This window comes from Equus caballus, chromosome 14 (genome assembly GCF_041296265.1).
Source record: "Equus caballus isolate H_3958 breed thoroughbred chromosome 14, TB-T2T, whole genome shotgun sequence".
Classification (NCBI taxonomy): domain Eukaryota; kingdom Metazoa; phylum Chordata; class Mammalia; order Perissodactyla; family Equidae; genus Equus; species Equus caballus.
Genome location: NC_091697.1, coordinates 88,954,742 through 89,026,830, shown reverse-complemented (window position 1 = coordinate 89,026,830; position 72,089 = coordinate 88,954,742). Strand labels below are relative to the sequence as shown.

General features: G+C 39.4%; 1 protein-coding gene across 1 annotated transcript; it reads left to right on the top strand.

Annotated features, from left to right (window-relative positions):
- Positions 1-24,822: 24,822 nt before the first annotated feature.
- Positions 24,823-70,932, top strand: FAM81B (family with sequence similarity 81 member B). The gene is made up of 10 exons (XM_070233303.1): positions 24,823-25,294; positions 25,747-25,844; positions 28,763-28,827; positions 40,110-40,353; positions 46,010-46,128; positions 55,705-55,834; positions 62,074-62,180; positions 67,466-67,601; positions 68,766-68,961; positions 70,625-70,932. Exons 1-10 carry the CDS (start codon positions 25,285-25,287, stop codon positions 70,756-70,758), a joined length of 1,239 nt encoding a protein of 412 aa, XP_070089404.1. The 5' UTR covers positions 24,823-25,284; the 3' UTR covers positions 70,759-70,932.
- The last annotated feature ends 1,157 nt before the right edge of the window (positions 70,933-72,089 follow it).

The window sequence follows — 72,089 nt, the reverse complement described above, 5'->3', positions numbered from 1 at the left end:
GAAATTTTCTAAGGCTAATATGTGGATGCTGAGAAATTTAATCTCTGTCTACCAGTGTTATTTATCTCAGACACTGTGAATGGCCATCTTCCCTGACACGTGGAAAGAGATTGAAACAGACTCAAGTCAGTCTAGAGCAATTCAAAGCAACAAATGGATGAATGTGTGGAAGAGAGTGCGGAGGGCCAGGCCCCTAGTGATACCCTTAAAGGGTCCCTTATCCAGTATATTCTGAAATAGTATCTCCATCTTTAAACATCTCAGTATCATGATTCATTTCATTCTCTTTTTAATTAAGCTTATTTGAATTGCGTTTTTTGTTTATTACTGATGAAATTGTTTATCTGTCAACTGATCTCTAATCTCTAGGTCAGATGCCAGGGCAGTATATTACTCAGGCTTAACTGATTCAAACTAACCAAAGAGAAGAGCTTATTTTGTGCTTAAGCCTTTTGTGGTCAGAATTTTTGCTTCTCTCTTCCACTTGAGAAAAAAAGGAACAAAAAAGCTACATGAGAATCTAACAGCACCTTTCCTCCTTACGCCAAAGTTCTCTTCAGTGGCAGATTTCTTAACCAATTACCTGTGAGTTTTTAGCCTTAATTTTTTTTCCAGAAGGACTCACTTGTTTAATTATTCAATAACACTCATTTCTGTAAACTGAATTGAGATACTCTCTACAAGGAGCTTGGGCGATTTCCTAAAAGAACTGTATTCTTTGTAGAAAACAGAATTCTGAACAAAATTTAAACATGGATTGTTTTTAAAGATATCCAAATTGCTTTCATATTAAGACACAACATTCTTTTTCTCCATTTAGGAATTTTCTTTACACAACAGCTTACTCCATGGAGAAATAAATGTAAGTATGGGTCAGTTGTCAACTACAGTGGTCTACGAGCCTCTCCCCACTCCTCACACTGACACACACATACACACGCAACTTTAAATTGCCAGCATTCTACATTCTTAGTTACATTTCTAATTCAGGATTAACTTCCACTTGTGATTTCTCAGGGTTATTATGTAATCAGCTCAATATGTCTACTTAAAACTTTTAAGCAACTTGGGACTGCCAGGAGGTCCTGTCTGGCTTTCTGTGGTGACCCAGGGAACCGCTCAGCCCAAACATCCAGTCACTGCCACCAGTGATTTTGGCTCTATTGCCAGCGTGTTTGCTGTTAGCTGACAACATTTTTATCTGACTTCTGCTAAAATTAACATCACTTGGAATACAGTCTTTCTGTTTCATCAGTATAATTACTGGCCCTAGAATGCCTTTCCGAAGCTGTTGTTTATAATGATTCATGTAGCAGAAAATATACTACTTGGTTCTTGAGAGCCAAGCAATGACAAGTCAATCCTATGGCAGAGAAAATGCAAAAAGGATCAGTATAAAAACCCAGTGGTATAGAAGATTTCTTCTTTTTTAAGAGAATATTTTTTTCTTCGGTGAAGGAAACACACACACACAAGCCTGCACTTTAAAATATCTCTCATTCTAAAAATCACAAACAACATCTATTTGGTAGCTTATTTCTGTCAGTTAATTATAAAGTGCATAAACCGTATGCAAGGGCAAAATGGGGGACTACTTCTGATATTATTTCAGGATGCTTCTCCAAATGCCTTCTCTGTCCTGGTAAATGACTGAAATGTCACTGTTAGTGCTTCGTTTCGTAAGCTTCAGAGTTGGATGCGGTTAAAATGCAATACCCCTGGGGAACGTCAGCAATCAAACTTCATCTTCCTCTGTGTGGGGGATGGACAGGTTCTTCCCGGCATCCAGCTGAGCGTGCAGCAGCAGTTCTCAACCCTGCCTGCACATTAAAATCACCTGGGAAGCTTTTACATAACGCAGCTGAAAGGGCTCTACTTGAGACCAACCGAATCAGAATCTCTGGGGATGGGGCCGGGCACCAGTATTTTTTAAAGTTCCCCATGTAACTTCTAATATGGGGCTATGGTTGTGAGGCTAGAGGGCTTAGGTATGAGAAAGAAACGGAGAAGATAGGGGGCCAGGCATACAGTGTGAAGGTGCAGTGTGTGCACACTGACAAACTCCGCCCAGGAAGAAGGGAATAAGAGGGCCAGACCTGACAAGGCTGTGCATATATGAGAGAGATCTTTTCTTCACTCAAAACACCCCCTCCAGCTACAAACCTGCACATACGCACTCTATGTCTATCTAACTGAGGGGTCCTCCTCCTGTTGGCAGAGAGGGGAGATGTGGCCCAGTTCTTGCCAATTGGAGCACTGCATCCCTCTGAAATAGTGATTGGTTTGGGGAACCCAAAGTGGGCCAATTCGAACCAAAAACTTTCAGATCCAGAACTTTTACTGGAACTGTTGGGAAAGAAGCCCTCTTTCCTCTGAGATTACTAAACTGATAAGACAAAAGTCTAGGCCTGCTAGTGGCCATCTGACCATAGTGAGGGGAGAAGCTGCTTGAGAATGAGGCCAACACAAGGAAGAGGAACCAGGATTAAGAGAGCCAATCCTAATGACATCCGATGACCTCTGGATCTTGTCTAGCATGTTGCCTAGACTTTACAGTGGTAGGAGCTAGTAAGTTCTTTTGCTTGAGTCATTTTGAGTTGAATTATCTATAAATTACAATAAAAAGAATTCTGAATGATAGACAAGTGATGAGGCCCAAATAAGTCAATGAAATCCTCTGGGTTCCAGGAACAGATCTGTTACTATCCGTACACTTGGCGTAGACTTGGTTGAATCAATAGGGGTAAAGGTTACCATAAGCTATAGAAAAGAAATTGAGATTCCCATATTGTTTCAAAGTTAATGTGTTAGACTCTTTATTTTAGTTGTAAATAAATATCACAAACAAGAGTTATGCCTTTAACTACGTTCCTGATTTTGAGAAAATCTGCACAGTCCTTTCTGGCTAATTGGGTTAATTTGAACTAGATTAATGATACCATCACTTAATTACCACCAACACTTAACCTCCTATGGTAAATCAACAGCCCATGAAAAATGTAGTTTATAACTTTAAGTGAAAAAGCATCATTTTCTGCAACAAACATTCTAATAAATTGGATTTCTATGTACATCATAGTCTAGTCTGCAACTTATATGTCAACAGTCCTTGCAACTATTCAAATCAGCATCACAATATTTTAGGAAAGCTTAATGCCCTTCATAGCAAACAAAGACAACTATTCAATTTTATGATGAAAAGATATAGAATACATTTATATTTAACTTAAATTTTATAGTAGCTTGTCCTGAAAATATTTGTCGCCTTCACCTTATCCAAGATGTAATGGCTGATTCAAGTCTTGTCTTCTCAAATCTCATGCGTCCACAGGCTCCTATTCTTTCCTGGTTCCTTATAAACAATATCTAGTTAAAACTGGAAATCTATCAAATTCACTTATTTTTTTAACTAAAATTGATTTAAATAAAATAGGGCTTACAATTTTTTACTTTTAAAGGTCTGTACTTGAAATGCTTCAATCTCCTGTTTTCTCTGTGAAGCAAGTAGGGTGTGGGATGAGATTTTAGGAACAAGATTCCACGAGAATGGAGGAATGAGCTTAGGACCAAACCATATGAGTCAACAAAGTCCTAGGTACAAGACTAAACCATGACATGTGGGTGTCCCAGGTCAAACTAATCATCTGGCCCCCTTCTAACTGATACTCTTTAAATTTGTTCGGCATTTAGTGATGTGTGAACTGCCAGCAAGAAGTTCTTGTTTATTGGTTGCTTGGTTCAATGTTGTGATTGCTGTTGTTTTAATTTCCACTTGAGGGCACTGCTTTCTTTAGCAGGAGTAGGACCAATTAATGTTTCGGTCGTTATATAAGAGGTCACATATGGAAATATGAAGTAACTGGTGCCATAATTCTGACTCATCACAACTGGATCTTAACACACCTTAAAACTAGGACCTGACTGACCTGCTTTCTTATCCTGCCTTTGGCCCATCATCCCTGGTTTGGAGCAAGCCATTGCTTAGACTGATTCCTAGTACTGGGAGGCTATTATGCTTGGGCCGTGACTTACCTCAAAAGGATGTTTTCTCTGGGATTTCACTTCCTGAGGTAGGTGTATTCTGCCACAAACCCAAAAGGAGCTTACAGAGCTCTGCCTCCAGGTCGTCTTCATTCCTCTCATCCTGACATGTGCCTTCTGTCCCATCCTACAGGCTCAATCAGACCACAGCAGATAGCCAGCCCATCTCTCACCCTGAACATTTCCTAGGTAAGAGTCAAACACACCAGTGCACTGTGTCTGCCTAACTTAAGGGGACACATATCAAGTTCTCAAGTGATCACACTGAAGCCTTGAAGCCTCTTTCTCTTGACTTGGTCTGCAGGGGAAGCACCCATACACATACATAAACCCTTTCCCTTTGGGGTGTCCAAATCTCCAAGGAAATCCTCCTCACAAATTCTTGATCCCCAAGAACTGACCGACCCCCTTTTATCCTTGAGACGGATGAGATGTATTAGAATCAGGTAACTGATTTTTGGACATTTACTTGGAAATTCCTATAGGATGCTCTGTCTCACAGCTCATATTGTTATCTGATATCTATCATCTGAGGCCCCAGCCAAAATTTCCATTTTAATTTCCTGTTTCCAGCAAGGACTAATATAGCTATCCTACAGCAGCATCAAAGCCCCATAAAGTCATCCAGATAAAAAGTTAGAAGGTTTGTTACCAAACACATTTAGAACAACCCTTCATCATATTTCACCTGGAGAACAATCAGGTCATGACCACCTTGTGCTCTATTTCTCATGTCTGAGGTTACATGCCTTTTTTAGGAAAGCTTGACAAACAGCATTGTTTTGACTCATTGTAAAGACAGAACCACCTTGGCTGCCTGAAATAACTCCCTCTTTGATCTGCCTGTAATCGTGTCAGATTCCTTCCACAAAGAGTGCTCATGTACTGCAGATTGAAAAGCACGCAAGTTCAGCTCAGCAGGATTTCAAGAGTGGAAACTGCTATGAATAAATGCAAGTTGCCTTTCTGCTCTGGGGTTTGTTAATAAGTTTGAGCATCTTTGTGTTTGTATCTTCTAAGTAACAGGACAGATAAATCCATGGTTGACATTAGATAAGGCATGGGATCTTCTAAATATTGATAGAGGCAGTATGTTCTTTAACTATTTTAGAATAGCAATTGTAAAAATAAAACATGCTTATATTTTGAAGAATCGATACTGACCGGGATAAAAAATAGTGTTTTAAATTCTCTTGAATCCCGCTATTGAAACTATCCACGATTAACAACAGGTAAACATCATTTCAAACACTTTTCTATACATACATACAAATATAAGGATACACAGCTAGTTTAAATGGCTGGAATGATACAGAGAAATATCTCACTTTTTCTTTTAAAAGCAGTTGTAAAATCTAATGTAGCATCAAATGCCTCCCAGCTTTTTGCTAAGTACCAAGTACTTTATTTTATTTATTTGTGGAAATATTGGGGCTCTATTTTTTTCTCTAAGAAGAAAAAAACAGAACAAAACAGGAATCCCCTTCAGAGATTACAGGTGAGAAATCCAAGGTGGATTCCTGAAACTTCCGCAAGAGCACTGGCAGATACCGGAGCGGACAGAGCCTAGGAGAGGCTGAGACCCGGGAGGGCTTAGAGACTGGAGGAAGGAAGTTTGTGGATATGTGAATTTGGACACAAACAAAGTACAAAGACACTTGATCTTTCACACTTCGTTTGCCTACTTTTGAGTTATGATCTTATTTTGTTGATCATTTTACTTATATTAAAGATAAAGTTTTGTCTGTAAATATTCATTGCCCTATTTTCAACAGAAGGAATTTTCCAGGTGCTGTATTAGATTCTGGAGATACAGGAATGAATCCAAGACCAGCTGTGCACTGAAGTATTCCAGTTTCATGGAGGAAGCAGCACATCGTTGAACAATGACAGTGAGATGGTGTAAGTACCAGAGTAGAGTCACAGAGAACTGTTAGAACAACAACAACAAAACAAAGTAGCTTAGTCTGAGGCACTCTAGGCAGGAGTGGTGTGAGCGAAAGGTACGGGAAGTGACAATATATGATTTATTTCTGGAATGGGAACTAGTTCCACAGGCAGAGGCGACTGCCTTGTCAGCATCCCTGCCTGGGTTTGCCGACTCTGATGAGCACACCTATAGGCTGCCATCGATTCCGTAAGTGGAGTCACAAGAAAGGGGAAATGTCTGTGAGGGCTTACCCAGGTACCAATCAAGCTACTGCGACATCCTGAGACCACCGTGATTAGGTTAAATGTACTCCACAGGGAAAGCCATCTCACCTTTTTGTCTGATTCATCAACGAAACTGTGTGCCTACTTCCTGCAGTAGACTCAAGTCAACATCACACCCTCAGACCCAAGCCTGTCATTAATCTCTTCATTTGTTCCTACTTAGAGCATCCAGAGGAATAATGTCTTCATTGTTTTCAAATAAATTTATTTTAAAATAGAAATGGTCTTGATGATATCCTTGAGTATCTTCAGAAAACTTTTCTAAGAACTTTGGAAAGAGAGAAAAAAAGAAATCCAAAACACTTCCAGATATTGGAAATGCCTTCCTGTAACCAGGATATTTTCTTCAGGTAAGTTTCTTCCAGACCGCCAGCATCACCTGGAACTTGTTAGAAATGCAATTTCTGGGCCTGGTCCTGAGGGCAAGTGGTTAACGTAAGTGCATGCTCCGCTTTGGCAGCCCAGGTTCCCAGGTTTGATCCTGGGCATGGACCTACTCCGCTGACCAGCCACCCTGTGGAGGTGTCTGCCATACAAAAAAATAGAGGAGGATTGGCAGGGAAGTCAGTCCTGGGTGAATCTTCCTCAAGCAAGAAAAGAGGAGGATTGGCAGCAGATATTAGCTAAGGGTGAATCTTCCTCAGCAAAAAAAAAGAAATGCAATTTCTCCAGCACCCCTACCCCCTAGACCCATTAAATCAGAAACTCAGCCTGGGGCCCAGCAGTCTATGTTCTAACAAGGCTCCAGGTGATTCTGATGGAAGCTCAAGTTTGAGAATCATTGTCCCAGAGTAATAAGTAAGGGAAAATCCCAGAAGCCCACAAATACTCTCATACGAGACTGCCAGTTATGTTACAAAAATGTTTATCATTTAAATAAATTCCTTGGGATCAATTCACAAACCCCTTAAAGAGACCATATCTTACTTGGGGGAGTCACAGCCACAGACTCACCAGACAGGTGCCTCAGGGGTCATGTCTCCTCCAAACCTTTTCTTTTTTTGATGGGAAGACTGAGACCCACAGAGCACAAGAAACTTGTCCAAGGTCACAGAGCTGATCAGCAGAGGGCGAGGTCTAGTCACCAGACTTCATGACACAAAATTCAAGATCTGCACCACAGATATTAACATAATTGCACAAATAAATTCAGTTCCTCTAGCAAACACCAGAGATTCAAAGAAATGGGCCATAGTGAAAATAATTTTATTATTTCTAAACAGGTTTTTTTTCTTATTAGGAAAGTAATATGTGTTTGTCGTAGGGAATTTGGAATTAATTAAATGCATAAAGAAGACAAAAATCACCTATAATTATGCCAAGAGGTAAGTACTATTAACGTTTTAGTTTGTGTGCGTGTACATGTGAGCATGTGTGTATAGAGAGAGTACTTATGCAGAATATACATACATAAAGAATGTACATGTAGAGAGAATTTATATATATGGATTATATAGTACGTAGAATTTATATCTTGGTTTTTTTCATTTAACATTTCTTTAGTGAACAAAATCACCATTTTAACGATTAATTTGTATTTCATCAGAATCTGTTTTTTAAATTTTCTTATTCTTTCACATTTAAGTTGTTTCCAATGTTTTCCTCGTACGAACAGAAAAGAGGGTAAGATTTGAAGTTTCAGTAAGATGCAGAAAAGGCGCTTTATGTAAGTAGGCCAGGGTCGGGTACCAAAGAAGGGATGCTTGGAGGCTGGAGAACTGAAAGACTGGACCCTGATGGAGATACTAAGATGGGAGGAGGAATATTCTTGGGGATGTGGAAATCCCCGAGAAAGACTGACCATTCACAGATTTTCCTGGGCATGGTCCTGTGCACAGACGTGGCAACGCCGGAAGGAGCACAGAGGTTCATCCAAGCCCAACATTTCTACTCACCTCCCTATGTCTCATAACTCTTAGAGAGAAACTGCTTTTCTAGAAGACTTCAGTCAAATGATAACAAACCTCCTCAGTGCTTCATTTATCTTGGAAAGGACAATTCAATCAAGACAAATCTTTAGAAGAATTGTGGAAAGATAATACACCCCTTTTCTGAATATTCTTAATCAATGCCTGTTGTTTCCTCTCATCTGAATAAAGCCCTCTCTTTTTTGTTTTACTCAGTGCAAAAAAATGTTCTCAAATAATGATGGATGGCCTATTTATATCATGAGAAAATGAGAGTATAATGCTTCTAACCTAAAAGGCTATGCTTAGGCTGCTCAACTAAAATGTTCTCTAGTTATGAAATATTTATAAAGTAATTTTCCTGTGTTTTGCCCTTTCAACAGGTTTGCAATTTTAAGGGTATCGTTGGGTAGGAACTACATTTGTATTTTACTAGTTCAACCATTTTCCCAAGTAAATAGCTCTCTTTTCCCAACGGGCCCTTACTCAACATGATAGTCTTTATTTTAAATTCCATCTAAATTATAGAAAGAATTCCAACACCTGTTTCAAGTGAAAACTTTTTTAAAATTGGAATATCATTCTGATCTTCAAACGGCCACTTTAATTTTTATATTTGCTTTTTAACTCTTTTCTTGTTTACGGAATTTCTAAAAGACTGATCTCTTTTTAGATTTCGGATTTTAAACGTCAGTTCAAAGAGAGGATTCACGAAGAATCAACCATTCAGACCTCCAAAAAAATAAGACAATGCTTCTCTTCTGAAAGGCCAGGTATTCCAACATCAAACTTGAGTCTGAGCGGAGGGACCAATCTCCTGAGCGGCTGGTATTGACACTGGTCTCATACCTCCGGTTGGGGGAAGGGGCCCCGCTGTGGAAGTCCACCAGTGAAGACGCCATTGATCTCTAGAAGAATTTCAAGGAGATTCCCCTCTGAGCTTTACGGTGGGATTATTCTCAGAAACAAACTTTCTGAGTCAGTACTTCTGAAAGTGTGTTCTGTGGTTCACCATTTCCCTGGGATGATAATAATTGTTTCTCAATTTAAAATAAAACAAGATTACCTGGTTATATAACTTTTGGAGATAGTTAAAGTTAAGCGGTTTGATATGCTAAAGTACACACTGAAGAGGGAGCTAAAGGAAACGTTGTTTCCTGAACTTATTTGACCATGAACTCTTCTTTCAAGGAAAAACTATTAAATGTCCCAATGAAGACTTTGAAGCCACCAAGGCAGCTTCAAAGGTAAATTGTCCCTTCCTCTATGTCCTGCTCCACCATCACCTGTACAGCTTCTTACTCACAATTCCCCAGATTCTTTTACCTCTTCAGTTCTGTATCCCTCATGTATTTACAGAAGCAGGTGCTCACCCCATGTGTTGGAAAGCCTTTTCTATAGTGAAAGAGTGTAATTGTTTTATTCTTTAATTCCTGCAAAAGGACAGGTAGCTGCTTCTAATGTGTTCCATGGCATGAATTTATATCCTTATACATTTGCCTCAGGTGTCTCCCACATGTACACATGTTTTTTACTTTGTTTTTTTTTTGTTTGTTTGTTTGTTTTGAGGAAGATTAGTGCTGAGCTAACATCTGCTGCTAATCCTCCTCTTTTTGCTGAGGAAGACTGGCCCTGAGCTAACATCCGTGCCCATCTTCCTCCACTTTATATGTGGAACGCCTACCACAGCATGGCTTGCCAAGCGGTGCCATGTCCGCACCCGGGATCCGAACCTGCGAACCCTGGGCCGCGGGAGCGGGACGTGTGAATTTGACCACTGCACCACCAGGCCAGCCCCCTATGTATACATGTTTTGAATTGAAATACTTAGAATTTTTTTTTCATAATTTGGTTCCCTCTTGCATGTTTATTTTCAACAATGATGGCTTCTTCCTACAGGAACTGTGAAATGTGCTTTGCTTCCTGTCAGGAGAAAGAGTAAAGTCAATGAACAGCCAGCTTCTTGCTGTGGCAGAGGTGTGAGGGACGAGAGAAACCTACTCCATAGCCAGGCCTCTACTTGCACCCCTCTGCACCTCATATTTCTCATCTCTTTATCTCTGTCTCCTGAACCAGGATGCAGGTCTATTGGCCTCCTGATACCTAAGCGTGATCTGGAACCTCAACAGTAGGAGCTTTGTCCTTTTTTCCATGGATCAAAGGATCCTGGAATCCAACTTGAAATGTGAGGAAAGCAAACCTGACCCAGTGGGGAGTCTGGCTCCCCTCCTTCTCGCCTCCTCTTCAGCACCTCCAAACTCCCCCCTGAAGCCTCCTCTTTCTATCCCTATGTCCTTCAAGTCTTGGTCACAGAATGTCCCACCTTGGTTTATTATTTCCTTTATCATGCCTTATAGCATGTCATTCTAATTAGGAGACTCACCTAGGGACTTTATCTCCCTTGAATCTGGACTCAGAGTCAGCACAACCGGATGCCCTCTGGGGTCAGCTGACACATCCATCTCCTTCAGTAACACTGATGTTTTTTTCTACCCTGTTGTTATTTATAACCAATGGGGTTGATAGACCCTCCTGGTCTGGTACAGTTCCTTCCAGAACTGTCTGGCTGACTCACAGCTTCCTGAACCCACACTTCCTATTCACACCGAGAGAAACACATATCTATATTCAATCAAGAGATGTGTACCGAATAGAGAAAACTGAATGCATATGGATGTCAACTTCTCCCCACCCATTTCTTTCCTTCTTACAGCAAGTCTCTCAGACTAGGGCCAGTAACAAAGACACACTGCAAGAGCAGGATTCCAATAGGACAAGCACATTTCTTCAGTAAACAAGAAAAAGAATCTTAAAGGTTAATGAAAGTTGCTGCAGGGAAATGGATCTGGGCTCAGATTCCCTAGACTGATCCTCCTGTTTGGAGGTGAAAATATCAAAGGAACAAGAAAGATGGGTTTACATGAAAAGAAATGATATTTTGAACTTCTTTCATGAGGACCTGTGATATGCTCGTTAGCCATATACACTAATATTTCAAGCTTTTTAATGCTTAAATTTAATGCGTAATTAAATTGCTGTACTTGAAATAAGGTTTTATCTATGTTCTCAGCTTAATAACTCTTTGGTTACTTGGAAAATTTTCATTCCTGAAGCATTAAAAACCTGAATTATTATAAAAGGTACAGAAAAAAAAATGATTCAGTTTGCACTTCAGGGATATTTTTCCACATCTCTTAAACACCACAGGTCCGTGAGCAACTACAAATAATTCTAAAATAAATTTGCTTTTGCAGAGAGAGAAGATAATTTAAGTTTATCCCAGACTAGATTTATCATGCTTTATCAGTAAATGAAAAAAATTCTATAAATATATAAAAATAAGTTTGAGATGAGACCTAAACACGTTGTCAAGATGTGGTAAATTTTTTTGCTTTTTAATGTTCAACTGGCCTTTCATAAAAGACATTTAAAACATTAAAACCTACTCCACATCAAGTGATTCAATGTCTACGACACAGATAAGACACTGCCAAGTCGGGGGCCGTTTTATACCTTTGACTTACTTATATTCATAGCTTTTTAAAATGAATATGTCACCTACTTATTTGCACACTTATGCTCTAAAGAATATAGCCTATATATATGGTATAGTACTCTTTTTATTACTTATATCAATTAGGATGTTTCTATTGCAAGTAACAGACAATTCTGTTCTAACTGATTTACACGATAAAGGGATTGTATTGTTTCCTAAGACTTGAAAGTCTAAAACTGGGAAGTTTTCAGAAGACATTTGACTTCATGCTCAGTGAAGTCACCCAGGATCTAATGTGGCTTCCCTCGTCTGCTCTGTCTTTCATGGTTTTGCTTCACCCTAAGGTTGGAGTCATTACCCCCAACAAAGGTTTGTTCTGTGTCACAAATTAAACCATTTGAAATCCTCAGGGCTTATTTTTTCATGATCCTCTCTTCTGTCCAGCTCCATCTGTGCTTGGATCTCTGTTCCACCAGTGTAAACCAGTCACAAAACCCTGACTGTTAACTGGTTTTCAAAAACAAACAAACAAAAATACTATTCTCCCCAAGCATTTAACGATTCTAGAAAAGGCTGAAGATTTGCAAAGGAGGGGCCACCTCAAGACCTCAATGGTCCACACCTGGGTTCTCTCTCTTCCGTCTCCCACACACATCCCAGCGATTCTTCTCCCGCTCAGGAGCAGACCAGTCCTCACTGGCTTCCTGCAGAGTGGCCTTTCCCCTCCTCTCCAAGGCCAGGGCACCAGTGGACATGCTTCCTGGTTCATAATGGAGGCATTTTCCTTTAAAAAGTGGTTTGCTCCACCTTGAGGCATCCTCACCACACCCACACTCGTAGGGGAAAGGCCCTTGCAGGGACTGAGGCCCACAAAGGGGCAATATAACCCCCCACCCCTCCCACCAAGTGTAGCAGCAGGCTCCAGGGCCTTCCACTGCTGCGTGCTCCCCAGGGGGATGTTAAAGATCAAACTCTTATCGGCTATTTGGATGACTGTCTGCAGTCTTCACAGCTTAGTCAGTAACATTATTATACATTTTATGTGTTATAACAAATATCTTTTGTTCTCTTTCAATTTGGATAAATTGAAAAACTGCGTTATTGAACAGTTTTATTACTTAAGCATACAGTTTTATTTACTTATTACATAAACACACTAGACTAACAAAATATTATCCAATGGAATTCCCAAGGACTTTGTTGAAGAGACTTTAAAATAAATAAGTGAATGCAGACAGACAGAGCAGATATACCCACGTAAATCCATTCTTCTGACTTCCTTCAAAAGTAGTTGAAGTTCTTCCTCGTACATATCTTCCATATCCCTCTTCAATTTTATTTGTACCATTTACCTTACTATGTAGACTTCTGAGCTTTTAGTTTAGAATTAGTTTAGTTTAGAATTAGCTTTTAATTAGAATTAGTCCAGTTTTACTCAATGTTACTTGCATAAATTCATTTATTCAGTGTTAAGCACCCAATATTAGATTACATTTGCATTGTTTCTCAAAATTGACATTTTTAAACTGAATTTGTAAATATTAAAAGGTAATTATGAAACCTGGTTTAGAGGTTGGGGACATTTTGGTAGATAGCATGCTTTCCTGTGCCGGTCACAGATCTGCCCGGATGCTCCCACCCATCACCTCACGGCTCCCAGCCGGGTGGTCCATCAGGCTGGCTCACCGCCACTCTTCCACCACCTTCTGCATTCCCAGCGCCACCCCATCTCCTCCCCAGTGAACACTGCTCTGCTCCTTAGCCTTGGCTGAAGCCAGAATGAATGGACCCTCTGCAGGACTTAGTAATAGCAAATGAAGAGTGCAGGTGAACTCCAGCTCTGTTGCTTTTAACATGAACCAAGATGAAAGGCAGGGTCTCCCTGACAACATACAACTTCAAGAACAGTGTCCAATATAAGGCCAAATGTTGGGGAATGGGGGAAATGAGATGGTCTGCTTTGCCCACCTCATAGTCTAAATTTCACTGTTTCTAACCAAGGGTACTTTAGCCATTCCTTGAAGGATAGTTTATTTGCCACCATGATTAAAGTAAACAATGGAATAAAAGGCATAATTAAGTTGAGCCCAAAACGGCCTTAAGAGAGACTCTAACAAGCAGTTAGAGAGATGCTTGGCTCAGAAATAAGGACATTTGTTTTATTAACTTGTACCTATCTCTCTGCCTGACCCATGGTTGATACTGTAATCAGAGAGAGAGAAAAGAGGCAGAAATATTGACACAGCGAATTGGACCCTGTCTCCATGACACCAAATCAAGAACTGCTTCCTTTATATTTTTCGCCACCACCTGAGAAATGCTCGTATGAGAAGAAAGAACTCAGTGGCTTCTGCGGCAGAAAGAGGGTGCAATGCAAGGAGCTCTGATGACATTTCCTTGAGTGACACCTCGTCACCTGCAAAGCCACTTTCAGTTCTCCATTACTTCCCAGTCCTTAAATGGCCCCATAGAATAAATCATCTGAAAGCCACAAGTCATCACAGATGGGGGAGGGGTGAGTACCGTAGCAATAAATGAGAATGTCTTCACAACAAGTTCTAAAGCGCCAGAGTTTAAGTGAATAGAATTGCTTTTGTCTTATTAAATTTATTCATGTATAGTTTACCTACAAAAAAATGCACTCATTTTAAGCATATAGTTCAATAGGGCTTGACCAATGCTATACACCTATGTAATCACCACCACAGTCAAGACGTAGAACATTTCTATCACTCCAGAAAGTTCCCTTGTGCACGTCCCCATAAATGCCCACAGGAAGTATTTTTCATTTTTTAAGTCATAGAACATTTATTTGAACGTTTTTAAATTGAGGTAGCATAAAAAAAGAATCTGTTCACTTGCCAGAAACAACATATAGATTATCAATTCTTAACACAAAATCAGATAACACTTCTCTAAGTATAGTTTTAGCACAGACTAGCTACTAATGAGAAGCCGTTGCCACAGAGCTTTCAAACCTGGCTAACATTTGAAGTGTAACATTCACCCAAAAATCTGAGTGGGAAAGGGGTGTTTTAATCTACTTGACATATTCTGACGTTATAAAAGTCTCCTACTAAAGCTACATGGTAGGTAGCTAACATGGGTGAGACGGTTGAAAAAAGGAGGAAGCAAATGGAAAGAAAAAAATTTAACAAAATACATGATATCACATTTATGTATTTACGTAAAATTATATATGTATGTATATATGTAGAAAGTGAATTTAAATGTAAAAAATAATTAGAGACACTTCAATTCTTGCAAAAATTTTAAAAGTCTCCTAGTGATTTTCTTTCAAAACATTTCTTGTTTTGTCACATCAAATAATTTTCTCTTCCATCTTAAAAAATTAAAACAAACTAAAATCTAAAACGGATTATTGACTGATGGAAATAGAGTCTGAGACCGGAGTGAAAAGTGCTTTCTCAGCCTGAAGCCGAACATTCTGCTCGAAAGTGCTTCCCTGCCTGCTTCTCCGCCGATCGATAATAGACCAGACAAGAACTTCCCCCGTTGCTGCTTTCTAAGAGATGCGGAGAATTGGGCAGGTCAGGAACCCAAGCAGAATTCTGGACCCTAAACCATCTCTCTCAGGTGGAACCTGCGAAAGCATTCTGGAATTAGCAGACACTTTCACCTGCTACTTCAAAGCAGCCTGTCGCTAGGAAACTTCTGTGATTTCTAGAATGACTGCTTCACAAAATGTAAAAATTGGTGCACACCATTAGAAAATGAAAATATGTCTGAAATTTTATACAAATCCTGAAGTCGGTAAGAAAATCTGGGGGATAAAACATAATTGCACAACAAAGGAACGGCTGTGTTTTACTTAGCCATTTTTTAAAACAATAGAAACAATTCATACTAATAAAAATATGGTAAAGTAGAAGGAAGAAAAAAATTATCCATTATCCTACCTCCTCAAAACTGTTAAAGCTTTGATAAAATTCCTTTTGGAATTTTTCTTAAGTAGTTCAAATCAAACTATATATAAAATTTTTTATCCCAATGTTCCACTTATTTTAATGTATACATTTTACATATCATAAATAATTAATAAACGTTATTTTTTTAATGGTTGTCATAATTGAGTCCAAGAGAAGTAATACTCTTGCATTTTCCTAATGTTGGAAAATATAGCTGGTTCCAATTTTTGCTTAACACTGGTTAACATGTTTGTATATGTCTTTTTCTATATTTTGGGATATTTTCCTAGAATATATTTCAAAATGTGCAATTCCTGCAATTGGATATAAAAATTTTACATCTCTTGTGACATATTTTCAATTTGCACTAGAAAAATATAATAATCTCTTTTTAGGGCAATTTGGCAGCGTGTATCAAGATCCTCACAAATATTCCAATACTTTGATCCATTATTTCCTTAGAGAACAGAGACGTATACAACGATTTTGTTTACACTATTATTACAGAATTATTTCCACTACCAAAAAAATCGCCACAATCTGAATGTCCAAAAATAAAAAATCAGTTAAAATAAAATTGTGGTAGCTATAGAATATAGTTTATATATCATTAAAATCCTATTTGCAAAAAATATGTAATAAGTGAAATGTCAGAATATACATATCATTAAGATTAAATGAAAAAGTCAGGGTATAAAATTATATGCATAATAAGATGTCAATTATATATTATAATTATTTATGTGTACATATGTGTAAACATAATACACATATGTACACATAATTATAATATATAGTTCATTATAATTAATAATATTTAATTATATATGCATATGTTCATAGAAAAAGGTCTAGAAAAGAAACACATCACAATGTGCACAATGATTTTTTTCAATGATTATTTCATAGAGGATGACTATAAACCTTCCTTCCTGTATACTTCAGTATATATCTTCACAGATTCAGAATATTAATCCTTTATTGTATTTCTATGACCTATCACATTTATGTAAAGTCATATATGTATACATAAACGGAAATTGAATAGAACATTTAAAACATAAAAATAATTTCAGAGACACTCCAATTCTTACAAAATAAGCTTTCAAAGTTTATCTTTTGTTTATTTTGTGTTGGACAGAAAAGCTTACTAGTTTACATGGATGCTTTTTCTAGTTACAAAAATAAAACCACCGTGTAATGAATAGGGATTTCTCTAGCAAAGTGCTCTGAAATACTTCAACAACAATGTGTTCTCAGAGCCCCAAGTTTCCAAATAGTTTAAATACATTGTATAACAGCAATCGTAGACACAAGAAAAAAAATTACAACAGAATTTTCCACAAGAACTAAAGATTTTATCGTATTTTGACATTATCAACCTAGTGTCTTAAGGTGAAAAAAAAGGTCCTACACAATGGAGTAGAAAACAAATTTACACATTTCACCAGCCTCTTTTTGGGCTTAGTTCTAACTTTTAAGCGCACCCACAGGACTCAAGGACTCAGTAAACACTGTGTGACCACTCAGCTCTCCATCACCTGCAGGCAGATTCCAAATTCCTTAGTTTGCCTACAAGGCTGTAAGATCCCTCAGAATCCAGCCTCTACTCTCCTGTACAGCCTCAGCTCTGATTATCAACCCTCCCTGTTCCTGCCACTCAGCCCTACTGGCCATAGGGGTGGGTGTTCACTGAGCAGAAACACGCCTCGTCCACTCTATGGAGGTAATTCCCACAGGGCCACAGGACTCCCCTCAGGTATCACGTCTTCTGAGAAGTCTTCTCTGCTTTCTCCTTCCCTGCAGGCTGCCGCATGCTCTGCCTCTGGACTGCCTGAATTCCTTTGCTTTCCTCTCTAATTGCACTCACCATGCTTCATCTTGAATGTCTCTGCACTTATTGTACATTCCCTTTCAGAATGTGACGGCAGCAATTTGTTCCTCTTTTGCTCATTGCTGTACGCCCAGTGTCTAGAAGAGCACTCAGAAGGTACCCAACAAAGGTTTGAATGTTTATATGACTGACAGAATAAGTGAGTGAATGAATGACTGAATGAATTCAGCAAAAATGTGAGTATCTAAAGCACGTGGCACCTGGCCAGGAACAGAAGTGATGCCAAAAAGAAAGGGCAGAAAAGGATAAAGATATATAGAGACTCCAAAGATAAGTAGCTTGGTAAGGTGGAAAGAGCATAAACTTTCATCAGACACACCGCTATATGACTTTGAGAAAGTTCCTCAATTTGCACCTGTAAAATGGGGTGCTATACTCATTTGGTAGTGGTGAGAATTAACTGAATCATAAATACATAAATACACACACAGTACCTTGTACATAGTAGGCATTCAGTAAACGTTTGACTTTTTTCCTATCCCCTCATGTTACAGTTTGGTCTAGTTATTTCTATACCTATAAAAACTGATCACAAATTTCTAGGAAAAAATACATTGGAAAAAATTATTTGTACTTTAATTTTTTAAAAGATACAACATGCTAGAAGAAGGGCAAAAGGAAGATGTTCAAACTCTTACAAGGTCAGGCATCCCGGCCGAAAGGAGATGTGGATATGTAACCCATACTGAAAGAATGGGTCCCAGAGGTCAGTCAGGGTAAGTTTTGTACAGAACAGAATCTTACATATTTTAATGATGGGACATAGATTTATTCTCAGAGCACAGGAAACTTCTCTCTTATGGGTTTCATTAACCTTTCTTTTGATGAGACAAACACATAGAATATTACATTCTGTCCTAGAGCCACTTGGCTAAATGTGTGGATGTCTAGGGCCAAAAATACCTTCATTGATTTTGGGCTTAGAATCTATTAATATGCTTTTCAAACAGATATTTCTGCTCACCTTGAAGCACTGGTCCTCGTGTTAGGCTGCATGGCTGGGGACACTGGTCTTACTACACAACAAACATAGGCTCCTCCGGATGGTTAGAGCAAGTGTGGTTGCTGCCCACCACCAGCCTGCTCCTGGCAAGCGGACGCTCTCGGGGATCCCGAGCTGAAGTTTTTCAGAGCAGACTGCTGGATCCACAAGGCTCACTCGGGGCCTCTTTGGCAGAGTTAAGACACTTCCCCGCATCAGGAGGTTTTTGCACAGAAATGAGGCAAATAAGTCATGCGACTAGAGGAGCTAGAATAAATATTCCTGCTGCCAGTATCACAGAGCTTCGGTCAGCTCACTTAACAATGAGCACAAGCTTTTATTGCTTCCACAAAAGCTCGTGGTTCCTGTGTCTGGTGGCAACACAATAAATCGCCTCTTGAATCGTCAATGTCTTTCAATTATTTGCTTACCCACCTTTGTACTGCCTTATCAGCCATGTGGGATTTTGTCAGGTTTTTCAGTTGTGTTTTGTTTATTTTTGTCTGTTTTGGACTCTGTTTTGGACTCCGTGAATATGTGTGGCAGACTAGGTACATGAATCCACTTCCTCAGAACGTATTTTTTCCCTTGGCATTTTATTTCATAATACATTCTCAAAGTTATTATATTTTAATGTATCTCACTTCTTAATTTGGCTAGTCGATTTATTTGGCTGATATCAGCCAAAGCCAGATAAAGGGCAGCGGGAGCTGGAGCCAGGAAACACAGCTAAGGGAGGTGGGAATTCAGCAGAGCAACATGGCCACAATTAGGTGTCTGGGGAGAAGCTGTTTGTTCAGAGGTGGGGGAGACAGAAGCGGTAACAGCGAACCTGAGAATGGAAAAAAGGAGCCTCACTGACAGGTGAGAGGAGGAGCCAGGCATAAACACAAGGTAGGAACAACAGCAAATTGCTAGTTGGCACCTGATGGGAGGCCTCCCGGTAGGGCTCGCTTTGGCCTTGGGGGGGGTGCAGATGATAATTAGGACCTGAGAAAGTTGTTTTGAAAGGAGAAAGCTCCTCCAGCACTGCTACAGTGGAGGGAAATTCACACAGACACAGGATTTAAGACAATGATAGCTGATGGAGGGATGGATGGAGGAATGGACAGATGGGCAGATGGGCAGGCCGGCAGATGAACAGACAAAACACACAGTTACTTATGAGAATACAGTAGCAATTTTAGGAACTCCAAAGAGGCCCCCTGACCAAAATTATGCTTGCTGTAGGCCTTTAGGATCACCAGCATTAGAAATTCTTTCCTCTGAGGTTTTCAGTGTGTGGTCCTTGGATCTCTGGATCCAAATGAGCTTGTTTAGAAACTTGCTGGGATGGAGCCTAGGAATCCACAGTTTAAGAAGCTCTCCAGGTGAATTTTATACACACCAATGTTTAAAATGCCTGGACTAAGGCATTGTCCCTCATCAGGTGTAAAGTCCATACGAATTTATCAGATCCTTTGTAATAGACAACTGGCAGGAAGTCAGACAGGAAGAGAATAGGACGAGAATATTTGGTAGTGGAGAGTGAGGACTTTTTCCTCCCCAAGTGTCTGTGGAGGGTCTTAGGCAGCAAGAGCCCCAAGAAGAGTCCTCAGGGCTGTGATGCAGGGAAAGAGAAGAGTCAAGCCACCATGAGTGCCACTCAGACCTTCAGAACTGCCAGTCTGTGCATTTTCCAAGGTTCACGTAAAATGCCAGCTGCTCCACAATTCATGACACATTCATCCACCTAACCCCAGAGAGAAGTCACCTGTACTTCCAGACTCCCCTGTAGAATTTTGTCCACACATCTTCATGGACTTCATTTATTCATTCATTTAACAAATATTTATTGAGCACTTACCATGTGTCGAACACTGTTCTAGGCACTGGGGCCAAACAAGGAACAAAAGAGACAAAAATTTCTGCCCTTATGGAGCTTAGATTCTAACAGGGGAAACAATTAACAAAAGTAAAATGTATATGAGATAAATAAATGCCAAGGGAGAAACACAGCATAAAATAGTCATAGGAAGTGTGTGTACATAAGAGCAAACTGTGATTTTACATAGCCAGGGACACCTCTCAGAGAATGTCACATTTGAATAAAGGCCTGGTGGCGCAGTGGTTAAGTGCACATGTTCCACTTCAGCGGCCCGGGGTTCGCCGGTTTGGATCCCAGGTGCGGACACGGCACCACTTGGCAAGCCATGCTGTGGTAGGCGTCCCACATATAAAGTAGAGAAAGATGGGCATGGATGTTAGCTCAGGACCAGTCTTCCTCAGCCAAAAGAGGAGGATTGGCAGCAGTTAGCTCAGGGCTAATCTTCCTCAAAAAAAAGAAAAATGAATAAAGACCAGAAGGAAGGAAGAGATGAGCAGAGGGAATATGCAGGGAAGGTGCATTTAAGTAGAGGCAATAGTTAGATCAAAGGCCCTGAGGCAAGAGCCTGCTAGTGTGTTCAAGGAGTACCAAGGTGGCCACTGGAGCTGGAGGAGAATAAACAAGGGAAAGAGACATAGGAGATAAGGTCAGATGGCTATGGGAGGACCCTATCACCTAGGCCTCAGAAAGCTTTTGTAGATATTAGAAAGATTTCATCCTTTACAAGATGGAAAACTACTGAAAGATTTTGAGTGGATGAGTTTCATGGTCAGTCTTAACTTTGACAACATCACTGGCTGGTTTGTTGAGAATAAGTGATGAGGGGCAAATTTGACAGAAGTGAGACTGGTTTTAGAAAGCCATTGCAATAATCCAAGGGAGAAACAGTGGGGGCTTGGACCAGTATGGCAGCAGAGGAGGTGGTGAGAAGTGACCCATTCGGGGTCTATTTTGCAGGTCAGGCAAACAGGTCGTGTATGAGAGGAAAAGAGGAGTGAAGGAGAATCCCAAGGTTTGGGGCCCGCGCACCTGGTAGAAGGTTGTTGCCATTTCCTGCAAAGGGGAAGGCTGCATAGGGAGTAGTTTGGGGGGGAAAGGGATTTGGGGGATCATCAGCTTCTAACCCTGAGACTGGGTAAGATCATCAAGGTAGCGAGTGTAGAAGTGCAAGGACTGAGCTCTGGGGCACTCGAACACTCCGAGGTGGGGTGACCAACTCTTCTGGTTTGCCCAGGGCTGAGGAGTCCCAAGACACAGGACTTTCAGGAAAGTTCTGAGCAAACCGAGATGACTGATGATCTGCTCAGAGGCCGGGGAGATGAATGAAAAGCCCACGAAAAGGAATAGCAGGGCCATAGGAGACAGGTTGCCGTGGGAGCCTAGGGACGAAGTTCAAGAAGACAGCTCTCAACTCCGGCAAACACTGCTGATGGGCAAGTAAGAGGAGTACTGAGAATCGACCACTGGATTTAGCAACAGAGAGGCCAGAGGGGACCTTGACAAGAGCAGTTTTAGTGGAAGGTGCGAGGGACAGAAAGCCTGATTTTAGTGATTCAAGTGTGTCTTAGTCTGCTCGGGCTGCTAAAACAAAAGACCATAGTCTGCGTGACTTAAACAACAGAAACTTACTTCTCACAATTCTGGAGGCTGAGAAATCCAAGATCAAGGTGCCAACAGATTCGGTTCCTGGTGGGGACCCTCTTCCTGGCCTGCAGTCAGCTGTCTTCTCCCTGTGTCCTCACACAGTGCGTGTGTGCAGAGACAGAAAGAGAATGAGATCACTTTCTCTTCTCATAAGGCCACAAATCCTAACAGATTAGGACCCCACCCTATGACCTCATTCAACCTTGATTACCTCCTAGAGACCCTGTCTTCAAATACAGTCCCATTTGGGGTTAAGCCTTCAACATATGAATCGGGGTGGGGGGGGGGGGGGGCGGAGAGTGGGCACAATTCAGACCATAGCAAAGAGAGACATTGGAAAGAGAAAGTGAAAAACAACACTTTCAGAGAGTTTTCCTGTGCAGAAAAGGAAAAAATAAGTAGTAGCTGAAAAGGTATACAGCATCAAAAGAAGATTGTTTATTTGTTTTAAGGGGGATAGAAGAAAAAAGTATGTTTGAATGCTGATAGCAATGATCTAGTGAAGAAGGAAGAGGGGTCCTTGAATAAGTGAGCAGGAGTGCCACCTAAGGTCAATAGCAGATGGACCTGAATGAGGTGCCCAGGTGGCTCATCTGCTGAAACAGGAGGAGGAGGCAGAATTTACAGACAGAAGCACATAAGTTTATAGATATAGTGGGTGGCCTCATCAAAATTCCCTTCTGATTACTTTATTTTCTTGGTGAAATGGAAAGGAAAGATCATGAGCTGAGAGATAGGGTGAGAGAGGAAGTGATGGCAGTGGAGGTCAGAATAAAAGATCAGGGAGTCAATTAGGACAGTAGCAGAGCAATGGACTAAGGAAATGTAATATAATTGCCAGGGAGCCTTAATGACCCACTTAGCAATGAGCTCCCCTTTAGAATGGAAGTCAAACACTCACAACTTAGCAGAATTCGGCATGATGCATCCCAGGAGGCTGGTGGACAAGGCCAAGGGTCAGAAGACTTGGAGTCTGGTCAGTCAGAGGTTCACCATCCACTTATGTGAGTCACTGAACCCTCTGAACCTCCTTGTATTTTATCTGTAAAATCGGGATATTCGTATCTGCACTGGCTTCCTCAGAAGAATCACGAAGTGGAACATGAGGAATACCTTCTAAAATGTTAAATTCTAAACACATCACGGATTACTAAAAGACTAGAGCAGGTAAGGCTAGAATAGCACAAGGAAAGGTGCGAAACTCATGGGGTCCCAATGAGGTCTTTCCAGAAGGGTGGCCTAAGGCCACTAGGGATGACAGGTGGGAGGTAAGGAAAAGAAAATGAAGTGAAGGAGGACACTCTGCCTAGACTACTGGCTGTTGTGGCCCGGGGCTGGTTGAAGCCCGTGAACTGAGGACATGGCACTCAGCAGACGCCCAGGGTGGGGGCTGCCACTGGCCCATATGCACTCTGTGTGAGTTAGAAACAGGCACGCCTTCCTCAAGACCCTTTGCTTCCACTTGTCAGAAAACTGTCCTGATATACTTACCTTGTTAGAATAAGATATCTTCTTAACAAAAGCCTAAAAAATTGTAACAAATCTGAAAATCTACAATATTAATGTGTGAATGGCGCCCCCTAGGGTTGTATAGTGCACAACAGACAGCAGCTCTGTCTTGGCTGACCATCAACACCAACCAACCCCCTTCACTGACCACCCACTCACGATTATTTCTTTATGCCTATATTTAAAGCAACATCAGAATATGATGTTGTTTTTAAGATCGAAACTGAATATTATTCGTTTGTGTGAGGCAATAGTCTTGGCAGTGCTGGGTTAGGAGGGATCCTTGAAGAGCATTGACTTCCGGGAAGGATTTTACATAGACGTTTGGGCAGGTGGGAAGTCAATGGTACATGTACGTTATATGTACTGTTATATCAAAAACCACGCAGCCAGATAGAGAACAAGAAAATTAGACCCTCATTTCCTTGGGGCCCACTTTTCTAGCCAAATCCTATGGATAAGAAGCTGAATTTAAGGAGAGAAAGAATCACAAAAAGTTGTTTAGCAAGGTCAAATCCAGTTTTCCTTTCTCACACACACTCTGTATCTATTTCTTGGATAATTGCCACTTTATGAAATAATTGCTACCTCTTAGTGGATTCCCAGCCTGGCACTCAGCTGAGCATTTTAAGAGTATTATAGCATTTAATCCTTTCGACCAGCTTATGAGATCGATATTATTAGCTCCTTTTACAGATGAGAAAACTGAGGCTTGAAGAGGAGAGGTAATTTTGCCCAAAGTAAATAGCCAGTAGGTTGAGGAGTCGAGTCCTAACCAACTCTCTGAACATCCACAGCCACGTGCTCTCAGTCACTGGCGTGTCAGTCTCCCTTGGCACCCGATAAAATGACATTTAGTGTAACCAACCTTTTGGACTGCTTACAAGCCATGAAATAATGTATCTCTATGTTTTAAGGGCTTAGTTTAGCACTGGAAGACATATCATTGAAGCCAAAAATCAGAGGTGGTATTTATCTGTGCAATCGAAATTAGTCACTCAGTATCCTGACATTGTGTGTCCTCAGAGCAAGGCAAACTCAGGACCATAATTTGAAAAGTAAAAATACAAAAAAAACTCAGCTGATAATATCATTTCTGTATATGGAGGGCCAAGTAGTAGTAGCAAAATAAGCAAATTCCTATTTCAAAACTCAGAAAAATATTTCAGAGATGAAACAATCCACATATTTTTGAAACAAGCCGACTAACTGGACGAAATTTCCTCTCCCAAGCCAAAGGTCGATATTTTCCTTTATTTAAAGCCCTGAGCCCCCTCACCTGTCATTGCTGTGTGGTTGGTGACACTCCCCCTAGTGGCCTGGAAGAGTCAGCTTCCTTAACTAGCATAGCTCCAGGAAAATCTGGGAGGACTGCGGCACTCCATTTTCTTGTCTAATTTGCTGGAAACTGGTCTCTTAACAAATTGTGAAGGTGAAATCTGAGGAAGGGTGTGAAACATCAGATTAAAAATAACCAGTCCCCACCCGATGAGACAAAGAGGCAAAGGACCTACTGATTTTTACGAGAATGAGCATTAAGAAAAACCCTTGAAGCTGCTAAATCCTAGGGACTTTAAAGACTTACAATGTGAGGGCCAACCCCATTGACATCACAGTTCCTTCCTGCAGTCACAATGCTCATGAGCCACCCAAAGAAGAAGCCCCAGAAACATGAAGACTTTAGTCAGAATGCAATTGAGTTTATTTAGTATTTTGGCTTTGTAAGAGAGAAAAAAAATAAATCTCTGTTTCCTTTCAAAAAATCAAGTCAACAAAAAATAAAGCCAGAAAATTGAGCAACATGAGTTCAGGTATTTATCTCATGGATTACTCAAGGTGTCTAAATTTCTCATACTTTACTATCTTACTTATATTTCTTATTACATATAACACCGTAATAAATCTCGAAGAAGACCCCTGGATAGTTTGGGCACAACAGGGTGAGAAATTATTCCCTATTGTTATGGAACAGTTTGATCTAAATGAGCATATCTCAACAAAGTTTCCTAAGTGTCTAATGGAAGTACCTGAAGCATTTGTGATGATAATCTCTTCTAGCTGACTACAGATGTGATGGAGGCCTGGGAGAGAATTGGGGTAGGGAAGGAGGGAAGAGAGGAAGTGGAAAACAATTGGAAGCTTCCCTTTAAACTTCACCATATGTACAAAAACTGCCCTCAATGAAAAAGTAAATTTACCACCACTGCAAAAATTCACGTGCCCTGCCTAGTTCCTGATCTGATTCAGCATTCTGGTTGCCTAGATACGGATGTAAACAAAAGTGCCTCCCCGACTGCCGAGGAACAGCCAGATGAACCTGATGGCCCCCTTCCTGGCTCAGCCAGTGACCAAGAAAAGAAAGCAAGTACTTTTAGATATTCATATTCAAAATAGAGTATTTCGCTCAGCTTCTTTAAAGCCTAGTGTTGCTTAGAGAGTTCTAAGGAGTCCTGGAAGAGTTGTTTTTCTTTTCACTCTACTCACATTTCCTGTTTGTTCTGCTTTGACAAAGTGACTGATGCCAGCCCAGGCTGCAAAGAAAAAGGGTCTCAATTTATGAACACATTCATTGGACTGACTTTCAATACATGGGGCTAAAAATTAACAAAAATTTAATAATTGTTTTTTATGAAGATTCAAAAGGAACTATGATAAACTCAATGTGGAGACTATCTCTAACATGAGAAAGAGAATAGCTAAATAGAATGTTTCTTTTATTAGTACTTGTCATATCTTCCCCATTAATGACAAAGAACATTCAAGAAGCAGTGTCTGTAGTCTTCGCTTTGTATTCTCGTAAGACCTGACCAGCAGATGGGGCCTTTGTGGTGGAAGGAGCACTGGGAAGCTAGCATAATATCCAGCACTGATTTTTGCTGTCTATTGGCTCTACCACACACTAACTGTGTGACTTTCAGCAATTACTTAACCTCTCTGTTTTCTCTTCTGTGAAATGGGCTAATTAGGCCTATCATACAGAGATGTGAGGTTTGAATCAGCCAGTAAGATAAAGGGCTTAGCAGGAAAGAAGGGCTCAGTCAATAGCTGTAATATAATTATTATCATCTTCTTTATGATCTTGAGCAAATCCGTTACTTCTCTGATCTTCAGATTCCTCACCTATAAAAATAATCATCTTAAATTCTTTCTGTAACAAAGAAGGACTTCAGTTACTTAAGGTAATTAATGTTATCCACAAGGTGGTGATTCCCACCTTACAGGACTGTTGGAAGAATGAAATCACATCATATATATGGAGGTATTTTATAGGCCATTAAGCCATAAAGGGTCATAACATTTTAATGTGTTATTATGAAACAGGTGAAAACTGATACATGTAAAAAGTCCCATAATAACCACCAAGCTGTTTGTGAAAATTTTTATATAATTATGTTCTAGCTTGTAGAAACAGAGCTGACTCCTATATTGAATATTACTATACTCAATTAGCAAAGATATAAAAATTTAAATACTGTCCTAAATACATAAAAAAAATGCATAGAAAGAGGAAATAAATGTGCCACAACGTTAACGGCTTTTGCTCTAGATAGTAGAATTTTAAGTGAGAATTATTTTTCTGTATCTTTGACTTTTCTATGTTTTTCCAAATTTTCCTCCATCGTCAGGTTTAACATTTGTCACTTTAAAAGTATGTGAGTTGTAGGTGTGTTTTTGAGAAGATGCTATTTAGGATCTTCCAAATAAGATTTTAAAATTGATAAAAATAAAACAATAGAGAAGTCCAATTTTTCACTCGACAAGGAGAAAAGAAGACAATAACCCAGTAATTTCAGGTCCTTGGAGACAATATTCATATTTCTTTCATTCCACGAATACTTACAAAGGGTTACTAGGTGCCAAACCAATAAGGCCAGGGACCACCCAATTGCTGAGGGAATGCCACAAACAGACTCCCACAGGCAGGGCTAACGGTGGAGATGCAAGAAGAAAAGAGCTGGCATTAAGGAGGTGAGGAGCTGGAAACTGGAGTGAATCACAAACCAGGCCAGAAGGACAGTCATGTTCCTCACAGAGTTAGGATGGTTTCCTAACACAGACACCTGGGTGCCTGGTGGACCAGTGTATCCGCTCTTTAGAGGACGACCTGTCTTCAGAGCATCAGGACCATTGCAGACCCCACTCAGCCCTGTGGCGAGAGGTCTAAAGCGTTATCATGGCAACTCACTAGCTCCATCCTAAGCAGCCTGGGGCCTGTTCTAGTTGCCCGCCACCAAGGGGCCCCAGCAGGAGAGCCTGACTATTGCCAGGTGTTCTGTATTAGCTTCCTCGATAGTGGACTTTCCTTTTTAAATTTTATCAAAGGAGAGTGGTTCCCAATTAAGTTTCTTAGGCCCTAAATTAAGAAGTAAGAAGGATAGTTCCTTAACCACTTGCATGTGGGTCTTAACATATTCTGCTCACCATTACAGTATATGATAACATAAACCAAGAAAAAATATCCTAGGAACATATTTTGCTTAAGTTTTAAACTGAGGTAGAATACCACTCATACTCTCTCTCTTTTGATCCAGTTCAGTGACACACTCTTAAAATGACGATAAATCTGTGTCCTGTTTTTAAACTTAAAAATAAAAGAACATTCGAGTTTAAAGCAGTTTCAGCATATGCAAAAGAGTGAGTACATTTGGTATCCTCTTTCCTCCTAGAAATACTGCAAAATTATGAACTTTCATGCAAATAGAACTTTCTAGTAGTACCATTTTATTGAACTAGTTAAGTGTTCATATAGCCAGCTGTTTAATACTAGTAAATTATGTACAGAACTGAGCTCTGTACTTTTATTTCTCATTGACTATAATAATCTGACATCCAGGTTTCTTAGAAAACAAAATTACCTGGATAGACTAGTTTTCTAGTCTTGGCTTTGTTTTTGAAAATTAGCTGATTTCTCTTGGAAATCAGCATGTCAGGAATAATTCACTCTGTGAGGACTTCTTTACTGACTCAGCCAATAATCTTTGGATAGTTCATTAAAGAATTATCTAAGAATAATCTGTGGCTTTGACTTTTCCAAAAAGTTTCTCCTGACTTTATACCAAATCTATGAACTGCAACTCTCTAGTATCTTCCCAGAACTTGATTTTGGTTTTAGTCTCTAGCAATACAAATGGAGCATGTGCATGGTTAACTGGGCTCATGGTCTATGATCTATAGTAAATATTTTGTTTCAAATTAAAATATTTCTATAGGATAAGATAGGTAAGATTTCCCTATAAAATAGCTGATGATACATTTTAAACCCATGACCTCTGTTTTAGGTAAGAGTCTCTCCAGCCAAAATGTCAACCAAGAATTCTACAGATCTAGTTGAATATGTTGACAAGTAAGTCTGTAAATTACAACCAGTTTTAACTATTTACTGTATTTAATGGTTGGGTTACACATTAAAGTGCCTGAATGAGATCTTTGAGTCCCTCTAAACTAATTTTCTGCTTTCAGACAGACTGTATTAAACCATCTCAGAAAGATGAACCTCTCTATCCTATTCCTTTCTGATTGACGGAGCAAGCCAATGTTATCACCTCCTCTGTAAACAACCTCCATAGGTTCCTGTAGATTTACGAATAAAATAATACAACACAGACAATGAATGACATATGACAAGACCAGATGTAGCTAACTATGACTTTCAAAATAAACCAAATAAATACGTTAACATTTCAAGATAAAAACTCAGGACATTTTTAAATAAACTAATCATGAGAAAATTTTTTCTGTTGTTGTAGTGCCACCCCTGAAGCTTATCAGGGGACGGTCTACAAAAGAGGGACAACTCTGGGGAATTGGAAATATAGCATAGAATTGAGACGTGCCCATTGTCCAAAAGATCCTAGAATTCCAGTTGGCAAAGGTGGGATCACAGAGGCGATGCATATTAATTTGAGTTTCTATTCCATATGTCATGTGTCTGATGTGCCCATTAATGTTTTCAGGACACTTCAAATTTACTCTCAGCCCTTCCACTAATTTTCTGTGTGACCTCAGTCAGTTCCATATGTCCCTGGATTTTTGTTAACTTTCATTTGCCAAATGAAGAGGTTGGACCAGAAGCTCTCTAGGACCCACTGCAGCTTTAAAATAATTCTGATCCTAAATAACACACCATGACCACAGAAGAAAAATGACCAAACAAATGAAAAGAGTCAATGTAAAGAGAAAAATCTAAATACTGAATTTACATTTTTTCAAAAGAACCTTTAACAATGAAGATGATAAAATATTAAAATCCACTGATTTTTATTGCAATAGGTTCACAATTAAGAATTTCCCTGTTCCTTAGCCAATTGAATTTAATACATTCCAAATAATTCAACCACAGTATTTTGGCCCCTCTTTTCATTCTGCCCATAACTTGTATTTGCTTACATGGCAATGAGGCCATAATTTAGAGAAAATGGAACCAAACAAGGTTTGGAACGATGGAACCAAACTGTTTAAAAATACGACATTTGGATAGATGACACACTTCTTCTGTGTTAAGGGCAATGAGTGTCGTATGCACAAAAATAATTATCATAAATGGATACACATAAATGGATATTGCCATCCAAGGAGAAGAGGGGGACCTGTTCCCACCTGATTCTCCACATGATAAATGGAAAACAGAAATCATTTTTCTGATCTGTTAAATTCCAATATGAACCCAAGTGGATTTCTGTAGCCCAGGATGGTGACCTACATTCCAGGAGATGAGAGAACAAATTCCCAGAAGATGACAACAAACTTAAAAAGAAATCTAAGGAAATTTTTGCCATTTCTTGGATTCCAGAGAAAGTAAAATTAAGACAAAGGGGAAGAAATAGTCTATAATTCAAAGCAAAAGCATGAAGAAAATTATCTGGCCCCAACATTCATCTCTATTGATCTCCCCCACATCTCTTCTCTTACTGTCTAAGCCATATATCTAGAGCTTTCTAGGTACCACCTGAGATGGTTGGTTTTCTTTTGGTCTCTCCCCTCTAATCTCCCAGAACAGGCTGCAAACTCCCTAAAGGCAGGGACTCTATGGCCTTATGGGTTGTGATACCCCTACGGTAGCCTGTCATGGTGCATTGAATGTTCTTTCCTAAGGAACCGCAGTTGACATATTTAATGGAGAACAATGGTGGAACAGTTGAATCTTTAGGGCTCTGCTTAGATAGCAGCAGACTCCTGGGTAGCTGATTAACTAGAAAAGCAAATGGCATTTGGGCATTTCAATCATCAATGCAGATATTTTGAACTGACATGTTGAATCCAATAAAATAAACATAAATAAACAATGATTTTTAAAATACCTTGATCCTCCAGTCATAAGACACATTGAGTGGGAACAAATTTACTGATATACAAATAGAGTACTTATACAAGTAAAAGTCACTATCAACTCATTAAATTGCCTGTATATATATTACATATTCCCAGTGGTTCTGCCTTATAAATCTACATGGATATATTGATAGGTAACACTAAAAACAAATAATAACAACCACCAAAAAAGTAAAAATCCAGCAACAAAAGAGATAATGCCTATCCTATGAACAAGGTTTGACTAGAGATACACATGTTAAAAAGACAGACAGACTGAGTATTTACAGGACCTTCTCAGCCTCAGGCAGTTGGAACAACACCCACGCATTATTAGTACTTGTTAAATGTTAGGCCATATTAATAATCCATGGAGCAGGGGAAGGCGGAATGCTTGCAATCATTTATAGGACAATTATGGTGACATTATATTAAAGGCAGTAAATAATTCTGATTTCCACATGTGTTCATCGATTCATGATGAGCAGACATCCACTGATTTTGTGACACTGTATCCAGGGCTCTTTCAAGCTTAATTGTGCAGAAAAGCACCAAAGCCTTTTTTCTTTTTCTTCTTTTTCTCCTGCTCGTGGAAGGAGCACTGTGTGGAGGCCAGGCATCTCTGGTCTATGCTTGAATCTGCCTCTAATCAGCTATGTGACCTTGAGAAAAAGACAATGTCTTCTCAAGGCAATCTCCACCTCCTATAAATTGGGGTGGGATTTTAAGTGGTGGATGATGAGCAGCCTGAGTCCCAGGGCTGTCTGTGTGTAAGAAACCTCAAAACAGTCTGCATGGCTTATGAAGAAGGGGATACATGGGCCACTCCAGTTGTTCCCAAGTTCTTATTAACTGGCAGACCTTGTCCCTGGCCCACTGACCATATTCATTGTGAAAGCTCTCTGGATTCTTGCCACGCCTAAGGGTTTCTGCCCAGAGTGAGAATCATGCTGAGGTCAGGCTGAGCCTGGTCTCAGTTCTCTAGAGCAGAGGGGGAGCACCTCCAACTTCTGGGCCTCAAAGAGGACCCTTAGGACTCCAAGAAGAGATGTGAGCCAAGCAGAGCAAAAGTGACTAGGGTGAAAAATGACATAATGTTGGGAGCAAGTTATATGTCTAAAAGCGGAGGAATAAATACATCTTATCTCTCTGAGAAAAACACAAATATAACAGGAAGAGTTATTAATTGGTCTAAACAAAGCTGCTGTGATGTAAGAAAAAGAGTTAAAGAGGCAGGTTAAAATGTTGCCCAACTGAGTTTCTTATAATTTCCAGGCTTCAGTTTCTACCTACATTGAGAAAAATTTCGCTTATGCTACGTGGTAGTTGTGGGAATGAAATGAAATAATGTTTATGAAAGTGATATGTTGACTATAGGCCTATAGAGAAATAAGAGAGTATAATAATAAGTTCCTTGCATTTCTCCTGGGCTAACAACTCCCTTCAGATAATTTATCATCTACATTAGTCTGCTAGGGCTGCCATAACACAGCCCCACGGATGGGGCGGCCTAAAATGACAGAAATCTATTGTCTCACGATTCTGGAGGTTTGAAGTCTGAAATCAAGTTGTCAGCAGGGTTGGTTCCTTTTGACAGCTCTGAGGGAATCTGTTTCATACCCGTCTTCCAGCTTGTGGTGACAGCCGACAATCCCGAGCATTCCTTGGCTTGTAGATGCATCACTCCAATCTCTGCCTTCATCTTTGCGTGGTATTCTTCCTCTGTGTCTGTCTTCACATGGCCATCTTCTTATAAGGACACCAGTCAGATTGGATCAGGGGCCCACCCTACTCTAGTATGACTCATCTTAACTACATCTGCAATGACCCTATTTCCAAATAAGGTCACGTTCTGACGTACCAGGGGTTAGGGCTTCAACATATCTTTTTTTGGGGGGAGACACAATTCAGCCCATAACACCATCTAATAAGTACTAATAATTATAACAACACATGTTTATGACACTTGCAGACATTACAAAGCACTTCAGGTACATTACAATTGATAACTCGTAGCCAGCTGGGTAGGGCAGGAGTCACTGTCTCCATAGGACAGAGAAGGAGGTCTCTCCTCTCTCCTCCTAAGAGGGGTCAAAGTCAGTAAGTGGCGGAGGCAGAACTTGAACCCAGGTCTTCTAACTCCAAGTACAGTGTTCTTTTCCCTGGAGACTTACGTAAGTACCACACACACCCCTCAAAATAGCAAAGTAATATGGGAAAGTGATACAAAACGCTGTGGGAACTCCAAATATCATCAAAACAATTTGCTGCTGCAGTTTATATACATTTGACCTGTGAGTGTAACCCAGACGTCCACCATGCCCTCATTCACACAGGGACTCTGGAACACTTGCCAACCTGAATGCCTCCATGAGAAAGCATCACAACAGGTACACCCTTAATTCTGTGATTTTATTGCAAACGATACTGAATGTGAGGAGTTTGCCTCATATAGTACACAACTTTTCACTGTAACCAGTCTCTTTCTCCAGTCTTTTCTTGGCTGTGTTGCTATTTGGAGGCCTCTCTTTCCAGGCTCCTCCGTGCAGAGCCTGTGCAGGCCCAACCCCATTGGCCTTGGTCTGCTTCTTTCTGGATTGTGCCCGCCAAAACTCGAATTGCCTCCCTTCCCCCCAGAGCATTCAGCCCTACATAAAAACTCAGCCATGGAGGCTTCGATAGCTACCCAATCCATCAGCCAGTGTGGTTATAAACAAGCAAAGGAGAAACCATAGAAAACGTGTTTTCAATTTCATGGCTCCCCCACACACTCACAGATTATTTTAGTGAGGCATCAAAATGTTCTTTAAAATTTCACTTTATTTTTCTTTTCCTCAGGACTCTGTGCAATGAGAATGTAACTGGTCATATAAGGGATATCACAAAAATGAAAATTCTCTTCAGTTATGCCCTTTTGTGTTCTAGAGAAAGGTTTAAATTTTTATCTCTTGAGTATTACAGCTTGCCAAAATGGTTACCAGAATCTCCTAAGTAAATTTAGTGCTCTATTCACAAGAACAGAGCAAGCCGAGAAGTGAGAGTCACTCTGTACCGATGTATCTGCCAGCGACAGCACAGCTGGTGTAAGTCACACCCAACTGCAGAGAAATAGAACTCAGAGTTTGTGGAAAATCTGTTCAGATTCAGTTTCCAGCTACATAATCAATGGTTTACGTAAAGCACAAATATCTCTCTGAAAAGGCCCCCTAGGAATTCTTTCTCCTATGGTTAGTAACTCCATCTGAACTAGCCTGGAATATTCAGTTCTTTCTTTCCTTTCACTGTTAAATTTAGATATAAGTCCCACTGATATCAGATGCTAATAAAGCAGTGAGTGTTTTTACTTCACTAAAAGAATCAGGGCAGACACATCTTGCTGCTAGTGAAAGGCATCTGTTTTAACCTTTTGGATGAGCTCATAATTTGAACAATCATATCATCAGGAATTCTCTTAGAAGACTGAGAATGTTCACATGTGTGTTCTTCCACTTGTTGACTTAGAAAGGTCAATTGGAAAACAATATTCTTTCCTTATGGCAATGGAAATAGGAAAAAAATATAAGCTCCATGTTTATCATGTAGAAATCATGCAAATAGAACTAAGCAAAGCATCATTTGGTGCTTCGTTAAGCATCATCAGTAAACAGTAATAATACTACTCCAATAGTAAATCTTACACATGAAAAGAAATTTCAAAAAGGAACACACTCTCTCCTTAAATATAAAATAGCTTTTAAAATTAAACTTTAAAAGCCAAAAAAAGAGAAATATCTACAGTCCAGCATTTATATAAGTCACTTAGTGTCCCCATGGTTGCAGGCAAATACATCCCATAGCACCAGGTGCTGCCCTCCTTAGAGGCTTCCTTCAATGTGCCAAATAGCAACAACATTGAGGCCATGACAGGCAGGGCCGCAGACTGGCATCTGAGCAGTGGCGGCAGCCCTGTTCCACTGGTCCCTCTACTGGCCTAGGTCTGCTTCCTCATGTTCTTTCTGGATACAGTCTTGACACCAGCCAACAGCACACCCAAAGAGTGAATGCACATGGGCCCCTCGGAACCCTGGGCCGGAGGGCAGCTGCGTGGCGTTGGTTTCACTGCCTCCTACCACATGCTTCTCACATGTTGTCTCAGAACCTACAGCCACACAGCAAAGGAGGCCCTGTGAGCCCTGTTTAAATATGAATGAACTGAAACACTTGTTCGGGAAGTGGTAGAACCTATGTTCTGTCCTCAGTCTCTCTTGCCTTCCGACTTGCCAAGCTGCTTCTGAATGCCTACATAACGTGAGCTTCACATTCCGTATTTCACTCTGCAGCACTTCATTATGTATCCTGCTTTATATTAGTCACTGGTTCCCATCACTGGTCTTAAATAAATCAGGGATGTTCAGTTTTTAGAATACATTATAGTCACCTAAATCCTTGTTTAAAATAAATATTCTTGCTTTCCCCCCGACTTCCCCAAAATTGTGATTTAGTAGGTCTCTGGTGGAGCCAAGGAATCTGCATTTTAATAACCTCCCTCCCTTCCCCACCCCCACAATAGTAATGCAAGTTCCTCTATGAGAAACACTGAATTAAACCAGGTTCCTTGAGGAACAGACCCATTATGGATTGTGCATTGATTAGAGTAAACATTTAGCAAATATTTCCTGACATGTTTCTTTTTCAACTGACATTTTCATCAGTAAATCACTAGATACAGATACAGTGCTTTCAGCTGCACATAACAAAAACTCCAACCAAAATGGCTTAGACTTAAGGACGTTGATAGCTCACATTAAAAATCTAGAGCTTGGCTAATTTAGAGGCTGAGCAACATCATCGAGCATCAGGTGTTTTCCATCCTTCTTGCCTGCCCTCCTCTTTTCCCTCATGATCACGAGGTGGCTCCGGCAGTTCTAGGCATCAAGCACAGACAAACACAACAACATCTAGCAAAGAAGAGGAAAGTGTCTTCTTGTATAGCTCTTCTTGAAGGCAAAGAAAGCCAGAAGCCCCACAGTAGGTTTTCCCTTGCACTCAGTGGCCAGAATTGCTTCACATGCTCCTACCTAAACCAATTGCATCTCAGTCCAGAAGAATGGGACCACCATGATTAGCTTGCCCCACTGGAGGACACAGTGGACAGGAGGATGAAGCAAATCAGGCAGAAGGGGGAATGGCTATTAGGAAGGTAACCAATAGCATCTGCCACACTGGGAACTCCTAAGAGAAAGAGTCTAACCATTGAGAGGAATGCAGCATAATTTGCAGGTGTCTGTATAGGACTGAAGCCTGGGGATCAAATACCCTTTCACTGGCAAATCTAGGCTGCAGATTGTCTAGAGGCCAGAAAGCAGCACTAGCTCAAGGAAAATAACAAGCAAATCTGTAGCCCACCACAAGGCTGCTGTCACCATCAGCATGGCCTGACATCCTCTTCCCTCCTGCCTGTGACTCAGACAGCCAGCCCAGGGCAGCACTGTCAGCATGTTGGGGTTTCAGAGGAGCGGTTTTTATATATATATGAGGTTCCATTTAGTGATTTTCCAGAAGAACATTTTTGAGCCAAATGAGTAGGTAGATGGAATCTGGTTAATAAAACCCCTTAGCAAAGCCATCTTTGTTCCTTAACTGCTTAGGTGACAGGAAAGAGGAATCTCACCCAGGCTGAGGCTCTGTTATTCTACTCAAGAGAGGGAACTGTAAACCTTGAGGCTATAACAACCTGTAGCTTTATGGAACCATTTTTTTCCTCCAGTTTTTTATCAATTGAACCTTAAGGGAACAGTCCAGCGGGAGAAATCAGTCAGTCAGTCGACAAATATTTATTGACCACCTACTATATGTCAGGCACTCTTCTCAGTGTTGGGGACACTGTGGAGAACAAGTTAGATAGAGTGCCTGCCCATGAGGAGCTTTCATTCTAGGGATGGAGGGCAGAAATAAACACAAACAAGTAAAGAAGATAATTTTAGGTAATGACAAATGCCATAGAGAAGATGAAATGAGGCATTATGATAGAACGTCACTGAGGGGAAGGCTTGTCTGACAAGGGGAAATTGGAGTTGAGACCTAAACAAGGAGAAGGTGGCAGCCATGGAGTGACTGCAGGGAAGAGCATTCCAAGCAGAAGGAACAGCAAATGCCAAGGCTCTGAGCTAAGAACTAGCTTAGCATGTTTGAGGAACAGAAAGAAGATCTATGTGGTTGAGTGAGAGTGAACGACGGGAAGAGTGAGAGGAGATGAGGTTGAAAAGGAGAGCAAAGATTTTACTCTCAGACACTGGAAAAGCTATCGAAGGCTTTAAGTAGGGAAGAGCTATCCTTCACACTTTGGGAAAGACCACTCTAGCTATAGTGCAGAGGATGCACTCTTCATTAGGGGGCAAAAGTAGAGGAGATGATGGTGGCCAGGACCAAGAAAGGATGAAAGAACTAGCAAAGAGTGGATATGGAGCCTGGGGACACTTACGTCTGTCATTTCTGCTGCCACTCTACTGGGTCACGTAAGTAGCACTAAATCACTTGCTTCTGCTTATTATCTCCTGGACTGATAGGAATCTACGAGAGTTAAGGTTAACGTTTGATTTTGGAGTCAGCCTTGAGTTTCAAATTCTGTCCCTGACATCTGCAAGTTGTGTGACCGTTCCTTCTTCTGTCTGGTAAATTTCCTCAATCTGGTCTCCCAAATCATTAATTCATTCTTCAGCTATTCCCTCTGTCATATTTATCCCACCTTTTATTTTTATTTCAACTATTATAATTTCTTATGCCTAATATTTCAACTTGTTTACTTTTCATGTTTTTCAGTTTTTTGTTTTCATTTTGCTGATATCTTCCCATCTTCTTTTTTAATATACTTATTAGCCTTTTAAAAAATTTCTTGTTGCATATATTTTAGTATTTCTTTTCTGTAGGAATCTGTAATCCAGTAGATTGTTTATTTGTTGGCTGGTTTTTGAAAAGACTCTGCTCCTCAGGTGTCCTGATATTTTGGCCTGTGAGTTCATCTTTCCCTTGGGGATTTCAGCCAGACCTAGTCTCCATTGTGTCTTATCAGCGCCAATGAGCTCAGCAGGTGGGGCGGCGTACGGTGCCTGGACCCCAGCACAGTAAAACCACAGCCAACTACTCCCCTTCTTACAAAATAACTTCTTCTGTCAGGCCTTCACCTTTCACTCCTCAGGCAGAAGTCACAGGAGGAGAGCAGTTGCTTTCCCACCCCTGGGGCATGTGGAGGTAGAACAGTGTAGAAGCAACTGCCCAAGGTCAGTTGTTCCCCAAGATTTTGTTATTATTGTTTCAGCATCTTAGGAACACAGGACTTCTGCCTTGCCTGATTTAACTCTTGAGGACACTTAGACCAGAGTCTGAAATTTCACACAGTAGAGCAGTTTGTCCCAAGGCAATAGGGGCAGAAGCAAAAGCAGAATTACGATGGTCCCTCTTCCCCATTTTACCGTCCCACAACCGTATCTCTTGCCCCAGGCCAAAGCGGCCACCTGGCTGAGGTTGGGTTGCCCAGGAAACAGGCTCTGAGATAGAGATTGCTGTGAACAGAAGGCTTATTATGGAGTCCTCCGGGATCAACATCTGTGGAAGGGAGGGAAAGGATACAGAATTGAGCAGGATGAAAATTACTGTGATGCAATACCCATGAAGACTTCAGCTGATCCCACAGGGAGCTCTGAAGCTGAGACAGGCCTTCAAAGTTGTTCTGAGAGAGAGCAAGCGTGCCAGGCCCTTATACCCACACATTGACCAATCACTGGACTCGAGCTGCCCCAGAAAGTGGGCATGACCTTGGGCAAGGTGACTCTCTTCACCAAGGCAGTTCCCAGAGAAGGCTAACAGCTGGGGTCTGTCAGCTGGCAGTGCTCCCAGCAGTTGGGGAAATAAATCCTTCCTTCCTGAAAGGGGAGCTGGTGGCAGATGACAGCACCCACCAGACCACCCCACACATTCCCCAGTTTAAAATAGCCCCCGCTGTCTCAGGGGTTTTTCACAGTTTCTCTCTCTAGGTACTCCAAAGTTTTAGCATGGAGGAGGACAGGAAGCCAGTAGTCTTGCTGGTTCAGCATTTGCATAGGGACCATAGTGTGAGCCCAGGATCGTTCACTCCTGTGGAACTGCGCAGCTCATTTCCTTTCTCTCTGCGCTCTGTCTCCCGGAAGCTGTCATGTTCCTCTGGGGCAGATTTCCTTTAGCCAGCTTGTTCACTCTAGACCTTGACTCTCTCACTCACCGAGAACTTCACTTTTCCTGGGAAGCTGAAGCTCCCTGGGTCCTCCAAGACCAACCAGAGTTGAGCAGAGGTGCGCTGTGGTGGAAGGAGCCACACCAGAGGGCTCTACAGGTACAGCAGGACCCCTGAGCATGGGGGATGGCAACATTTTGCATGGGACCAAAGTCTATCCTGTGAGCCCCACAGACCCCCGGTCATTTATCAAGTCCTAGATCCTCCCCTCAGAAGAACCCCAGATTTGCTTTCCAGCAAGATTATCCTGATGGCAGTGGAAGGAGGGGGTACCAGGGAAGCTACAAGTGGAGACAGAAGCCAGTTAGAGGACTGTGACAGTGTGGTGGTTTTAAACTGTCCACAAATTCTTTAACACTCCGTTTTCCAAGAGGTGGAATCTAATCCTCCTCCTCTGGAGTGTAAGCTGAACTCAGTGACTTGCTTCTCAGGAATAGGCTGAAGCAAAAGTGATGGCGTATGGCTCTAGAGACGAGGCCACTAGACTTTGCTAGTAAGCAAAGTAAATTAAACAAAGAAAAAGACGTGACAAAAGCAGCTTGTCTTTCAAGATGCTTATCTGTGAAGGGAAGGAGTAATGCCAGTCGGGGCCATCAGGATTTTACCTCTTTCTCTGCCCTAATACGAAATAGCCCTAGCTTTTCTCTTTTTCCTTTTCTAATTTACTTTGTTTACTCTTCATGGAATTTCTGACTTCTTTTGTTAATCTTTACCTTTGAGCCATCATTTCTTCCAGCTTAACAGGCAGCCCTCTCATCAAAATAGAATTATCAGGTATTAAATTTATGTGGATCCAACTGGGCTTGTTAGAGTAGTGGGTAAAATATATGACAATTTCTGCTTGGGAGACATGAAAAATGCGTGCCACCAGATCAACGCATAAGTGAGATCTGCTTCTTAGACAAGACATAAACCAAGATTCTAACCACGCAGGTACTTAAGGTCCTGCCAAACTTTTCACAGGGGAGAAAATACAGGCAGAGAAGTGTGGATGCACGTTCTGGTTCCGCTCCTCCTGTTCATTCCAGTTCATTCCTGTAACGCCTCTGGTGTGCTTTCCTTTTCCTGACCAGGGGTCATTCTTTTCTTCCCATCATTCCACACCCCGCGAGGAGTCAGCTAGAAGACAGACTGAACAACCAGGAGCGCACCATAGCTTTCCTCCTTGAACAAGCCTTCCGCATCAAGGAGGACATCTCTGCTTGTCTTCATGGGACACACGGCTTTCGAAAAGAGGAGTCACTTGCCAGGAAGCTACTGGAAAGCCATATCCAGACCATCACCAGCATCGTCAAAAAACTCAGCCAAAACATTGAGGTAGTTCTTTATGTCCTATATGTTGGCAAAGATTATCAACCACCAGTGTCATTTTTCAACTATAGAAATGAGTTGCGATTAACTTTAGATGGTTACAATTTAGTTGCCTCAGAGGGAAACAGTTCATTATTTCAACCACTCATTTATGCCAAAAAGTAGAAGGAAATTCCACTAAAAAGACACTCACTCAATATCTGTTTTGTGTCAGGCATTGTGCTAAGGTACTTATTTTAGTCCAAATCTTCAAGATTCTACTAATGTAGTCATTTCACGTAGGGGTTTTCATAATGCATTGGCAATGCTGGTTCATAGGCCCATCACACTCTGACCCCAACCATCTCTCTGACCCCATCTCCTCCCCCTCTCTCCTTTACTCTGGTCAAACTGTTCTCACAGCTCTTCCTAGAACATACCAAACATGTTCTGGCATCAGGACTTTGCACATGCTATTCACTCTGGCTGGATTGTTTTTGCCTAGATATTTCTATGAAATGTTCTTCATTTCTTTCAGGTCCCTGCTCAAATATCACCTCATCAGAGAGGATTTCTTTGACACACTATAAAACAGCACCCCTCCCAACCCAACAGTCACACTCCCCTTAAACCTTGCGTTATTTTATCCATATCACCTATCGCCAACTACCACGGCTTATATTTGTTTATGGTTTGTTTCCTCTTCTAAAATTTAATCTCCATGAGGGCAGGGACTTTGTTTTGTTCACTGCTAAACCCCACACCAAATGATAACAGTGTGTGCTAGGTAGTCAGCACTCTGTAAGTATTTCCTGGATAATGAATGGATGAATGAATGATATTTAAGATGTTAAAGGAAAAATACAGTTTCTGATCAAAAAAGAAAATGCTTTGGTAAAACCAAGATAAATAGATTTTTCCTACAGGTCTTTCAGAATTTTTAAGAGCTAATGAGCATGACGAATCTGGGGTAGTAACTTTTAGGGGAAAGTTCCAGAGAATACATTTTAGGAAACTGGCCAAAAGTTTGTGGAATTACGAGAATTCACAACAGTCCCCTCCTTTTCCACTATCAGAGAGAATAGCAGATTAGACAAAAAACAAATCAAAAACATGACATTGACCCAACAATGGCTTCCTCATGACTTTGTATTTAAGGCTGTTTATTAATTTATTTTCTGTCTGTAGGATCTGTCAGCCCCCATAATGTGTTTGAGGGAGTGTGGAAAGTTTAAAAACCTTAGTGAACTTTTAAAAGGCACTTTATGAGTATTTAGCACATATTGAATTGATGCCAGAGCCTAAAAAGTCAATGCCACTTTTCAAAGAGGTCAAAGGTGTTTGGAGACATCATAAAGTATCATAAAAATGACAAGAGATAAGCAGCTCAGGACCTTTGAGATGACGAGAAGATCAAGTACACACAGCACAAGCACTAGAATAAGGTCCTAATTAAGGCTGGCCTGCTGGTATAGCGGTTAAGTTTGCATGCTCTGCTTCAGTGGCCCAGGATTCACTGGTTTGGATCCCGGGCATGGACCTACATACAGCTTGACAAGCCATGCTCTGGTAGGTGTCCCACATATAAAGTAGAGGAAGGTGGGCATGGATGTTAGCTCAGGGCCAGGCTTCCTCAGCAAAAAGAGGAGGATTGGCTGCAGATGTTAGCTCACCGCTAATCTTACTCAAAAGTAAAATAAAATAAGATCCTAATTTAGGAATCACAACTTCTGGGTAATTGAAAAGAGAATAGCATTCTCAGAAATATCAAAATGCTTCTGGAATGTTCTATACTTTGATTTGGGTAGTTATTACACAGTTGATTATATTTGTCAAAATCCATCTAGATATATATTTTGCTTTGTACATTTTAATACATATTAATTATACTCCAATAAAATACTCAGCACTAGGGGGAAAATGTTTCCAGATCTCTAGAATTCTTGCCAAGAGCTTCTTTTCCTATAATAATTGATTATCTTAGATTAGCTCTGAAAACAGACAAAGCCAAAACATATTCCAAATACTATAAAATTTCAGAATATTTGCAATCCTTTTAAGGGCTTGGTGTATATAGGGAAAATAAGAAGGACTGGTCTGACGGTCCAGAAAACTGAATTAGAAAATAGTTAACTGCTGTAGATAATGTAGTTAAAACATTATGAAGAAGAAACAATTAGGCTACCTTTAGCAAATAGCTAAGACTATAAAGTAACAAGCACTTTATAGAGAAATGGATGCTATTCGAGTATTTCTTTTTTGTGAGGAAGATTGGCCCTGAGCTAACATCTGTGACCATCTTCCTGCGTTTTATATGTGGGACGCCTGCCAAAGCATGGCTTGATAAGCGCTGCGTGGGTCCGCGCCCAGGATCCGAACCGGTGAACCCTGGACGCCCGGAGCGGAGAGTGGGAACTTAATTGCTACACCACTGGGCCAGCCCCTCAAGTATTTTTTAAAAACCTAAACCCATTAACCAGATCAGTCCTTTTGCAAATTAGCCTGCAAGACAGATCCAAGTGTGAGCTGAGGCTTGACTTGGGTCTTTCAAAGGAATGAAAAACAATTTTTTAGTCAACTATAATTTCAGCATTTAAGTTGCTTGTTTCTTTTTATATTCAAATTATTTTTTAAGCTGGCAGCTAATTATGTTTTACAATTAATTTATTTTTAGCTCAAGAAAAGAGAATTTTTTGTATAATATTGCTTTATTGTGGTTTTCCCCCCAACTTATAAAAGCAATACTTGTTCATTGTAATTATTTTGACAGTTTAGGAAAATATTTTAAAACATGAGAAAAAGTTCCTCACAATTGCATCACGGAACGGCAATCTCCACCAACACTCAGCTGCATCTCACTCTAGTCTTCCCGAGCATCCCACTTAGGAAGCTGAGACCACATCCATCAGCACAATCTTTAATAGGAAACTATAGCATAAACTCTTTCATATGTCATTAAAAGCTCTTTGCATGGTCAATGCACCATGATTTGCTTAATTATTCCCCTAATATTGAAATATCTTTGTGCATAATTACGTGTCTGCATTTGGACTCTTTCCATAGTATATACTCTTAGAAGTGGAATTACCAGGGTATGAACACTGTGAAGGCTCTTGTTGCCTGTTGCCAAATTGGTTTCCAGAAAGTTTATACCTATTTGCACTTCAATTAGCATTACGTGAGAGTGCTTTTTTCACTGTGCCCATGCCAGCATAATTTATTGTTTTAATCTTTGCTAATTTGATGGGATAAAAATGAAATCTTTTTCTTTTTTCACTTTTTAAAAGTGACTATTACAATTTGCATTTTCTCTGTCAATAATCTGTTAATGTCTTTTGCCAATTTATCTTTTGGGCTTTTAGCGCTTTTTAATTTTTATTGATTTGATGAGCTTTTTTATTAATTAAGGATAATAACTAGTTATATGTTGGTAAATGTTTAACAATCGGCATCAATTTTTTTCCTGGGTATAAAAACCTGGTTATAGTGTTTCCCTATTTCCATGGTGTAAATCCTCTCATCTTGATTGATTTCAAGCACCAGCTGACATTACTTAACACAAAGATGGGAAGAGAGATGCACAATTGGCTCTCATGTACAGGTGCATACTGATTGTAGCACACCACTGCAGCCCTTAGCAATCGCAATTGTTATAAATGTTTTTTCCATTTGTTGTTTATATCTTAATTATATTTACAATGTTTTTCGCAATTTTTATATAAAGTTAAATGTTCCAGTATACTGCTTTGCAATTTCTCTCATTTCTTTTAAGAAAAGAAATGTCTTCATTCAGAGATTAAGTAATCTCCTCTATTATCTGTTCATAAAATGTTTTAGTGTTTAGCAGAGAAAGCTTCCTTTCATCACTATTCTTTGTCAAAACAAAGCAAAACAGCATCTACTGCTATGGTCTGAATGTGTGTGTTCCCACCAAAATTCGCAGGTTGAAATTCTAATGCCCCACGTGATGATATTAGTAGGTGGGGCCTTTGGGAGGTGATCAGGTCATGAGGGTGGAGCCCTCAGGGATGGGATTAGCGTCCTTATAAAGGAGATCCCACATGGCTGCCTAGTCCCTTCCACTGCGTGAGGACATGGCAAGAAGCTGGCAGTCTGCGACCCAGAAGAGGGCTCTCCCCAGAACCCGACCATGCTGGGGCCCTGATCTTGGACTTCCAGCCTCCAGAACTGTGAGAAAAAAAATTTCTGTTGTTCATAAGCTGCCCACTCTGTGGTATTTTGTTATAGCAGCCCAAATGGACTCACAGACATGCAAAAACAAACAGGCAAATGAAAGAAAACATAAAAACTCTTGCTAGTGTTTTTGACACTTTCACGTCTTCAATTAAAGCTTTATTTGCTCTTGGGTTCTCTCAACCTGCCAATTTACAAATGGGCAAGATTCTGTATATGGTTTTTGAAGTTTCTATAATTCATTTGCTACAAAAATCCTTCTTTTCCCCCCAAAATTCATAAACATGTTTAAACATAGTTCAGGCCTTATTCAAATATAGCAGCTGAACTTGAATGTTTCCCCAAGTCATAAATGTGTGTTTTCGAATGTCCTATGCTCTCACTTTTTTCTGAGTAAACACAAATTATTTTTATGTCTTAACTTTACATTGGAATTCGTTTGAATGTCAAGTAAGATATAAATTTATTCTATGGACAAGCAGCATTTTTTCAATTTTTAAACAATGCTTTTATATGAATGCAAAAAAATAAAAATAACTGTTCTTGGGACCACCAACCTAGTGGCATAGGACAGTCAGCTTTATTTCAGAACGCCAAGACATAATGAAGACATGACTGAAGATACTCAAGGACAAAATCTGGACATACTCAAGCCATCAGTCTCTCAGGTTCTCTAAAAATTCTAGCACAATAAACCTTTTTCACTGTGTGTATGTGAAACAGTTTGATTCAGATTTGCTTATGACAGTTGTATTCCTTCATTGTGGTTTTGATTCGATCTGTAAATGGCTTTGCCTGATGCCATATGAAAGATCCTTCTTCTAAACTTACCACCAATTCTGAAACAGGTTTTTGAGAAAAGCTTTTAGATCAGTGATGGCCCAATGGCCACCCATGGCCGTAATAGCACAATAAACATGTTTTGTTTGGCTCATATAGTGTTTATGAAAGATTTTGAGGGCTGGCCCTGTGGCCTAGTGGTTAAGTTCGGTGCATTTGGCTTCAGTGGCCCAGGTTCAGTTCCACGGAGCAGACCTACACCACTCAGCCACACTGTCGCAGTGACCTACATACAAATAGAGGAAGACTGGCACAGATGTTAGCTCAGGGGGGCAAATCTTTGTCAAGCAAAAAGAGGAAGATTGCCAACAGATGTTAGCTCAGAGCAAATCTTCCTCAGCAAAAAAAAAAAAAAAAAGCTTTTGAATAAGATGTCAATATTTAAAAATTGAGAAATTTAACATAAAATCCAAATTTCTGGATTCTGTTGAAACTTCATTCCCACCTGGCAACAATCAGCTGGAATCAAGCCATGGTGCCCTCCCTCAGATGAAGCAGGAGTTGCTTCTCTCTGCCATATGATTCTCTCACTCATTTACACTCTCGGCCTAACTAAGAAATGCATTCAATTTTGTAACCTCAGCTTTAAATGATCTTTTCTTATTGTGTGTGATGGGAAGTTAACGGGAATTTTAACCCAAAATTACAGATTTTAGAAGACCAAATAAGAGTTCGAGATCAGGTGGCCACAGGAACTAATTTTGCAGTTCAGGAGCTCAACACTAAGCACCTTCAAGGAGTTGGAGATCTTCGAGGAAGAGTAGCCAGGTAAGAAGCAGTGTGTTAACTAACGTTTAGCAGTCAGTTCGTGGCCGTTGAATTCTCATTCCCAAATAAGTTCCATATTGTAGAAAACAAGATACACTCTTCACATTAAGCTAAACTGATGAGATGGTAGTTGAGAAAATGTGCCATAGAGCTTGAAAGCCTCAGACTACCTGTAACATCCAAGGTTTTCATAGAAGTCCCCTTATACAGAATGTCCAGTTCAATCCATAAGTGACGAGAGTCTTGCCTATACACACCTCAACCGTCCAAACGCCAACATCTGTACAAAGACATACCCTCATAACCACATGTAAATTCCCCAGATGTGTCAAATTCTAGTGATTAAAACATTTAAAATATACGAGAATTATAAATTAAAGTCTAACAAAATGGATTTACTGCCAAATGGATAAACTTTTGAATAATGTCTTTTGTACAAGATTTCTAAAACAAAAGAATTAATGGTACACAGTTCAGCAAAGATCTGTAGTTATTGACAATGGCAGGACCACTCTGGTAGACACACCAAAGATGACTTGTGAATGGCTGACCATGGACACTTTTCCGTCTCTACCTCTTGTGCCAGCACCTCTTTCCTCACTCCTGGAATGCCCCTACCTACATCTAGTCGATCCACTCTGGAGTGTTAGCGACCAAATAAGAATTAGGTGATTAACACCTATGACAAACCTCCCCATTCAATTCAACAAAAATGTGCTAAGCACTTACCATACGCCAGGCCATGTACTAGGATTCAGGGATTCAGCAACACGGCCCTCTTCCTATAGCCATTAAGTCTCCCTGGGAAACCAAGCCCCAAATATAAGCAATGAGGTGAACACTATAATGAAGGCCTGGGGTACTACGGGAATATCCAAATCAGATTGAGGCACAGGGAAGGCTTCCTAAAGGAGGTCACAATTGAGATGAGTTTCGTTTTGTCTTGTTTGTGAGGAAGATTGGCCCTAAGCTAACAGCTGTTGCCAATCTTCCTCTTTTTTTTCTTTTGCTTGAGGAAGATTGTCGCTGAGCTAACATCTCTGCCAACCTTCCTCTATTTTATGTGGGATGCCGCCACAGAGTGGTTTGATGAGTGGTGCACCTGGGATCCAAACCTGCAAACCCTGCGCTGCCGAAGTGGAGTGCACAAACTTAACCACTATGCCACTGGGCTGGCCCCTGAGATGAGTTTTGAAAGATCTGTAGCAATTAGCTAGACAAGGAAGGGTAGGAAAGACACGTCACATAGGAAGAAGAATATGCACAAAAGAACTGAGGGATTAATTATCATGACATTTTCAAGGGCCTATGTGCAAGGAGAGTATTTTAGTTATGGTATTTGGGGATTTGCATTTAGGGAGAGATGGGAGATTGGGAGAGGAAGCCAGAGAAGTGGTCTGGAGTTGGATGATGAGGAATCTTGTGGGCCAAGGTAAAGAGTTTGAACTTTCTGTAGAAGGTTATAAATAGCCATGGGAAGATTTTAAGTAATGGATGACATATATTTAGTGAGATTCTAGTAGTAGCTGAATTAGTGGGCTACAAAAAGAAGGCATGGAGATGGAAGGAAGCCTATTGCAGCAATCTAGGGCAGAAATGTCAAGAGCCTAAACTGAAACAGTAGGCATGAAAGTGGAGAACAGGTAACAGACAACACAGACATTAGGAAAACAGGATCCACAGGATTAGTACCTGTGTGTGTGTGTGTGTGTGTATATATATATACAGTGAGTATATAATGTATATATTGTATATATAATGTATATATAGTGTATATATATACATACATACACATACATACATATATTATTTATATTATGTATAAATATTTTTATACTTCTGAAATATATACTTTATTATATAACATTTGATACATACAAAAGAATTTCTATAATATTTGGGTAAGTTATGAAGCAAGATAATAAATCAAACACCAACAAACCCCCCACCCTACTTAGATGTGCCATGATTTTGCAAAGAAAAACACCAAACATCTATTTTTAATGAAACTTGGAATTTGGTTCAATTTGGTGGTGTACTGATGACACTTCAACGATTTATTTTTTTCTGCAAACTTTTTACAAACCTATTATTTTATTCTTGTAAATTCTGTCTTACATACAAGGCAAAATAACAGATTTAAATGAAACCAAGCAATGAATGGAATAATATCAAGGAAAGAAATGCAACTTTCTTTGTTCTGCTCTAATTTCTTTTTGTTTGTTTCCTTTTTTAAGAATAAAAATTGTATATATTTAAGGTGTACAACATGATGATTTAATACATATACAAGTAATAAAATGATTACTATAGTCAAACTCATTGATATATCTTCTCACATAGTTACCATTTTTTGTGTGTGATGAGAACACCTGAAATCTCCTCTCTTAACATATTTCCATTCTTCAATACAGTGTTATTAACTATAGTCATTATGCTGTACATTAGGTGTCTAGAGTTATTCATCCTACATAATTGCAACTTTGTCCCATTTGACCAACATCTCCCCATTTCCCCCACTTCCTCACCCCTGGTACCCACTGTTCTATTCTCTGTTTTATGTATTCAACTTTTTTAGGTTCCACACATGAGTGAGATCATGCACTTTTTTCCTTTCTGTGTCTAGCTTATTTCATTTAGCATAATATCCTTCAGATTCATCCATGTTGTCATAAATGGCAATATCTCCTTTTTTGAGGCTGAATATTTCATTGTTCATTGTGTGTGTGAGTGTGTGTATGTGTATCACAATTTCTTTATCTATTCATCCATCGACGGACACATAGGTTTTTTCCATATCGTGGCTATTGTGAATAGGCAATGAACGTGGGAGTATAGATATTTCTTTCAGGTACTGGTTTCATTTCCTTTGGGTGTATATCCAGAAGAGGGATTTCTGGGTGATACGGTAGTTCTATTTTTAGTTTTTTGAGGAACCTCCATACTATTTTCTATAACGGCTGCACCAATTTACATTCCTGCCAAGAGGGTGCAAGGGTTCCCTCTTCTCACATACTTGCCAACACTTGTTATCTTTTATTTTTTGATAATAGTCATCCTAACAGCTATGAGGTGATATCTCATTGTGGTTTTGATTTGCACTTCCCTGATGATTAGTGATGTTTAGCACTTTTCATGTACCTGTTGGCCATTTGTATGTCATCTTTGGACAAATATCTATTCAGGTCCTTTACCCATTTTTTAATCATATGTCCATTTAAAATCACTTCCTTGTTTTCTGTGGCCCTGGGGGACTCACAGATAAGCCCTGTCGACTCTCAGAGCTAGGTGATTTGGGAGACAGTCTCTCAGTGGCAGCTGTAAAAGTTGGTGTGCTAGATGTGTGGTCTAAGTCCTTCACTCCTCAGGGAGAGGCTGGAGTTTGGGCGTTCCTGCCCCACTGTAAGGTGCCGTGCCAGGAATGGGGCTTATAGCATGAGTGTGCCTGTTTTCCTACCTATTTCACTGTGGATATTTTCCTAGGTGCCCGATGTGTAGGAGTCTCTAAACTAGTGTCCGGATTTTTCTCAAAGGAAATTGATCCATGTGTAGCTGTTTATTTAATGCATCTGAGGGAGGAAGGAAAATCAAGAGCCTTCTATTCCCCCACCTTGTTCTCCAATGCTTACGTCCTTTCCCCTTCAATATTAAGTAGTCATTTTAGGACAAGGTCTTATTTTTCCTTGAAATATCTCCCTTTTATGACAATTTCTTAAATCTATTTGGTAACCTGAGACAGCATTTGGCTAAAAGCCTGAGGCTTAAATTCATCCTTCTCCTTTTTCTTTTCTGTATTTTGCCAGGCAAGTGACTAACGGACAAGCTGAGGCAGATTGCTGTCTTCCCACATATATTGACCTTAATTCCAATTAGCATTACGGGATAAGTGAAATTAAGTTGATTATTTTGACATAATTCCTAGAAAACATTTTACTGCTTCATAAATCAAACTCAATATTTGATAATGACAATGTCCTTTGAGTTTTACACCTTATTTCCCATCCCAATATAGTGACAATTTAAAAGCAAGTACTTCCAATGAGGTGAGGTTCTCTAAGTTGTGTGGCCTGCTTTTGACACCCTCTCCTCTATTCAATAGATTAGTCTCAAGTGCAAAAAAGAAAAACGTGCAAGCCAAGATGTGGAAGCAACCTAAATGCCCATCAACAGATGATTGGATAAAGAAGACGTGGTATATATATATACAATGGAATACTACTCAGCCGTAAAAAAGAGCAAAATCATCCCATTTGCAACAACATGAATGGAGCTTGAGGGAATTATGTTAAGTGAATTAAGCCAGATAGAGAAGGACAATCTCTGTATGACTCCACTCATATGAGGAATTTAAAAATGTAGACAAAGAGAACAGATTAGTGGCTACCAGGGGAAAGATGTGGTGGGGGGTAGGCACAAAGGGTGAAGGGGTGCACCTACAACACGAATGACAAACAATAACGTACAATTGAAATTTTACAAGATTGTAACCTATCATTAACTCAATAAAAATTTTTAAAAAAAAGAACATTCTAGAGGGCAGAAGCAGCAGGGGGAGATGTGAAAAAAAAAGAAAAGAAAGAAAAGAAAAAGGTGCATATGTAAAGGGAGCCCCCATCCATGGCTATGACTTCCACTCTGTAGCAGTGGCCAGAGGAGGCCAGCCCTCCAGCCCCATTTGGCTACCTGGGACCCCAAGGCAGATCTGCATGTGAAAAAAAATGATAAATTGTGTCAATGTGTGATTAAAAGAAAAAGTCATGCCCTTTGAAGACACAATAATGATATTATGTATACTGTCAACTTTTGAAAAGTTAAGAGTAGGGACTTCTGGTTAAGATAGTGGAATAAAGATGTTTACTCCACTCCTCTCACTTGAGACATCTCAAGCCCTGTTAAAAATACAAGAAAGAAAACAACTCCGTCTTTGATATAAGATGGAAGCTGCCACAACTACTAACCACAAACAGCACACTTATCAAATACAGGGATGTTTGGACTGATAGAGTCCTCCTCAGACCTAAGCATAATTATTTTCTCCACGTCAAGAGTCACAATCCTGAAAGGCATAGGCCAAATAATTTGAATAGAGCAGTATTACCTAGGGGCTTGGCTGGGTCATAGGAGAGATAGAAAACGTCCCTTTGGAGATTCCAGTCAGTGACACAGAACAGCTGAGGAGGTATATAGAGCTGAAGATGCAGTCATGTTATTTGTCATCTAGGGGCTCCCTCCTTACCGAGTCATACCTGAAAGAAGCGCAACAGGCTGAGAAAGAAGAGGAGGTGACAGTATCACAACAAAGAATCTATGTCTTAATGATTTGCTGTGAGAGACACCAATCCGACTTTTGAGGAGAAAATGGGGCCTAAGGAAATAATAGATTTGATAAGACAAGGCCGAGCAGAGGAGGTGATCTAGTCCCCAGCAAGCACACGCTCACTGCTCTTCTGCTGGTAGCCAGAATCATTCAGAGATGTGACTTGTGGTAGTCAGGAAGAATCTAGACTGTGCACAAACATCCCTCCACCACCAGCCCCAGATAGACGGCACATAGACAGATAGATAGATAAAAACCTAAGGCTGATGAGCAGATCTCATGAGAGGGATAACCCAGAAAAAGTTCAAACCAAAGTTTCTCCTGGTTTGAAAGAAATTAAGAGCAAAAGAAAGACATAAAAGAAGACTGCTGATTGAACGGTCACGTGTAATTTTGCTCCTTCCAAAGCCCCCACTATCTACAGTAAAAAGATTTTTCTCTTTAAAACATAAATCCACAAAGACAGGTGATATCAGCACTAAAAATCTTGGAACCTAGAAAATAGATGGACATGTAGAAACTGACGTAGAAGACGTAATAAGACCAGTTTGAAAGCTGTGGGATAGGCTGAGAATAACCTGATTTTACACCACAGAATTCTCAGAAGGTTAGGAGTTGGCTGCACCAGGAAGCTCTGAAACCGAGGGTAAAGGTGGGCACTAGCCTGTAGGGAGAGAAACCCAGAGACGCAGGAAGAGGCAGAGCAAGGAACCGCATAGTTTGTTATTGGCCGTTCAGTTTTTATTGACTTTTAAACTACAAGCATGTTTTACTTTGATAAAAATAAGAGATAAAATGGTTTCCCCCCCAAAAATGATTATCAGATAACAAAAGGAGATAGATAAACTGGAATTGCTCAGGGATAAGGTGAAAGAAAAAATTAAGATATTACAGAGATTAAATCTACTTTAGAAACCCCCCAAGTGGATAAATAAAACAAAAAATGTTATTTCTTTTAAAAAAAGCATGAGGAAACCATACAAAACAAAAAGAAAATGCTTTTCGTTATAAAAATGGTTACAGAGAAATGAAGTATATGTCAGACAAGTAAAACTCATTTAACATAGACCTAATAGGAGCTCCTGAAGAAGAAATAGAGCAAATTCTTCAGGAAAAAAAAATATTCATGGATATAGGAGACAAAAGCTTTCTTGAAACAGAGATTTGAATTTGCAGATTGAAAGGGAAAGCTGTGACCCCAGAAAAATTGATATAAGGACAATTAAACCCAGATATCCTGAACATCATGGATACTGAAGTTGCTGAACATCAAGGATAAAGAATCATTAGAAGAAAAAAAAGAATCATTAAACATCTAGGTAAACAAAACAGACCACATAAGAGAAGGAAAAACTGTAGTCCCCTCAGACTTCTCCACCTCACACAGACCCAGAAAAGAGCGGAGCAATGGCGGTCATGTTTGAACAAAAGAAAAGTGACCCAATAACATTATCTTAACCAAATTACCTTCAAGTATAAGAGAACAGATAGGCATTTGCAAGCACCAGGAACTGAACGATTCCAATGCATCATGAGCCCTTCTTTTGAAATTTGGGTAATAAAATCTGGCCGACCAAGGAATAGATCAAAATAAGGATCTCAGAAAAGAAATCATAGTTTAAAGGGACTGTCAGTGAACATGGAATCTAAATATAGAATGAAGATTAAATAACAGTGGGAAACCTAGTTACAGAACACACTGTAAATGTCATGAAATGTGACATTTTAAAAATAGCAAAATATTAACAAAAACGGTTGAAAGAGCAAGTATATAAACTTATTTATTTCCTCACTTTTTCATATGGTCAATAGATGATGTCTAAAGTTGAAATGGTAGTTGTAAAAAGCATAATGATTCCAATCTATGACAGCTTTTTATAGCTTCTTTTTTTAGAAACAAATACCTCTTGTAGTGAAGAAATATATATATATCTGAAGCTCGGTAATTTCATTTCTCACTACAATTACTTTTGCTTAGATTAAATTAAATTAAAATTCAATGTAATATTTTGAACTAAAATTGGCATATATAATATAATCCAAATATTCTAAAATTATTTTATTACATTTCTTTCTTCCTTTCTCTGTGTGTATATATAAATACAAACACATTATATATCTATATGTGTATATATGTATAGTATGTATATATAGTATAATGATGAATGGAATAATAACCAAATATTAACAATGATTATTTGTGAAAAATGGGATTTGGGATGATGTAAACTCTCCTCTATGTTCTTGTTTGTATTATATGTAATTTTTTTATAATGCATGTATTATTTTGACAGAAACAATAATTCAAAAGAAGAAGAGGAAGAGAAACTTCCTCTTGAAATATAGTGTGCAGCTTTGAAAAACCACTAATGCTTGACTTCAGCATGTGGGTTTAGGCAGGTTGGGTGCGGGGAAGGGGAGCAGTGAAAATGAATAGGTGGCAACTCTCAGGTTGAGTAAATAAATAAGAGCTGCTGATCTCGTGTGGGTGCTTCCTCTGCGCCAGGTACTAGCTAAATGCTTTGCATTCATTGCCTCCTTGCATCCTTAAATAACCCTAAGAAGTAACATTATTCAGGATGGCCACTTCCAGTTTTGACAGTTGAGCACACAGCACACCAGGAGACACCATTCACACTTTTGCCTGTGTGTCTGGCACCCCCTGGAGTTGTGTGGTGGTGAAATTGTGCAGCTATATGCAGTGACCTCAGCATCATTACTCCCTTTTCTCAGATAAGGAAAACTGAAACTCAGAGATGTTAATAAACTTGTCCCAGGTCACAAACCTAGGAAATAGCAGAAGCCGATTCAAAGCCTGGTCTATCTGACACCAGAACCAGATTCTTAACCACTAGCCCACAATGGATAGACCAGCTGTCCCTGAGGGTGGGAACAAGATGGTGGTTGGGTGAGAGGTGGCAGGGAGTGGTGGTAGCTGCAACTACTCCTGCGTAGTCTTTGGGGGTCTTAACGTGGACTCACCTAAGAATATTCTAATGGACCCACAATAGAGGCTGTTCTGACAATAACAATTTATGTATACAAATGTGTGAAACAGCTTTTGCCCTTGACTTTGGTGCATACCATCCAGCTCCCATTTTTGGATTAATTCCTAATTCTCCTCCCAGCAGTCTCCCCAACCCTACCCCAGTCACCTGATATCCCTTCAGGGGATTTCTCAGGCAAAATTACCACCTTAACTCACCGTTGGCTCAATTTTGGCATCCAAAATCTTAAGAAAAAGAAATTCACTTCTGGATCCTAAAAAATGTTGATAGTCATAAAACAAATAATATTTATAACACTTAGCATAACAACATGAAAAATGTGGTTCCTAACAAATACTATTTGATGACAGTCAAAACAGTTATTTTATAAAATGACCAACTTCAATGTGATCTCTGATAACTGATAAACAAAAGACACAGCCCTTTGGTGCTCTCTGTCCTGTCTTTCATTCATACATGAGTATATTGAAACTGATCATTAATACAGTATGTAACCTGCTCTCTCCCAAGAGAGGCCATGAGTGGTGGTAGTTGGGTAGTGGAGCGGGGTTCCCTGCCCTGCTGTGAAGATGGTTAATCTTCAACTCCAACCCCATTACACTAGAGTTCTTTCCTTAAAGTACTAAATGCAACCTTATGGGCCAAAGCTCCATTCACATGTTAGCGTTAATTGTTTTGTCCTAATATAATGCACCGAGACTGAGACCACTCAAGGAGCAGGAGTTTTGATTGGCACTAAGAGAAGGGAAATTGTTTTTTAAAGATGAGTTGGAAGACTTTTGTGGACTGGGACACTTTTTCTAGCCAGAGGAGAATGGACAATCTGGGAGCCAAGAAAGAGATTTAAGGGAGGAAAGTGGATTCAGAGCACAATATAGAGGGGAAAAAGTTTCCATTTTGCCTATCCAAAGGTAGCAGGGAGTATTCCCAATACATCAAAAATCTGTTAGAATTGCTATAACTGAGTTAATCTATCAGGCTGAAAATCTAAAATTTTCCCCAATTTCTCCCAATGTCTTCATCTACGCCAACTCAGTGCTTTGATTTGGGCCAATGTATCATTATCCAACCAGGTTTCTCTACCATCAGGAAAAGAACAGGAAAATGAAGGAGATGCCTGTATGTACTCCTACATCTACCAACTCATTGTGCAAAGAACTTTTGCCATCAAATGAATGCACAGATCCTACTGTAGTATTAAAAATGTTTTGAGCCTATTGATCTCACAACTAATTTCCATCTTGCCACTAGATGTGATTCCAGCATTGTGAAGCTTTCTGCAGACATTCACTTCATCAGGCATGAGCACCGGCAAATTGAGAAAAGAATTCAAGAGCTCATGTCTGCCCTGGAAACTATTTCTAAGAACTTGGATGTGAAGGTAATTGAAAATAGATGGGACTCTTATATTAGGTGTTACTGCCAGAATAAGATCATTATAGCTCATCAACATGCCTAGTCAAGTGGTAATTGTTCAAAAGAACTCTTCCAAAGGGTTTAAATATGACAGCTCATGCATATACACCACAAAAGATGTCAGTTCGATCAACAAAGTTTTAATGAGTGCCTCATGTGTTCCAACACAGCCTCTCATTGTAAGCGTGTGCTACTTGATTCCACTGTTCTTACTATTCCCTTACTCTCTGGGTTCCCCTAGCAGACTGCAGAACCAGAGATTATAAGCAAAGGGACCTCCCCTGGAAGCTATTATTATTAATAAATGTGAGCTGATCATGTTACGTCCCTGCAATGGGTTATGTCTCTTACAAAATAATCAACAAGTCCATTGGCCTGGACTTTAAAAGACATCTCTACATTGGCACCTACTATCTCTTCAGCTCACTGCCCTGTGCTTCCTGGCTCACCCTTTATACCCAGTGATAACAAATTACCTGCAGCTAGGTCCCCACTCACTCCAAGATATTGCTTGGCCTCCATGTCGTTTGTGCTCTTTTCTGCCTGAAATGTCTCTCCTCTCTTTTCCCAGTTCATGGTTTAACTAAAGGAGCCAATGCAAAGTCTTCCATGCCCCACTCTGTCACATACCTTATGTGAGACCAGCACATCTCCTCTAAAGTCATTGGAGCAGAACAAAGTGGAAATTCTTTGGGAATTGGGGGAGATGAAAGTCTGGGGTTTATGTGTGCATGAGAGCCTATTTACCAAGAGCAGAAGGTTCACGGGGCACACAGCTTACCCCAGTCCCATTGGGCTCCCCTTGGCTTTATTTTTACATTTAAATTCTTGATCCATTTGGAGTTTTTCCTAATATAGAATGTATCTAATTATTATTTTAATCACTGAAGCCTTACAGTATTTTTTAATATCTGGTACAGCTAGTCCCTTCCATTGCTTTCTCTTTTTCCTTTTCCTAATGATAACTGTTTTTGCGTATGATTTTAAAATCAGCCTATCTAGTGCCAGAAAATAAATCAACAAATAAACTTATAATTTTTATTGAAATCACATTAAATTTATAAGCTAACTTTAGAATTGACATAGTTGTAATGCAAATCGTTTATCCCTGAATATAGCGTGCCTCCTATTTGTTAAGTTTGCTTTTATATTGTTCAGGAGTGGTTTCAAATTCTCCTTATGTAGGCATCATCTTAAATGTATTTTGAGATTTTGTTATCTTTTTTCTTTTTAGTTTATTGTAATGGGGTTTCATTATATCTTCTGGCTAGTTGTTAATGAATATTATGAAGGCTGTATTAATTTTATACTCCACTAACAATGAATTCTCTTCGTGATTATAGTAACTTTTTAGTTGATTTTTTTTGTTATTTTTTCCAGGCACACAATCATATTATTTTTAAATAATAATAATTTTACCTCACTGCTTACCATTTTCATACACATAATTTCTCTCCCTTTTCTAATTGCTTTAATAACTCCAGCATGATATTAAATAGCAGTGCAAGGATAGTGAGCATCCTGCTCTTGTTCCTGACTTTAACAGAAATGCCCCCAGTGTTTCCCTTGTGATGGGGGAAGTAAGTTTCCTCAGTAAACATGTTTAATACACAACTAGGCCTATTTTATTGATGGTTTTTTTTTTTAATCAAGAATGATTGTGAATTTTGTCAAATATCTTTTCAGCATTTGTGGAGATAATCATGTGAGTTTTCTCCTAAGCTATACTAGCATAATTATTTGTATTAATATGTTTCCTATTATTAAACCATTCTTACTTTTTTAAAAAATAAGTTGCACTTGAATGTGATGTGCTTTTTTTATTGTGCTGCTGGATACTGCTGATATTTTATTTAAGAATTTGGCACCAATGTTTATAAACAAGATTAGTCTTCTTTTGTGCAATCTTTTTCACATTTTGGTCTCAATATGCGCTGACTTCTTAAAAATAATTTGGAAGTTTCTCTTCTTTTTCTATGCTCTGAAATGGTTTAAATGACATTACAATTATCTATTCTTTAAGGATTTGGGAGTTTTACCTCTGAAACCATCTGGGCCTATGATTTGGTGGGAAAGGAAGTCCTTTGATATCTTTGCTCAATTTTCTCTGTGGAAATTGGGCTGTCTAAACGTTCTATCTTTTCAAGGGGCAGCTTTAGTAAATTACTTTTTCTTGAAAAAATACCTATTTCATCTAGATTTTGAAATTTACTTGCATAAAATTATGCAAAATATTTTTAGGATTATTTTAATTTCCTCTGCTTTTGTTGTTTTTTCCCCTTGCCATTTTATCATTTTATTTCTGCTTTTCTTTTTTCTCCTTGATTAGTTAGGTTGGTTGTGTCTTACCAATTACATTGATTATTCTCCAATGATCCAGTCTTTTCAAGTATTTTTAAGATTTTTTTTTTTCCTTCTTCTCCCCAAAGCCCCCGGGTATATATTTGTGTATCCCTAGTTGTGGGTCCCTCCAGTTGTGGCATGCAGGACGCCGCCCCAGCATGGCTTGATGAGCGGTGCCATGTCCACACCCAGGATTCGAACCGGTGAAACCCTGGGCCGCTGAAGTGGAGCAAGTGAACCCAACCACTCGGCCACCAGGCTGACCCCTCAAGTATTTTCAAATTCTGCTTCCACTCTATTTTCCAAATCACAAATTTAAGCTTTTGTCTTTGTTTTTTTCCTTTCCTGCAGTTTCTTTTGCTGTTCATTTTCTAACTTTTTGAAACATATACATTCATTCTCTTTTTACTGATATAAGAATTTATGACTGTGAATTTTCCCTGAACATTCATTTATCCCTGTATCCCCTGGGGTTTGATATGTAGTATTCTCGTTGTTTCCTAGAAGTTCTGCAACTGCATACTGTATTTTTCTTTTGATTGAAATAGCAGTTGTTGTTGGTTTTTCCCCCTGAGTTAAGGAGTTTTTGTTTTGTTATCCTGGTATTCATTTTTAGTTTTATCTCATTATAATCAAAATTTGTTGTGTATACCAGTTTTAGGTTTTTGGAACATTTTCAGGCGGTTTTTTGGTGGCCAGAGAGTAAAATTTTGTACATGTTCTAAAAGAATGTGCATTCTGTATTTTTAGGGTACAAAGTTCAGTTGATCTATAAAAAAGTAGTTTATGGGTTAGGTCTTATGTATTCTTACTTATTTTTTCATTTAATTCTTCTGTCTTGAATTGAGAGAAATGAATTAAAGTCTTGCATAATTATTGGGCTTCCATTTCATCTTTAATTTCAGCTTTGTGAATGTTTTTGCTATGTTATTTGGATCACAGATATTTATAACTACTCTCTTTTCTGATTCCTAATTTTAATATTTATGTTTTCTCTCAAATTTTGTCTGTTACTTTTTCAGAGAAACAGCCCTTGGAATTACATGTCAATCCTATAATTTTTTCCTGTTTCTTATTAATTATTTTAACATTTGTATATTAGTTTTCTATCACTGCCATTACAGATTATCACAGCAGTGGTTTATAACAACACAAATGTATTATCTCACAGTTTCTGTAGGTCAAAAGTCTGGCTGGCTAGACTTGATCCTCTGCTTAGGGTCCCACAAGGCAGAAATCAAGGTGTCAGCAGGGCTGCGTTCCTTTGGAGAGGCTCTGGGGATGAATCCTCTTCCAGGCTCATTCAAGTTTTTGGCCAAAGTCAGTTTCTTGAGGTTGTAGGACTGAGGTCTCTGCTGGCTGTCAACTGGGGACTGATATTCCTCCAGCTGTTCACCTTCCTTCTGATGTTTCCCATTGACCTCTCTCCAGCAATAGAAGGTAAAGTCGGTCTCACGCTTCCTATCTCTCTGACTCCATCTTCTGCTGCCTCTCTCTGACTTCGGCTGGAGAAAGTTCTCTGCTTTTAGGGGCTCATATGATTAGATTGGGACAACTTGGATAAGACAGATAATCTCCTATTACAATGTCTGTAACCTTAGTACAGCTGCAAATCTCTTTGGCTATCTAACACAACATGTTTAGAGGTTCCAGGGATTAGGGCACAGACATCTTTGTGGATCCATTCTGCCTACCACAATTTATCAGTTTCTTCATCCTGCTTTCCTTTGGTTAGGTTTGTCATTCTCTTTTTAACTTTGTGAAACGAATGGTTAGTTTACATAGCTTCATTCTGTCTTGGATAATTATGGAAACATTTAATGCCACAAATTTAGCTCTGATTATAGATATGGCTGTGTCCTTTTGATACGTAATGTTCTCATCATCCTTTCCTAAGTAAATTGTAATTGCAGAGTTGATTTATTCTTTGACACTTGTGTTAGTCTTTTGAGAAGCAAATACCATAAAGGAGTTAGATTTGCAAGAGATTTATTGAGGGAAAAAACTGAAGGAAAATAGGGAGGAAGCTGGAGGAGATGGAGAGCCATCAAACTGCAATATAGATCTGACTTCTGTGAAAAAGACTGGGAAGAAAGGTGTTAGATGGCCATTCTAACAAAATTTCATCAAGTTCCTTGAGCCAAAGTCATTCATCAAAGGACTGCTCCCCAGACATTGCTTAGAAGCAGCCAGCCTGTGGGAAGTACGGCCTTGACACATGGTGATGGGTTTTACACTCAGCAATCAAGGCCCTTGCCAATTATGCTCCTCATAGTGGGAGATCTGAGAGGAACATTTTCATGTGAAACACTGGAATTAAACAATAGAAGTAAAAGAGTATAGGTTTTTTAACTCAAATAGTTAGATTTTTGTTTCTTTATACTTTTCTTATTGGTTTCTAGTTTTAGTGCAGTATAGTTAGAATTATGGTATGCTTTTCCTGCTTTTTAGAATAATTTGAGAGTTTCTTTATAGTCACACGTGTGCTTAGTTGCAAATGCTCAGTGGGTACTGGGAAAGAATGAGTGTTTGCTGTTTTCAAGTTAGATCATTTGGTGTGTAAATCTATTAGATAAACAATAGTTTTCCTATCTTCCTATATCCTTATTTATATTTTACTTATTTGACAAGTAAAGAGTCAAGAGAAGTTATTTAAAATCACTAATACATCATCTCTGTTAGTTTATCCTTGTAATTTTACAGCTGTTGCTTTTTAGTTCAATACGTAAAGTAAAGGTTCAAAACTCTTTAGTATTTTTCACCATGAATTCTACTCTTCGCCTAGAAAATGACCATCTTTGTCCCATTTAATGTATTTTGCCTTGAATAACATTTTATCTAACACTATTGCTTTACCTGCTTTCTTTTCCTTTGCTTTTGCCAGGCATACATTTACCCATTATTTCGTTGCTAACAATTCTGCCTTTAAGTGCACCTCCTAAAAATAGCCTGTTTTAAGTGTATCTCCTATAAATAATCATTCATGTGCTATTGGTTGCTCACCCAACATTTATCTATTCAAACCTTCCATTATTCACCTTTTTCTTTTCTAAGAGAACTCAGATTTTAAGTGTCTACTCTTCTCCACATAACCATCTGTTTCAGGAATTGAATTCTGTTTGGCCAAAGCCAATCATGTAGTTTGACTCCCCTTGGCAGTGATTAGTTTAGTCATCTTTATGCGCTGCAATTCTGCAACTATTTTCCAATCCAGTCCTTTCACCTAAAGGAACTTCCTGAACATTTCTGGCAACGTGGAAGGCACCCTTATTCTAACTTCCAGAACTGGAACTTGGTTCTTCCTATCTTAAATGCCCCAAGTCATTTCACTTGGGATTCATTTCTGCTCACGTCAGAATCCTACCGGGAAATTCCTGAGACCTAATCTTAGGCCACTCTTGTGTGTTTTCCTCAGAGCCTAATTGTGCATTGAAACATTTATTCAGTAAGTATTTGGTGACCATTTACTGTTGGTCACCTAATGTGCACTGAGGGTACAGTGGTGATAGAAGATATAGTGGCCTACACTGTAACTGGGTAACTGGGGAGATAGAAAGTAAAGAAATAATCAGATTAACAAATTGATAAACTAATAACAATGTATTGTTATATCTTTAGGTAGTCTATTACCATAAAGAGCATTATAGACAGCAGAATGGAACACTTCCCTATTATTCTTTCCCTGAAGAGAGTTCTATCACTGTTGAATCATTCCTTTGAAAACAACCATTTTTAAACACAAATGCACCCTAGGCTCCAGTGTGTTTGTTTCCTGGCCCCTTTAGGAAAAAAGTATAATTAACGTAAGTGCTCGTGGTCTTGTTCACACGCACAAATAGCTCCCTTTTCCACTTTCATTAGGTAATGCAGCTCTTAGGAAGGCTAGAGACTTCCAGTTCTGAGCAAATCTCAAATTTCAAGATGCTTCAGGGGGATTATCGCCACGAAATGAACATTTTGGAGTTCAAGTAAGTGAATGGAAGATTTTGACTTCTGTTAAATGTATTCCAAAGGGTTTTGCCTAATGAAAGCGTTGGCATTAAATAAAAACCTATCCCAGCAATTTGAACCTGGCCAAGAAATAAAGCAACGAACTAAGGAAGAAAACAGTCTGCACTAAATAACTTATACAATATTCACAATAAAATAAGAAATATGCTACTAATTTTGTCATTCTCTTTGTCTGCATAACATCTGAACTGAATTGATACTTATCCTGACCTTTCCTATAGAGTCATTCTAACTTATCAATTGTATATTAAATTGCCTCAGTGTAACCCCTTATGGAATATATTGATTCCACAAAATTATCAATTTTTAAAACAACTTTGATTTGCAAACTTTTCTTTTAAGATTTCTTCTGAGATCCTCTACTTGCTCCTTTACGTCATCTCTGTTTTAAGACTGGTCTCTGTTCCATCGGACACTGAGTTGTCCCCCAGGCAATGGAGAAAGCAGTAAAGGAGACAATGCACAAACATTCAAATTACTGGCCTCCTTGTCCTCAAATCCTCCTTTCTTGTTTACATGACCACCATTTCCTGAGATCGTGGTGCAGGCAAAAGAAAATTCTAGTCACTTGGATGGTATTATCCGCCCCTTCTACCCCTGTTCTTTTTCCTCTGTCCCACATCCCTTGGGTTTAAGGTCTTGGTCAAACCCAGTATTCTGAATATACTCTGCTTTCTCCAATTTTCCCCATCTCTACTGTATTTCAATTGATCTAAGTGTCATTGATTATAAGATGCACCATTATGTTTTTGTACCTCTAAGACATGAAGATAACAATTAAAACATAGCACACCATCACTTTAAGACACCACCTGATTTCAGAGATGTTAAATTGGGAAATATGTGTGTCCTAGAAACTGATGAAAAACAAGTCATCATTAAAACTCAGAGAAGTAAATGTCTTGAGTAAACAAAAGAGATCCACTTTCTTCATACCCTAAAAAAACATATCTAGGGCTGGCCCGGTGGTGCAGCGGTTAAGTTTGCACATTCCACTTTGGCAGCCTGGGGTTCACCAGTTCGGATCCCGGGTGCGGAACTACGCACCGCTTGTCAAGTCACGCTGTGGCAGGCGTCCCACATATAAAATAGAGGAAGACGGGCACGGATATTAGCTCAGGGCCAGTCTTCAGCAAAAAGAGGAGGATTGGTGGCAGATGTTAGCTCAGGGCTAATTGTCATAAAAAACAAAAAAGGATATCTAGGTTCTTAAATTCTAGTACAATGAGGATGCTCAGTAACTACCTGTGTGGTGCTTGATCTAATCGCTTTAGCTTATAATGAAGATAAAGAAAAGAAGTAGAAAAGTAAACTGTTCCTAGAAGTACTGTTTAAAAATTGATTTTATTGGGGGAGAAGAGGAACTTATAATCTGAAATGGAAGATTGGTTTAAAGGGATGCAGGATATTAACAAAAACGAGGGGAAAAGGAAATATTTGAGATCTAGGGCAACTGCTTTATTGATGATGCTGAATCATTGTTCGCCTTTCAATCTTGTGGGAAATTGGCTTATAGATGAATCACCTAAAGAGTTTAAACCTGAATCTGGACACTTTTGTAATAGTATAAACTTGAATCTTTTTCTCACTTGAAATAATGAAGTCTTCAAATTTCATTAGTATTACAGTAGGTAACATTGAATTTATAAGCCAGATTTTTCCCCAGGCAAATACTTATGAGCTCTAATAATTCATTTAATTACACAATTGACTGTTTTTTATTTAAATCTTCTCCATTGACTCTTTTAAATTAAAAAGTAATATGCATTCATTGTAAAAAACAAAATAAAACAAAGATGAAAAAAGATGTCACCACCTCAGCTTCCTAATGTAACCAATGCTAACACCAGGGGTGTATCCTTCTACACTTTCCTCCCTATTAATATAAGCATAAAACAGAAAAAGGACACTGTATGTATGTGTGTATGTGTGTGTATATACATGTATATTCTTACATGGAAAATCATGTCTATTATGTCAGGAAAAAGTCTAAGGAAAGAAAAAAACATACAAACATTCGTTTATCCTTTTTATATTTCAAGGAGAATGCTTTTTAAAAAATGCTTTCATATTTTAATAAACTACCAACAGACAGAGTCTGACTTCTGATTGTTACCAGGAAAGTGAGTCTCCAATTGCAGGCAAAACCTTGTAATAAAAGGATCATAAGTAGTAATTAATTCTTTATCGTTTTATTTTAGTTTCAGAATTTCAATTACCCACGTGCCCTTCCAGAGATGTTACTTGGGCACATTTAGTGTTCCTTGGTTTTCAGAGGGATGTTAATATTGTATCAGTGAAGAGAGTAAATGCTCTCCTTTATTTACACAGTAAAGGTGAGCACTGAAGGCTAGACTCTCACGTGTAAAGCTACGATTGATTATCTAGGAATGTGCTGTCCCCCTTAACCATTACTATTAATTAATATTTCCACCAGAGACAGGGAAGGGAAGATGAAAATTGAAGATTAGGTCTCTAAATAACTTGACGAGTCTATGATTTGCTATTTGTAAACAGCCCTAACAAAAGCATTGTATGAGAAAGAATGCATCATTTATTCAACAGCTATTCAATGGGCAGTTTCTATTTTCCAAGCATTGCTTACAGCCATGCACAAAGCAGAACCCTTGTTTCACAGAACTTAGGTTCTCGTGGAGGAGCACACCAATTAGCATCTAGTGCATGCTGATGAGCATTTTGGAGAAAAAGTAGAGTAACGGACTAGAGAGTCAGCTGGGGAGAGGGATTTTTTTGTTTGTTTTTTGGTGTGGCAAAAAAAAACCCCAAAAAACTTCCGCGATAAAATAGTGCTTGAATATAAATTTGAATGAAATGAGGGCAGGAGTACTCCAGACATAGGAAACAGTTGGCTAAAATGAGGTTGTCCATGTATGAGTTGGAAACTTATTTGTCTGAGATCCAACAGCTGTTAGCCAGTAGCACAGGTGTTTGGAAATCACGATTAGACCAAGAACAGGAAGAGGGATCAACTTCATCTTCTTCACAGTTGAGGTACTCACTTGAAGCAAGGCATGCCTTCTGAGTGGAAAATAACTCTATGTCAAACCAATGTGATAATTCAGAGAGATGAAGATTAGAATTTAGCTATTATACTATAACTAATCTAACTATTAGAAAATTAACTTTTCCCAGTCCTTGATTTCATCACCTAAATCCGGGCTTCTTAACCTCGGTGCTTTTGATTGGCGTTTTGGCTGGATAATTCTTTGTTGTGGAGCTGTCCTGTGCATTGTGGGAACTTTAGCAGCATCCCCGGCCTCTATCCACTATATGTCAGTAGCACCTCCCAGTTGTGACTACCAAAAATGTCTCCATACATTGCTAAATAATCCTTGATCTAAATAAAAATGAAAATGGCCTCACATAACTTGTCTTTTCCAATTCTTCATCCAAACACTTTTTCAGGAGAGCTAGAGAGGCATGCAGTATATATCTAGCATGTCTTAAGCAATTTCCAATAATAAAAATCACAAACTAAATTATCTGCATATAATTTTTACTGAAAACACTAAAGCAACTATTATTTCAAGCCACCCACATGTTGCAAGGTAGTCTGAATATTCTCAACAAACAACATGCATTGTTCCTGCCAATCTAATATTTTGCCTATTCTAAAAGAGAATTTAAGGGGCTGGCCCCATGGCCGAATGGTTAAGTTCATACACTTCGCTTTGGTGGCTGAGGGTTTTGCTGGTTCTGATCCTGGGCGCAGACCTAGCATGGCTCATCAAGCCATGCTGAGGTGAAGTCCCACATAGCAGAACCAGAAGGACCTAAAACTAGAATATACAACTATGTACTGGCAGGCTTTAGGGAGAAGAAAAAAAAAAAAGATTGGCAACAGATATTAGCTCAGGGCCAATCTTGAAGAAAATAAATAAATAAAAGAAAATTTGAAATTAACATTTTACCATGAGCAAGTCACACATAGAAAATATATACATATACCCCTTGCTGGTCCCCAAACCTCATCCCACCTCTTCTCAGTCCCATATTTCTCAGTCACTACAGATGTGGATTCCCTCTTCTGCTCAAACCCTCAGCCACTCTGCAGTGACTTTTCAAATTGATGATATATAATTCCAACACTTTTAATCTCTGTAATAACATCCCCTTCCATTTTAAAAAATCTTTCATTCTCTATTTCATACTCCTATGATGCATCATCTTGATGCCAGTAGTCCCTTCCTGCACCTTTCCCTATTATTTCTGTTTTTGCCCCACATGAGTAACCCAACACCTCTTTAAGCCCTCCCCCCACCCAACCTCCCAAAGAAACCACTCAGAGACCCACTGGTGGCTATGGAGACTTTACTGAAGATTTCGCCTCAGACAGAAAAGACAACCACTGCTATCCCAAACTCCTTATGGGGCCCTCTTCCTTCTCCCTTTCCCCCTTCCTACCCCAGACTTTTCTCTCCTCCCCTAGATGACGCAAGTCCTCTCTGCCTCTCTGGTCCAGCTCCTCCCTCAGCCTCATAGTGGCCCTTGTAGAGCAGGTGTTCTGCAAACTACCCCTCTTAGCCAAATCTGCCCACAGCTAAGAAGGTTTTTCACACTTTCTAATAAATTTTTTAATAAAAAATTATATTTCACAATATGTGAATATTATATGAAATGAAAATTTCAGTGGATATAAAGTTAGATTAGACCACAACCATGCTCATCTGTTTATTATTTGTTTGTAAATAAGCCATGCTTATTTGCTTATTTGTATCACCAACAGTTGCTTTCCCACTGCAATGGCAGTGTTGAGTCGTTGCACAGCTGAGTGGTTGCAACAGAGACCATATGGCTCTCAAAGCCTGAAATATTTACTATCTGACCCTTTACATAAAAAGTTTCCCAAACCCCCACTACAGAATAACACCCCCACCCCAAGTGACTTATCAAACTATTTCTTCCCCACACATGCAATGTGCCCTGGGCCCTGAGAGGAAGTCGGCATGGATGACACATGCATTCTGTGTGGCTGTGTCCCTGTTGCTGTGTGTATGTATTTTCAGGTATGTGGAGGGGTGTTGTCAGCAGCTGGGCTGAACACGAGCTCAGGGCAGGGACTCAGAGTGTGCTCCCCTGCCCCACCTCCCACACCAACACTTAAGTACTTGCTAGACACACAGCCTCATCCTCTGAAAAAATGGCAGACTTTTTAATACTAAATTTTGGGTTTATGTTTAAATTTACCTATTAAAATAGAACAAACTACTTTTCCCCTTAGATTTAATTCACTTTCAAATAATCTGTGTGAGGAAGTTGAGAACAACAAAAAATGGACAGAAAACCAGTTCATCAAATATCAACAAGACCTCCTGGGCCATATCAATCAGTGTCTGAAGCTACTCCAGGAGAAACTGGTAAGGAGTTCTGTTATTCATGAAGTAAGCAGCCGCCAGGTTATTCTCTGGATGTTAGCAATGAGTAGAGGTCTTGAAAGTTACATTTCAACATTCACAGCAACCTTCACTGTGTTGGTAACTTACTTTTTTCATCACCAGAATAGGACTCCAGAGGCCTGCCTTCTGGTCCTGTTTGCTACTCCCCAACTCTGTGAACCCACAGTTCTGAGTGTGCTCTACCTGTACCAGAATAAATTAAAGAGAGTTTTAACAAACACAGATTCCTGGTCCCAACCTGGAGCTGAGACATCAGACCCTCCGGGGGCTTCTAGGCAAGCTCCCCGGTGATGCTTAGACGCAATAAAGCTTGAACACTTCTGCACTACTAGCTCTTTCTCAGATTCTGGCAGACTCCTCCACCAGTTCTAGGCAGCACTAGGCGACCACAGCGTCACCTGCAGGAAGAAGCCTCTCACCACAAGGAAGAGAGAGACTGGAATCCATCATTCCTGGGCAGGCAGGGTTAAAGAGAGAACCAAGTTAGTCTTGCCTATGCCTGTACCAAATTCCTCAGAGGGGATCGAGGAGGAGCAGAGAAGCTAATTAGCCTCAGGCTGCCTCCACAGTCCCCACCCTGCTGCACATTAGAGTCACCTGGAGGGCTTTTAAACTACAATTTCTGAGCTCCACAGACCAATTAAGTCAGAATTTGGGGGAGGGGTGTGAAGGTCCCGGTGATTCTAATAGACAGCATGGGCGGAGAATCGCCGTTCCTGCTGAAGTCAGTCCACATGGAGATAGGAAGCTCAAGGGAATAAGGACATCTAACATTTCGGAGGATGTTCAAGGAGCTCCAGTCAAGCAGGATCCAAAACGCCTTCCTTGACTACACTTCTTTGAACACTAGGCTAAAATGCCAAGTCCTCAAGGGATTTCAGGAAGACTTCAGCCCTCTCTTTTCTCTCATAACACGTAGAATTCCAGAAACTACAAAAAAACAAGACCAAACAAAGGGATGAACTCTTACATTTGTGAACACAGTTTTAGATACAAGGGCAGTTGGTTTGAATTTTCACATTGAACAAGAAAAAGTGAGTTTGTTAAATATGTTCTTTAAGCTGAATTACAAATCCACATAGGTTTTATTTTCTGCAGTGTTTTATCACATGCTATCTTTTCTAGGAAAAGTCTGAAAATAAAATGGAAGAAAAATTACTGCGGCTTTCAAGCAAATTAGAGAATTTCATTAACACACAGAAACAGGAAGCAGAACTAAACAAAGTAAAGCATATAGAAAATAAACTGTCCAAAAAGATGAACCACATGGAAAAGCACATCTGGGGTGAATTAGAGAAAATGCAGAATGAATATCAATCAGGTGAGCAGATACCTTTGATTGACAACATCAGTCCTTTCCTATCCAATCCCTCAGTTTTCTACTTTGAGTTAATGGCCAGGATCAATCTTGTCATTAGTGACCTCCTTTCACATTTAATCTGAGTTTCCTAAATATTCCATAGAATGTCAGCATACTACTGGAAGGTAGGTAAATAAGTTCACTTTCTTCATTGACACTTGGCAGTATCATAAGCTTGCCACTGCTGTGAGATCTTTTGCTAAGATCATAGAATTCTTAGTCTTGGAAAGTCCTTAGAGATCAGCAAAACTTGACTTGTGGGTATATCATGAAATTAGAAGCCTAAATCAAATGCCCCTCATTGAACTGCAGGTAATGAGCCTGGACAGACGTCAGACTGGAGACTTGACCTTTAGCAGTGAGAAAGAGAGATGAATTAAGAGAGTCCAGTATAATGACTGTTTTTCTTCTTAAGGAGGTTAATGGCAGCAGTGTCAAGCTGCGCTAACATCAAAGAGGATTACTTTGAAAGGCTCATCTAATTTGTCAAAGGGAAGGATGTAGGATAGGTGCTGTGGAGCAGCCATCTGCCTCGAGTCACAATTCAGAGGGAATTACCAGGAATCAGAAGGTTCCTTTATTAGAGAAAGCCCCAACTAATTTTCTGTCCTCTAGATCTCAGAAAAATTCACATAAATTCTACCAAATTTTGGTCTTTATTATAGAGATGCCTTGGAGGTGTCTTGGGAAGACAGTGTGGTCTCATTTTGTTCCTGGCATATAAATTAAATTTGCTGCCTGGAAATCTGACCCTCACCACCCCTACCCCCAACTCCCACCGCCAAACCAACATAATGAATTACCTGGCCAGGAATCATGACCCAAACTTAACTGCCCTTCTTTTAGGGCCCTGCTCTCTACTGAATTACCAGAGATTTAATTTTATTCATTCCATTAGTACAACCCCAGGATGAGTTGAAGAGGAATTTGCAATCTACATGTTTCCGCATTTTACTAATTGGGAATTCTAGCAAAAGGGGATTCCAAATTAATGGTTTGCTCTTTTATGCCTTTAATAAAAATGTGTTGAGAGGTGACTACGTGAAAGGTCCCAGTGAATAAGAAATGGACTGTACCTCAGAAGCTTGAGGTCTGGTAGGTCTGTGCTCGTGACTGACTAGATTTGCACACGAGAGACACAATATGGGCCGAGGGTGGGGGGCAGCTGGTGGCCACTCCTTTGGTCCCTCAAACAGGTTACTTTCAGAGAAGTTTTAAAATCTCATCTGTGGTCTTTATCTTCAATTTGGTAACAAGAATAAAAAAAAAAGGGATCATCTAAATCTCTTGCCAAAGTATATAGAAAGAAGAAAATATTTTAAATTTCTCTCTTGAAATACAGAATTATTTCATTATGCAATACATTTGGAGGGAGGGAAGGAGAGGAACTGAATTAAATTTTCACAATGAAGCCAGACACAAGTTGAAACACTATTGCTAATGCATCTTCATGACATATAAGAAATAGATTATTGTACACTTTCGGACTGGCCTTAATAGAATTTAATATGCTTTGAATTAAATGATGATCAATTATGGCAGGACTGCTGATTATCAACTTTCGTAAAAGAAAAAAAATTCTAATGCATTGTTTAAGTATACCTATTCTCATATCATCTTCCAGGATTTCAATCGATTCATGACTCTCTCAGCTCCCTCCAACAAATACAGAAAACAAAGATGGATTTAGAGAAATATAAAGTACGGAAAGACCTAAAGAAATTACAGCGTAAGATAGGGGAACTCCAGGAAGTGTAAAACTTTCCAGCCATCTTCTTTTTCACCGAGCAAGGGAGTGCTTTGTTGGTAAAATTTGTGAAGAAGAAAGTTAATATCTCTGGGATGTTTACTGTTTCTAATATCTCTGTATTTCTTACCAACTTTTTAAGGAGACGAATGGACCAGAAAATCCAATAAAGCGAAGCAGCTTTATGATGTCTTCATTAACTTATTAATGAAAAAATTAAGGAATTTTTTTTACATACACGCCTTTTTATATTTTTATTTGCCTATAAATAAAAAAAGAGCAAACTACATAATCTACAGAAATGAGTCAAGTAGGCTGGGGCTGTGGCAAACTGGAGACCACTTACCCCATCTAAAAACAACAGCCACTATGCACTTCTAGTTCATTATTAACATGCATATCATCCATTATTGCCAAAATTTTCATTTTTCAAGAGAAACCAGAAATCTGGTTTTATATGAAACTATTTATAAGCATTAGGAACTGGCTCAAAATAGTTCTTAAAATATGAGGGAATGTCTGTGGGGCAGATACAGCCAGTGTGCTGTCAAATTGCAACTTCAAATCCAGAGGTTCTTGTTTTCTAATAATCCCCATATTTACAGCAAGTCTAATGTATATTTAAAATATTGATTTGTCATACTCAATATGTATCAGAATTATAAGCAAGTAAGGGTTAACCATGCAAAATAAGAGAATACAATAGTTTCCATGAAAAACATCTAACATAATTTGATCTAGGTGCTAAATTCAGAAGCACTTCAAAATCATTAATTAGTTTCCTATAAAATTAAAGTATTTCTAACTTTTCTAGATATAAATGTTAAATGGTGAGCCTGGTAATGGGCAGTAAGATCATGAAAAATAAAAACAAACTATTCATGTCATGCACTATCTGCTAGAACAATGACTAATTTCTCATCACAGAGCTTTGTGTAAACATGGCAAGGGGACCCTCGCTTCAGATTTGGTCTCCTTCCTTGGTTTAGGGAAGAAGAGTGACAACTTCTCTGCTAATAAAGAACAAAATTACCTTCCAAACCAATTTTGGACCAATGCCCACCTCTCTAATTTTTTAGCTATATGAAACATCTCCATTTATTTTTGTTAATTTACATACAGCATCACTGACTATATTCCAACGGATTTTCATAGGAGAACTTAAAGAGTTTACAATGCAATAGCAAGTGTCCTTTGCAATCAAGTGTTACAGGAGGACAAAGGCCTAATATCTCAAGTAATTCCAAATAACTCTTACAAGCCAATAAGAGAATAAGTCAATTTTTTTAAAAAAACAGGCAAAGAATATGAACAGGCAAGTCACAGAAGTATACAATAATAA

Coding starts and splice junctions, on each gene's coding strand:
- FAM81B (XM_070233303.1), top strand. Junction 25,845..28,762: donor CCAGTGACCAAGAAAAGAAA/GCAAGTACTTTT, acceptor CCTCTGTTTTAG/GTAAGAGTCTCTCCAGCCAA. Junction 62,181..67,465: donor ATGAACATTTTGGAGTTCAA/GTAAGTGAATGG, acceptor TTTTCCCCTTAG/ATTTAATTCACTTTCAAATA.